At 41.5% G+C, this 72,089-nt stretch overlaps 1 protein-coding gene and 2 long non-coding RNA genes across 3 annotated transcripts; all 3 read left to right on the top strand.

Moving 5' to 3' along the window:
- Window positions 1-3,784: 3,784 nt before the first annotated feature.
- LOC113017311 (stonustoxin subunit beta-like) lies at window positions 3,785-22,052 on the top strand. Its single transcript, XM_080299667.1, has 4 exons — window positions 3,785-3,909; window positions 6,318-6,491; window positions 18,031-18,077; window positions 18,226-22,052. Exons 1-4 carry the CDS (start codon window positions 3,785-3,787, stop codon window positions 18,759-18,761), a joined length of 882 nt encoding a protein of 293 aa, XP_080155793.1. The 3' UTR covers window positions 18,762-22,052.
- Window positions 22,053-39,001: 16,949 nt separating this feature from the next.
- LOC145424724 (uncharacterized) lies at window positions 39,002-45,717 on the top strand. The gene is made up of 2 exons (XR_013905714.1): window positions 39,002-40,429; window positions 45,117-45,717. It is a non-coding gene; the product is annotated as an uncharacterized LOC145424724 (long non-coding RNA).
- An 18,216-nt stretch (window positions 45,718-63,933) lies between these two features.
- Window positions 63,934-68,389, top strand: LOC145425109 (uncharacterized). Its single transcript, XR_013905775.1, has 2 exons — window positions 63,934-64,771; window positions 64,920-68,389. It is a non-coding gene; the product is annotated as an uncharacterized LOC145425109 (long non-coding RNA).
- The last annotated feature ends 3,700 nt before the right edge of the window (window positions 68,390-72,089 follow it).

Here is a 72,089-nt window from a genome sequence, read left to right on the forward strand (position 1 = left end):
GCATGCCCACCATGGACTTCATTCCTTTCCAAGCCAACCTTGACTGTCCTTTATTCAGCTCATCCTCTGCTTTACTTTTAGACCTGATTTTAGCTGCTTGATCTCTCTTTTGACAAGTTTCTGTGCCTCAATCTTTTTCTTCTCTCCCTCATAACAAGACAGCTTCTTCTGACTGAGAACATGTTGGAGTGATTTACTAATCCAGGGCTGCTTATTGGGGAAAATACTTCTTGTTTCCAAAGTAATCCCCATTTTTCCCAGAAAGAAATGTAAGTAGAAATAAATGATCTAAGTGAGAACATGAGCCTTTAAAAAGGCTCTTCTGAGGCTGCTGCCAGTGGTCAAAGCCTCCAACAAAGCTCTGTAAGTACATATGTGATCATAGCTTTAGCTTTTAAATGTTTATTCTAGTTAACACAGATCAGGTGGAACAACTCAAATAAAATATCAAAAATATTAAGTGGTCATCGGTACTCAGTTTGTTCAATACTGAATACAATGGAGCACAAATTGTCCACGTTTCTGAAATATTTCTGGGTGTAACTGTCACCAAAGTGCAATTTAGACCTGGCCTGTGGTTGTTATCTAAGTGATAATCATCAATTCTACTAAAACAAATACAAAATAAAGAAATTTGACACATTCTGTTGATATCAAAAGCACACTGAACAATTCAGTGTTGTTTTACTGCTGTTCTCTCTTCACTTCTTCTCCTCTGATTCTCTCCACATGTTGTTCTGCATCAGTGCTCAGTTTCCTGACAAAACAAGATGAAATATTGCTAAATATAATAGTATCTCATTACACTTCAACATAAGTGTTTTATTTTTGTAATTGTTTATCTGTTATTTTTCAGACTGAGTCACTGTTACCTGTCAGAGAGAAGCTGTGAAGCTCTGGCCTCAGGTCTCAGCTCTCAGACCTCTAATCTGAGACAGCTGGACCTGAATAACATTAACCTGAAGGATTCAGGCGTGAAGCTTCTGTCTGAAGGACTGAAGAGTCCACACTGTACACTGGAAACTCTCAGGTGAGATCAAGCATTTTTCTTTCATCAACTGACAGAATTAACAGATTAATAATAAGGCAGTCCTCTAATAAGAGGAGAAGTGGAGGTGTTTTGAAGGGCAACATACTCTTATGTTAACAAGACAGGAAGTAGTTCCTGGGAACTGCTTCCTTTGTTATTGTCTAAGTAGAAACATGATGGTGAAACAGTGAAGAGTTTGCAGAGGTGGATCCACACAACACAACAATGCTGTTGCGTGCTGAAAGCAGACTTCTCACAGATTCTGAGGCTGCAGGTTTCATCACTGTTCAACCAAAATTCACTGAACCAGCAGTAAATGAACGTCCAAAACTACACTTCATGTTTAAAAAACAGATGATCAGGGGGATTTGTGTTTACATCTTTTTTGTGTGATCTGTTCACCTGCTGTTTCAGCTGTTTGGTGGTTGTTGAGATGGTTTTGTGAACTTTTAGCTGAGATTCTGACACTTCTGTAGATACCACACATGTCTAATTACTTTGTACAGCATGAATGGCCATAACGAGGTTTTTAACAGTAAGAAAAGTTGTAAAACTTCAGAAAATATAGTTAAAAGTCCAAAACCTTCTACGTCTGGTGGCTTGTGGTAAGGAGCAGATCAAACGAGTAAAGAATTACGTTATAATTATAAATGGCTTCAACAGCACATTCAGGTCTGTGAGACTCATTCAGACACTGAGCCGTGGCTCTGTGCTACATGCACATATTTCTGCATCTCTGCCATTCAGACACACTTTATATATAGTTTATTTTATGTAGTGTTCAATACTGAACTGTACATTTAGTCTTTTTAAAGGCAGCAAGTTTTATTCAGTGTTTTCATAAAAGCCTTATTTTTATCTATTTACTGCTATTAGGAAGAACACGTGAGGTTTAAGACCTGGACCAGTTTGAAACCTTTTGTCCTCCACAGTGGAAAATGGGTGGAAATAAAAATGGGTCTCACTTTAGCCAGCTCCTAATTTTATCAGTTCTGCTCTCAGCGTCTCCTGTATATCTCCTGTATAAATGTTGCACTCAGCTTTGTGCTCTCCAATATCACTGAAATGCAGCCAGATGCTGCTCATTTTGCCTTCTCACTCTTTCCTGACACGCTTGCATTCCAGTACAGCTCCCATTTCTCTGTGTACTGGTCTCTACCACTACCCTTGCTGTCTATGGGACATTTCCGTCCTCTTTCACATAATGGTATGATCCCAGTCTGTCTCTTAAAGTGTTTGGCCACATGGTTTGCTCATCAGAATAAAATCTCAGCTGTGCTCACATTGATTATCAGCAAGCCTGAAAATTCATCAATATTTGACATATGAAATTATCTCAAGTCCTGGATTTGGCCCACGGGCCATATGTTTGACACCCCTGGTTTACACAGTTTGGTATTCAATGTACAAGTGAGCTAGCTCTCAGCTAACTAGCAGACAAGCTAACTGCTGGGACTGCGTCTTTCTAACAAGAGCGTCAGACACTCAGACTGGTTTCCTTTGTGGATGATGATGTGTTCTCACACTGATCCTTCATGCTGATGCTGCCATCCACCCACTGCTCCTGGATTCCTCATCATCATCTCCATCAGCCCTCACAATACTCCACCTTCTTCAGCTTCATGTTCAGCAGCCTGGATGGACAATAATTCTTTCCATGGGTTATGGTGGGACATTGAGAGCTGAAGTCAAACAGCAGTGAGAATGAAAGACTGATTCATTTCTATTTAGTCTTGTGATGTGCAGCTTTGTTCAGAGCATTAAGGCCCAGCAAAGATTACTGAGGTCATAGAGTCCTGATGAAACCTGTGTGCTTATAGAAACTGAGACCAGATGAACCAGAATAGAAGGACATTAAAGTGAAGTGTCAGCTACACAAAGGCAAAGCTATTCAGTTGTTGCTGTGAGTTATTTAAATGGAGGATGGAGTCAGACTTTAAGCTGCTGGACTCAGTCACTATATCCTGTTGTCCTCATAGAACCTGGACACACAGACTCACCTGTGACACAGTGACACACAGTGTGGGCTACACACACATTAGAAAGTGGATCAGTCACACTTGTGCAATCATTTGTTGTGCTGGGAAACCATGAACACTTTGAATCACATTAATGGCTTTGTTACAGCAACATTCAATCATGAGTTCAAAAGTAGTGCATTGTGTACTTATTTTAATAGTACTGCAGTATGAGAAGTGCAACATTCAGTGTGCAGAAACAGATCAGGTGCTTTCTAACAGCAGTGTTCCCTTTAACACAGCAGCAGTTCAAATATTTCTGTCAGTCTGAGCTGAAACATGAATCTAATCAAATATCAAATCAAAGTTCTTTGCCTCTGCCAGGACGTTAACATTTGATCTAGTTTTTTACAAAGTTCCCTCAGCGTCCAGAGCCACCAACATACCTTTGATCAACAGCAAGTGAACATTTATAAATGTGTGTTTGCAGAACAGGAAGCAGCAGAACTATTGTTCTGTTATCAGGCAGCAGCACAAACGCTCATCAGCTCATTTACTGTGCAGGACTTTGAGTGTGTGAAGTGTGTGTTTGTGCTGGATTTCCTTTGGAGAATCTCAGTCAGAAACCAGACAAAGAAAAACTCTTTCAACAGTCCAGGTTGAGTTGACAACATGAACTGCATTTATCTTCCTCTGACTTGACATGTTCTTCCTCCTCTGCACCGAGCCAGCTGCTAAGACTCACAAGCTCATTGACATTTTCTGATGATAAAGAAACTCTCTTCTTCTGCACAATATGAGCAGCAACAGAGAAGAAGCTTTCACAGGTACAGATGTTGCAGCTGTGGCCAAGTACATGTGCTGCATGTTGGAGCAGCACTCTAATGGACAGGCCTCTGTACTGATGGTGGGCTCTGCTCTGTATCCACCACACTGTTCTCAGCTGAGTCTTCCTCCTGTTCACACTCTGATGAAGCACCAACAGGGCCAACTTCTTCTCTGGTGGCTCGGATGTTGTTGCTTCCACAGGTTTCCCTCCAACAACCCTCTGTTCCTGCAGTAAGATCTGGGTAAACACTTGAGCTCCTTGAATCTGGCTCCAGCAGCAGTTTTCACATATACAATGTTGGCATTTTGCTTGCGTGTCTCCAGGTCTGTTCTGAATGTAGACTTGAATTTGACCACGTAGGCGGGGTCATCATCTGAGCTCTCCATCACCTGAGAGAGATGACAAAACAGAGAATCACAGAGCATGAAACCAACGTTTCTCCTCCCAGAAGTTCAGTCACAGACCTGCAACAGAAACAAGAAGATTCAAATGACGCAGAGCTTTCATTTACTTATATCCACAAACATGTCCTCTACATATTCATGCTGTATTTACACACACATACAGAGGCTGTTTGTCTCTCACACACAGACAGGATGCTGAGAAGTACATCAAGTTAAATATACCTGCAGGCTTCCAGCTGTGCGCTCTGTCCCTGTCAGCTGTGATTGCCATGGCAACCTTGGTGTTGTGGGCGATGCAGGGACGTGTTCAAAGGCAGACGTCTGGCAGCAGCATCATATTTGATGCACTATCTGTACTGAGTGTGCTGACTTTATTTCAAATGTCCCACTGCTGTGCAACATGAATCACATGTTCTGCACGTTTCTGTAACTCCCAGGTAACCATGGTTACACAGCCACGCCCAGTAGTCTCCAGAGAGACCAACAGCTGGTTCACGTTGTAACGCCGTGGCTTTCGTAGCCTCTCCTTTTTCTACAGCTCATGTGTTCTTCTTGTGATGCTGCGTCTTGAGGCTCATACATGCCGTCATTTGTTGATCCTAAGAACGTTCCTCAAACCGACTTCTTCAACAACAGATAACTTTAGTTGTATCAACACTGCCTCCTGGAACAGTTTAAAATGAACATGTCAAAGATCTGTACCTGTCTCCATGTTTCTGTCCCCGCCCCTTTCTTCCTGTCCTGGGTCATGTGAGCGCTGCAGTAGTATTAGGCCCACCCTCAATGCTCCCATTGGCTGAGACGCATAATGACGCCCATTTAAAGCCAGCACTGATCAACATCCCTCCTGTGACCCATGGCTTTTATATTCAGAGCCAGTGAGCACTTTCACAATAATCATGATTTTAAAAACTGTGATTAAAATAATTGCTGACGTTAATCAGTTAATGAGTTAACGAGATAATAACAGGTTAAGTTGCCCTAATAATTAGACTTTGGTGACAAACTGATGTGATCTCCATGTTTCCTTTGTTGGACTGTGGGCGAGTGTCAGAACTGAATGTACTGAGTAACATGTAGATTTTAAATATGTGTCAGTTCCAGTTTTAGAGCTCTAAAGTGCAGCTATCATGTTAGGAATATGTTAGGAATAGACAGGAACACTGAGCACACTGAGGTCAAATCTTTATTTTACCACTCGCTGCATTCTTGATGTTCATGAATTCAGCAGCTTCATGATTGTCTGCAGCATTAATCTCATATTTCCATTAAAAGTGTTGAATTTGACTGTTTGATGTTCTTTATGATCTCTGGCACCAGTTCATCTGTAGGCTGAGCTCAGTCCATCCATTTAGTGAAATGATGTTTAAAGGTCTCCTTGTTCTGTGAGCGTGCACAGATCCTGAAGCAGAAAGCCTGGGTTACAGAGAAATGATCATCACTGTGATGATGCTCATCATCTCTGACTGGGATTTGAGGTTTTGTCAAAGCAGCAAAGAAAGCCTGGCTATGTTGGACTGGGTGTGGAAGCAGCTCCCAGTTTGAGTTCAGGAGACAGACACCCCCTCTACTTTGAAGATCAGCTTCAAACTTTCCTTTTTGATAAAGCTTATAGTTCGAGCTAGATCAGGTGACCCTGAACCATCCCTTAGTTATGCTGCTATAGGCTCAGGCTGTTGGTGGACTTCCCATGATGCTCTGCTTTCTTCTCCCCTCTTTTCACTCCTGATGCTTTTATATGTCACTACTGCATGTCCTTAACTTTTGTCTCTCTGTTTTGTTCTTGTCTCTCTGAGCTCATCTCTTCTCTTTCCCCTCACCCTGCAACCAGTCATGGTAGATGCTCCTCCTGGAGCCTGTTTTCACTGGGAGGATCTTTGTGTCAAAGGGAGTTCTTCTTCCCACCATCACCAAGTGCTGCTCACAGTGGAGGCGGTTACCTTACACTGTTAAACAGCTTCAGATGACTGTTGTTGTCTGTTGGGTATTGTCACTTATAAATAAAGTTACATTGAATGGATGTAAATGGATAAATGTTATTGTGACAAAGAGAAAACGATTGTTAACAGATAGATTGTTGTTTTGTGTGTCTGCAGTCTGTCAGGCTGTCTGATCACAGAGGAACGCTGTACTTCTCTGGCCTCAGCTCTGAGCTCCAACCCCTCCCATCTGAGAGAGCTGGACCTGAGTTACAATCATCCAGGTGACTCAGAAATTAAGCTGCTGTCGGCTGGACTGAAGGATCCAGGCTGGAGACTGGACACTCTCAGGTATGGAGAGAATGTCTGATAGAGGAGGAAGAGCTGGAAACATTTCCTGTGTCCTTCACTCACTTCCTGTTTGTTTCCTGCAGATGAGACATGAACAATCAGACATGCAGGAACATTTTCAGGGACAGACACACTAGTCTAGCTGGATAGTACATGGATATTCATGTAGGGGGTCTCCAAGGAGTCTGTTTGCAGGAACATCTAGGTCACAGGTGTACCTGAAATAGATGCCAGTGTACCTAATAAAGTGTCAGCCATGTGTATGTTTCCCATGCTGTATGTCCACAGTCACAGTGACAGTCAGTGACACTGACAGAAGGATGAAACAAGGCTGTGAATCATTTCAGTCTGTGTGTGTGACAAAGAGGCAGACAGGAGCAGCTAACATTTGGAAATGGAAGCTTAAATAATGACAAACTCTACATTCACAGCTGAATTCACAATAAATTTGTTCTCAAGTGCACATTTTTCTGTTATTGTTCTCAAACAACAGAATGAGAATAAAATATTGATTCTAACAGGGCCCATAAACAGCATTAGCTTAGCAGCATTAGTTTATTAGCTTTGGAGCATTAGCTCCTCACTTCGTTGTTACCCAACGGAAAAGAGTATTAGTATTAGCTACTATCATTTTTAATAAGTAAGAGAAAACAGTGTTAGCATTATTGGATAATGCTAACTCACATTAAATTAGCATTAGCTATTTACAACAGCGTACTTAGAATTAGCCGCTCACATTGTTAAAAAAGTAAGGGAAAACAGTATTAGCAGTAGTGCATAATGCTAATTCACGTCAACGTAGTATTAGTTAATAAGGGCAGCCTACTTAGCATTATCTGCTCACTAATATAATGCTAATTCACATCAAATTAGCATTAGCTGCTCAAGTTGTTATAAGGAAAGAGAAAACTGTATTTTCATTAGCTGCTAATAATTATTCACCCCTAATTAGAGTTAGCCCCTAATGGCAGCCTACTTAGCATTAACTCCTGACATTGTTATAATGCAGGGGAAAAGAGTTACCATTATCGGATAATGCTACTTCACATCAAATTAGCATTAGTTAATAACGGTAGACTTCGTATCATTAGCTGCTTTCATTCTTACAAAGCAAACCTTGTTAGCATAAGCGGATAATGCTAATTCACCTTAAATTAGTATTAGCTAATAACGGCACATGCTTAGCATTAGCTGGTCACATTGTTATAAGGCAAGAAATTATGGTATTAGCATTATCTGCCAATTTCTATTTACCTAAAATTAGCATTAGCGACTAATGGCGATGTACTTAACTTTATCTCCTCACTAATACAATGCTAATTCACATCAAATTAGCATTAGCTGCTAACATCAGCCTACTTAGCACTAGCTACTCACATTACTAAAAGGGAAGGGAAAAGTGTTAGCATTATTTGATAATGCTAATTCACATCAAATTAGCATTACCGTATTTCCCGGACTACAAAGCGCACCTGAATATTAGCCGCACAAGCTAAAATCAGGGGAAAATCCTGTATTGTACATACATTAGCCGCACCTGACTAAAAGCCGCAGGTGTTTCAATGTTGACTTATCATATGTAAGAGAATATGCACAAAGGGAATTGTCAGGAAAGAGATGGCTGTTTGGAGACACACGCCTTTTATTAATATTTTGAAAAACAAGTTATGGGTACATATTTGCATAACTTTTTAGGTATATGTACAAGTAGCGGTAATTACAAGTACAAAACATGTACTGTGCTTCATAAATGAGTAACAAATGTAGTACATAACAATAACCTACAGCACACCAGAAAAATAGATTCAGACTACCTTTTAGGCTCAGGTGCAGTGACACGTCTTTAACAAAAAGAAAAGTCAGTCATTCACCATCTTCCTCTTCTTCCTGCGCACTAAAACCACCAAAGTCCTCTTCTCCAGTGTCGGATACGAGCAGGCTCAGGGTGGCTTCGTCATCCACTCCATACACTCTCAGCTTCTCTCCTTCGTTGTGACTTTCAAAACCAAACAAATCCTTGTTGTCAGTGTCAGAGTAGAACACCCTCAGAAGGGCCGTGGTGGTGTCCTCCATCATGCAGCAGTCCAGCCCTTCGAAATCCGTTGGTGATCATGGATGTTTTCACACTTTTCCACGCTGTCAGAATCCAATGGTGGAGTTGGGCATAACTTGCTTTTTGCAAGTTTATCGCCGCTCATCATCCAGGCCTCCAGCTGAACGCGTAGCGCTACTTTGAAGTTTGTTTTTCGCGCTACTTCTTACGGCACTACGTTGCCTGGCGGATGGACATGTGACCAACATACCACTCTTGAACCCCGATCCTTCCTCCAGGCAACGTAGTGCCGTACAACAGCGGAACAAACATAACAAATCCGCTCATGGACAATCCATAGAAAAGCCGCACCTGACTAAAAGCCGCAGTGTTCAAAGCTTGTGCAAAAAGTAGCGGCTTATAGCCCGACAATTACGGTAGTTATTAATGGTAACACACATCACATTGTTAAAATGTAAGAAAAAACATTGTTAGCATTAGCTAATAACGGCAACCTACTTAGCATTAGCTGCTCATATTGTTAGAAATCAAGAGAATATGGTATTAGCATTAGTACCTAATGCTTATGTAGCCGGTCTGGCCTTTAAACTCTTATTGCCGTTAGTTCGCTGCGTTGTGTTGTGCGAATGACCAGAGGAGTCAGCTCTCACTTTGCCAGCTGGGTGGATTTATTCTCCCAGAACTGTTTAAAATAAAAACAAAACAGTACAGCAACTTCACTTTACTGGACTTCTGCATGAACACCTTCAAGGGAGAAAGAATGATAGCGGACCACATGAGAAGTCACGTGCATGCTCCTATGCTCTCATCTGAGACATGCTAACTAGCATGTTACAATAAAGTGCTGTACTCGGCAGAGAAACAATAATTCGCACTAAAACATCAAACAGAACTATGAGACAAAATGCACAAAGGGAACGAGCAGTGTTTGAATTACTTTTAGTTACTTTAACTGTGTTTATTCGCTCTGTAACTGAGAACACTAGCGTACGCTCACCTCTCCTCAGTGCGGCCTCTAGGCGACTGAGGAAAATAGCGCGCAGCTACAGGAAGTGACTTCGTGGGAAGTCAAAGGTCACACAAACAAAATAAAAGCTCCCAAAATATAAATACAGAAAATAAACATATACATAACCAATACTGACAAAGCAAGAAAACACTGCAGGATGGATCTTTGGTGAAATATAAATTATTTTTCAATACACCTGTTACACTTATTCACCTAAAATTAGCATTACCTGCTAATGGCAGTCTACTTAGCATTAACTCCTCACTAATGTAATGCTAATTCACATCAAATTAGCTTTAGCATTAGCTGCTAGCATCAGCCTACCTAGCACTAGCTGCTCACATTGTTAAAAGGGAAGAGAAAAGGATATTAGCATTAGCTGGTAATAATTATTCACCCCTAATTAGAATTAGCCGCTAATGGCAGCATACTTGGCATTAACTCCTCACATCGTTATAATGCAAATGATGCTAACTTGCATTAAATTAGACTGCTGTTATTTGCTAATGCTATTTAGCAGTAGCTGCTCACATTGTTATAAAGCAAAGGAAAACGATATGAGCATTAGGTTCTAATGCGTATTTGCCTTAAATTAGACGTAGGTGCTAATGGCGGCCTACTTAGCATTAGCAGCTCAGATGTTGTAATGCTAGGGAAGGGAGTGTTAGCATTAGCTGTTAGCATTGTTATAAAGTTAAGGGAAATAGTGTTAGCATTAGTGCATAATGTTAATTCACATCAAATGAGCATTAGTTAGTAACGGCAGCCTATTTAGCATTAGCAGATAATGTTGACCTTGGCCCACTGGAAAAGTTAAGAACTAAAGATTTAGGAGTGTTTCTCGATAGCTCTTTCTCATTTGAGAAACAAATAAATTCTGTTATTAAAACCAGCTGTAAGGTTTATATTGTTGACTGTCATTTATGCTTAGAAATATTTACTCATATATGACTTTTATAATCGATTGCATGATGATAGAGGTTTGATCCTCAGTAGTCTGTAAAGACTCTGTGTACCTTCCAGAGTGCTCTGGCATGTACACACCACTTGGGGCCATGAGAGAGGTCGTACCCGCTCTTACTGATTTATGGTGTAGGACAGGGGTCTCAAACTCAATTTAGCTGGGGGCCGCTGCAGGCAGAGTCTGGGTGAGGCTGGGCCGCATTAGGTTTTCCACAAGAAAGGCATAGTTAAAAAATTCCAATCTTCTCAAATCTCTTTATTTTTATTTTTTAACACAAAATATTAAAAATAAATAAACAAATTAAGAATTAATAAGAAAAAAAATCAATCTGTAATACATAAATAAAATAATAATAAGATATTTTTAGTCAGTGAACTTGTGTGTTTCTTTCAGTCTTCTATATCTGCTGTGTTTAGATTGAAATGTCTGTATTAACAGTTCTATAACCTTCTTCTGAACATGAATGGAACACTGTAGAAAATGAACTGTTCTTCTGAACATGGCTTCTCTTGCCTACTCCTTGCTGCTAGAGACCTGGCAGCGTTTCCTCTCGCATAGCCGAGCCAGATTTGGCCTGAGGGAGGAAGCAGTTGCGACCCTCAGTATGTCTTGAAGATGATCATCCGTAAGTCTGGACCTGTACTTGGACTTATTGAAGTTCAAAGTGGAGAAGAGCTTTTGGCACAAGTATGTGCTACCAAAAAGGCACATTGTCCGCTTGAACATTCGGGAAAGCCGAGGGAAACTAGGGCTCAAGTCTCTCAAAAATTGTCCAAGCTTGTCTGCTTTTCCACTCACCTCCCTGAACTTTGCTTTGAGTTCAGAGTTGCACTGCAGCTCAATGAGCTCGATTTGAAGCACAGAAGGGGCATCTTGCACATCAAAGGAGAAGGGGTCCGCAAAAATGTGAAAGGTGGCTCTGTGTGTCTTGAAGTCAGCAAATCTGTGATCAAATTCCTCCTGTAGCCTCAAAATGACATCAACATACTCGTCAGCACTGAATGGTGTGCCTGCATCCACGAGTGCCTTGCATGCTGGGAAATGGCAAAGGTTTGTCTGAGAGAGCTGAGCTTTCCAGAGCGCCAGTTTTGTGGAGAATGCTCTCACGTTGTCATAGGCAGCACTGACAAGTTGCCCCTGGCCTTGTAACGTCTTGTTCAGTACATTAAGCTCATGTGTCATATCAACAAGAAAAGCTGAGTCCATGAGCCATTTGGGATCAGTTAGCACAGGAACACTAACTCCATCCTTCTCCATGAAGGCTTCACTTCTGCTCTCAACTCAAAAAGTCTCTTTAATACATTTCCCCTGCTGAGCCAACGTACCTCAGTGAAGTCGAGCACATCCCCATATTCTGACTCCATTTCCTCTAAAAAAGCACAGAACCTTCGGTGCTTTAAGCCCCTGGATCTGATTTGGTTGATGCATTTCACAACAATAGACATCACATTGTCAAACTTTAGGCATTTGCTGCAAAGGACCTGCTGATGGGACCCTGTTTACTAGAAGGTTTTAAAATTTCTGTACTTTTAGGTGACAGGAGACATGTGGCCTGGTCAAAACACAGAGAGCTGCACTCTAAAAGATCTTTAAACATAGTAAACATACCTTGTGTGCCACAGACTGCTCCCAAACACGAGGGGACAAGTAATACGTCTAAAACACTTAAGTTGGCTTTATTAAACGTTAGATCTTTAGCTGGGAAAACATTTTTAATTAATGATTTAATCACTGAGCACAGCCTTGATTTTATGTTTTTAACTGAAACTTGGTTGGACCAAAGTAACAGTGGAGCTGTTCTCATCGAGACGACCCCTCCTAACTACAGTTTTATCAGTGAGGCCAGGGTGAGCAGGAGAGGAGGAGGGGTTGCTGTCTTATTTAATGAATCATTTCAATGTAAGCAGCTATCTCCTGGAAGTTTTCAGTCTTTTGAATATGTGGCTTTACAGCTGAAGGCCCCATCCAAAGTTGTGTTTCTTAATGTTTACAGGCCTCCCAAATACTGCACAGACTTTTTTAATGACCTCAGTGAACTGCTGTCTGTGATCTGTGTTGATTTTGACTGTGTAATTATTGCTGGGGATTTTAACATTCATGTGGACAACCCTCAGGACAAAGGGACTAAAGACCTGAGTAACACTCTGGGCAACTTTGGGCTGACTCAGCATGTAACAGAGGCCACACATAATAGAGGACACACTCTTGACCTACTAATCTCCAAAGGCCTGAGCATTTCAAAGGTTACTGTGTCTAATGTGGGCCTGTCTGATCATTACTGTGTTTTCTTTGAAAGTAAAATCTCAGCTCACACAAATATATCAACAACAGTGATCACAAAACGGTGTATAACTGAACACAGTAGTGCAATTTTTAACCAGGTCTTCCCATTAACACCTGACCTGTCCAGAGGGTCAGTCAATGAGCTCGTCAATAGCTTTAATGCAAAAATGTTAAATGTAATGGACACTATTGCTCCCATTAAGGTGAAGGTTATCTCTGGAAGGAAAAAGTCTCCATGGAGAAACTCCACACTGGTGAAAAATGAAAAAAGAGAGTGTAGGAAAGCTGAGCAGGTTCACTATGACATCTATAAAGAGAAACTTCACAATTTTAATTTACAACTGAGGAGTGCAAGGAGGTCCTACTTCTCTGACATCATCACTAAAAACAGCCATAATGCTCGGGTCTTATTTTCTACAGTTGACAGGCTAACAAACCCCCCTGTGTCAGTGGCAGCTGAACTTCATTCGACCATGGCCTGCAATGACTTTGCCAAATTCTTCACAGAAAAAATCCAAAAAATTAGACAAGCAATTGGTACATCAACAGCAGATCCAGGATATGTACTGTGTCCACCAAAAAACTGTTTAAACACCATGAAACAGTTTCAACCTATTAACAGCAAAGACCTGGAGGACATCTTAGGTCAACTGAACTCCTCCTCCTGCTGTTTAGATGTCCTGCCAACAAGTTTTTTCAAAAAGGTCTCAAAGACTTTAGAGTCAGACCTGTTACAGATCGTCAACTTTTCTTTATTATCAGGTGTGTTTCCAGAATCACTAAAAACTGCTGTAATCAAACCTATACTGAAAAAGGACAATCTTGACAAGACACAAATGAACAACTACAGGCCGATCTCAAATCTCCCGTTTTTAAGTAAGATCATTGAAAAAGCAGTTTCTCAACAGCTCAGTTACTTCTTAAAACAGAATAATTGCTACGATGCCTTCCAGTCAGGTTTTAGACAGAACCACAGCACTGAAACCGCTCTGACCAAAGTGTTTAATGACATATGTCTGAATACAGACAGTGGAAAAATGTCAGTCCTAGTTTTACTGGATCTCAGTGCAGCATTTGATACAGTTGACCACAACATATTACTCAAACGACTGGAGAACTGGACAGGTCTTTCAGGAACTGTACTAAACTGGTTCAAAACATACTTAGAAAACAGGAAATACTTTGTATCAATAGGTAACTTCACATCTGAGCAGACAAGTATCACATGTGGAGTTCCCCAAGGTTCCATCTGGGACCCTTTCTGTTTAACATTTACATGCTCCCACTGGCACAGATTATAAACAACAACAAAATAAACTATCACAGCTATGCAGATGACACACAAATATATATCACAATGTCACCAGGAGACCGAGGCCCTGTACAGGCTCTTGGTAAATGCATTGAGGAAATCAATGACTGGTTGTGCCACAATTTTCTCCAGCTAAACAAAAACAAAACTGAGGTAATAGTCTTTGGCGCCAAAGAAAAACGATTACAGGTCACCAGAGAACTTCAATCTATACATCTAAAAACCACAAACCAGGCGAGAAATTTGGGTGTAGTGATGGATGCAGACCTAAACTTAGAAAAACACATTAAGACAATAACAAAGTCAGCTTACTATCACCTCAAGAATATATCAAGGATAAAAGATCTGATGTCTCAACAGGACCTGGAAAAGCTAGTCCATGCATTCATCTTTAGTAGGCTTAATTACTGTAACAGCATCTTTACAGGTCTACCTAAAAAATCAGTCAGACAACTACAGCTCATTCAGAACTCTGCTGCTCGAGTCCTCACTAAGACCAAAAAAGTGGACCACATCAGTCCAGCTCTGAGGTCCTTACACTGGCTGCCTGTCCGTCAGAGGATAGACTTTAAAGTTCTGATGCTGGCCTATAAAGCTCTGAATGGTTTAGGACCAAAATACATCAATGACCTCCTGACCCAGTATGAACCTTCCAGATCCCTCAGGTCATCTGAATCCGGTCTTTTATCAGTTCCCAGAGTCAGAACCAGACACGGAGAAGCTGCATTCAGCTTTTATGCTCCTTATATCTGGAACAAACTCCCAGAAAGCCTCAGATCAGCTGAAACACTCAGTTTATTTAAATCCAGGTTGAAGACTCACCTGTTCTCAGCTGCATTTGAATAAAGCACCAAACCCACACTTTTAAGCTTAAATTTCAAAACTTACATTTAACTACTGATTTTATCTACTGTTCTGATTTTATCTGTTTTGATTTTATATACTGTTTTGTTTGTTTGTTTGTTAATTAGTTAGTTAGTTTATTTGCTTGTTTTAATCAATTTTAAATCATGCTTTTTATTTGTTCTTGTTTCTAATGTCTCTGTAAAGCACTTTGAATCACCTTGTTATTGAATTGTGCTATACAAATAAACTTGCCTTGCCTTGCCTTGCCTTGATGGATGATGCAGTGCAGAGCAATGGCCTCCTCCACGCCTTCCTCTTCCAGTTTGTTTTGTGCCACCAGTCCATGTTTCCTCCCTGTCATTGATGGCGCTCCATCTGTTGTTATTCCAACAAACCTCTTCCATGGCAAACCAACATTCTCAATGGCATCACACAGCTTGTAAATATCTGCTGAGCGGTGGTCTGGCCATGCATTGGAATTACTGTGAGCAGCTCCTCCATCACTTCAAAACTGTCATCAACACCACGGACATACATTGGGAGCTGGGCAGTGTCGGTGATGTCTGTGGTCTCATCAAGAGCGACTGAGTATACACTGAAACATTTGGCTTTCTCACACAGTTGGTCATAAATGTCACTTGACAGGTCAGAAATGCGATCTGCTGCGGTGTTGGCAGAAAGGCTGATGTTGCTAAACTGACCTTTCTTTCCCGGACAGACTATATTTGCAGCCTGCAATATGCACTTTTAGACAAATGCACCTTCTGTGAATGGCTTCCCTGCTTTAGCAATCATCTCACTAACCACGTGGCTCCGACTGCTGCATTATTCTCTTTGGTTGCTTTCTTGGAGAAATCTTGCTGCCTCAGTAGATCTGTTTTAAGACTGGCAACCCGGTTCGCTCTCTCGTCTCCCTGGTATTCTGCATCCACCTCAGCATGTCTAGTTGTGTAATGACGTTTCAAATTGTATTCCTTGTGCAGCTCAACTTTCTCTGTGCAAATAAGACAGGTCGGGGTGCCCCTGTGCTCAACAAAGAAATATTGCATTTCCCACTTTTCCTGAAATTGTCGGTGCTCATCAACAACCTTTCTCTTCACCGCAGGCTTTGAAAAAGACATGTTTGGGGCTATGTGACATTTATAATTCTACTTGGTGTCACTGTCACATTGAAGTTTCAATCAAGCGTTTAGCCGACGGACGGGGAACGTCTCAACGCGTAGAGAACGTCATTTCTGCTTCTTTTTCTTGCAACCGTAGCACGGCGATCGGCAGATAAAAAGCCGGTAGCAGTCTCCTTTGTTTTTACGCTCGATGTTCATGTCTTTCATGATGACACGAACACCGTGGCGTTTGCAGATGGTAGAAAGTGCAGGGATAGCGAGCGCAAAAAAGGCGACTGCTCACGGCACCGGGCTGTTGTTACAGGAGAAAGAAGCGGAAACGACACCGTGACATATAACAAATAACATCAGCTGTTTCTGATGTTAGTTGTTTTGACTGCTTTTACATTATATTGAAATATATGTAATGTTCATGTTTGCTGCAATGCAAACGCAGTGATGCAAATAAAAACATCGAGCCACAAATTACGGTGCGACCCTATAATTAGTCCGGGTTACCGGGGACTGTTGTTGCCGATGAACAGGTGTCGCTATGTGACTGCAGACTAAATTGGGCTGCATTGAGTTCATGACTTTTCTTTTATCCCGCCGCCTACGCATCACTGTGAGAGTTAATATGAGATCTCTCTCTGTGGAAAAATAACTTTAAATCCCACTGACGTGTGTATAAATCTATATACGTATAATGTCCCGCTGGGCAGCAACTTAAAAAAAGAACTTTTTTTGAAGTGTTGTGAACGCAGCGCGCTGGGGCGAATGTCGGCGTTGCCCAATAGAAAGGAGGAAGCCAGCCAGGCACAGGAAAGAAAGAAACACTCCAGGGCAACGCTGCTGGAACTTTGACTCATTGAGAAATGTTTCCCTGCTTGCATCAAGCCCGGCTGGTGTCCCCTGAGATCCATATCCCACCCTGATTGGTGGGTTAATTCAGCTCCGCCCACCACACTGTAAAGCGTCATACATTATCAAACTAACATTACATTTTCATATTAAGGTGGGGCCAAAAACTATCGTCCTGCGGGCCGCAATTGGCCCACGGACCACGAGTTTGAGACCCCTGGTGTAGGAGGACACCTACTCTGTGTCTGGTTAAGTATAAGAGCCCTTTGTTAGGGGGACCGCTGGACTCTTAGCACCAGCTTTGGGGTCACAGGGTCACATCTGGAACACACACACACACACACACACACACACACACACACACACACACACACACTATGCACAGACTGGTACTCTTTGTTCATACCTGTGTAAGACGTCATAATGAACTTGTGCATATTCATGTAAGCTCAATAAAGAGCAGTGTTACGAGGGAGCAGACGAGAGCGACTGAGGTCAAGTGAAGGAACGGCGCTGTCACAGTTCTCTCCCTCATCAATTGTCTGGTTCCAGCGGTGGGTCTGTGCTAGACGACCCATCACCAGCTTTTTCCACTGGTTACCAGTACGTGGTAGAATCCACTTCCAGATCTGGTTGTCTTTAAATCTGTGAATGGATTGGCTCCATCTTATCTCTCTTTAACAAAAGAATCCAAGTGGAGCCCTCAGGTCTGCAGATAAGCAGCTTCTGACCAGAACTAGACGTAAAAACAGAGGTGAGCTTTATCGATGGCTGCAGCCAAACTCTGGAACAGTCGCCCTTCACATCAGGTCATCACCAACACTGGACATTTTTAAAAGCCGGTTGGAAACACATTTGTACTCTGTAGCTTTCAATCCTGACCAGTCTTTATAGTCATTACTGTGTATGTTTCCTATTTTCTCTCTACTCTGTGCAGCACTTTGGCTCAAGCTGTTTTTAAATGTGCTGATAAATAAATGTAGATTTCTTTGAATAAAACAGTGGAGCCGAGCTTTGAGCTCAGTGTGTAACAGTGTGTGTGTGAGAGCCATGTAATGTCCATGTGTGCATGCTGACTGTGCTGCTCTGACCCCCCTCCTCCTTTCAGGGTGGAGCCTGCTGGAGTCCGATGGTTGAGACCAGGTCTGAGGAAGTGTAAGTGTGTTTTTAATGGGATTCATGAAAACAAAGCAGCACACATTCAACCATCTTCATCATGTCAGGAGTCATCATCAAAGTGTCAATCAATGAACAGATGATGGATCAATAACTGCAGCTGGATTGTGTTTGTTCTCTCCATCAGATTCCTGTCAACTCACAATCGACACAAACACAGTGAACACAAAGCTCCAACTGTCTGACAACAACAGGAAGGTGACACATGTGGAGGAGGTTCAGTCATATCCTGATCATCCAGACAGATTTGATGTTCGTCAGCTGCTGTGTAGAAATGGTCTGACTGGTCGCTGTTACTGGGAGGTCGAGTGGAGAGGAAACGTTTGTATATCAGTGAGTTACAGAAGCATCAGAAGGAAAGGAGGCAGTTATGACTGTTGGTTTGGACAGAATGATCAGTCCTGGAGTCTGTACTGCTCTGATGATGGTCCTCAGTCTGTCTGTCACAATAACAGAGTAACATCCATCTCCTCCTCCTCCTCCTCCTCCTCTGTCTCTAACAGAGCAGCAGTGTATGTGGACTGTCCTGCTGGCACTCTGTCCTTCTACAGAGTCTCCTCTGACACTCTGATCCACCTCCACACCTTCAACACCACATTCACTCAAACTCTTTATCCTGGGTTTAGAGTCTGGTCTCCTGGTGCCTCAGTGTCCCTGTGCTGAGTGGAGTGTAAAGAGTGTCTCCTGTTACAGAAACACTCTGACTGTTGAACAGATAGTTCAGTCTGTACATGTCTGTCTCTTTCACTCACAAACACGTTTTCAGATTCATGGATTCAATCAGTTGATGTTTGAAACTCTTCTAAATGATTCCTTGTAAACTTCTTCCTCTTCAGTCACAAACAAACAGGAAGTGATGTCACATGTGTTCCTGTCCACACAGCAGAATGAGTCTATTGCTGACAGTGATGTACAAACAGAGTGAGCATTTCTGAGGCCCAAAATAAACTGAGTAGTTCACTGAATGAACAATGGACTGTGAGCTCAGTTCCTTCATCATTAGTATGGATTATATATGTATATGTATTATATTAGTATCATATATATCAGGTGCTGCTGCTTTCAGTCATTGTGCAAATGTGCTGTTTGTAAGCTTGTAAAGCTGCAGTCAGCTGAGACTGAAGAAGTCACCTGATCAGTGAGCAAACGTTTCTGAAAACGTCCAGATGAACAGAATCAACCTTTTGGGATCAGCCAGCAATGCAGCATCATTGTTGTTCAGCTTCAGAGGTTTGCAGGAATGAACTGATGACCAGAAACAGCTGCAAAGTCCAAGAAAATACCAGCTGGAGTTCAGCTGCATTTGAAGAAGTCAAAGAAAAGTAAGGATGGCAAAGGGCGACGTTTTCTTCCAAAGAGCTGCAAACATGGTCGACGCCTCATTAGAAGAATCATCTGGACATTTGTGAGGAACTCTAACCAAGAAAGCAACGTCACACAGATCCAACAGACAGTTTCCATGACTGCAAGTGTTGAGTGGAAAAATGCTACATTGCATTATTGCATCCTCTCACCACAGGAGGCGCTGTTGGCACCACTGATTGCTGATCAGCTGTTCTCTGATGATCTGATTGATACTGTGAATAACGGGACTCACTGAACTCTGTGACACAGTGAAGATTACAGAGTTGAACTTCACCCTTTAAGACTGACCACAGAACCAAGTCCGCCAGAGCTTTTGTTATATTTTTACATGCTGTGGAGCCATTTGTGGGAGCATTTCAAGTTGCTATACATCAATACAACTGTTATAGCCCTAATTTTAATAATATGTATGCATTAAGTCCATAGTAACTACATAAACTGCAAAAACAACCTCTGCTCATCCATCTCTGTGTGTATCAGGATACATTTGGTTCATAATACACAGAAAAATCAGAGTTATTACCTGTAATAAATGTGAAAGATTCTTGCAGTGATAACCAGGCAGGACTGAAACACATCCAAGCTGTCACCACGGTAACAGCACCGCCCATCCACAGGTGAGGGGAGGAGCAAAAAGAGGGACTTTGACCATTTTATACTAAAAACACTCAACTAATGTTTCTAATATGAAGCAAATAAGCCCACATTAATGTGAGCGTTTATTAAATAATAATAATGATGATTTCCTCCTGATCTCATTTCCACAGCAGAGAAAACTGTGGTGTATATTGAGGTAGAAGGTGTGGTCTGTGGCTCAGGTGTAGAGTGAGGGTGGGGTGCACCACAGCAGCATGCTGGGACTGCTGAGGGTGGAGGAGGGAGTGATGATGACATCAGAGCTGCAGCACAGAGACCAGTGAACACACAGTCTGTTCATCTTTGCATAGATACAATATACAGCACAATATTGAATGACAGACACGCTGTGGGAGCTTCCACAGATACACTGACGTCAGCATCCAGAGTCCTCCTGCTGCTCCCCCCTCAGAGCCCCGTGATCAGCACCAACACATTCAGTTAGATGACAGAGTCCAGCTGCAGCTAGAATCAGCTCCCCTCTGTGAACAACAGCACAGCGTCAGTGTTTCACACTCAGTGAAAGGAGGAAACAGCAGAAGAACACCATGTGTGCTACGTTTCCCAGGACACACTACAAACTGCACAAATACAGAGCAGCACGTGGAAGGACCTGGAGCTGCATTTACAGAGCTGCAGACAGCGTGATGTCCTGTATGGACAGGTGGAAGGAAGCAAGTCCTCAGCTGGAACACTCGTGTTTGTCCACAGACAGGAAACACAGCAGGAAACTTCCTCACAGAAGTGCAGCTCATGGATAACACACTTCCTGTCAGTCAGAATGAGGCTGCAGCCAAACACAGAAAGGTGTTTTTGTCCAGATGAGCCCAGAGAAGAAACACGAGTGTTCACAGACATCAGAAGCTCAGAGAGGTGAAACATGAGGTTGGAGTCCTCGTCAGCATCCAGAAGAGCTGCTGTGAAACCCTGAGTACTCATGACAGACTCTGATGGCACAAACACATCATGATTCAAACAGAAAGACAAACATGGAGCTCCTGATCCTCCTGCATGAGAACAAGCTGACATGAGCGCTGTGTCTGAGAGTGTCTCCCTGTCACAGTGACAATAACACAGCTGCTGCTCACAGTCATTAAACTGACCTGAGGTCAGCTGTGCTCCTTACATATGAACCATGTGACCTCACATCAGTGCTGTGGATGACTGTAGTCATAGAAGAGTAGAGCTGTAGCAGGTGGTGTGAGGAGGAGGTGGTGTATTCTAGTTAACGCAGTACTGAAACACTCCAGCAGAGGGCGCTGTTAAGTCCTTATTGTAACACAGTTACTGTGTGCAGTTAGACTTCATACATAATCTGCACTTATTTCCATCAGACATGCTGTCAGTAAATGATTGGTTTCTATTGATTCTACTTCCTGTTGACTTGTTTGATGACAGTGAAACAATCACAGCTGATTGTGTGATGATGTAAACTGTCACTGTTACATTCAGTGTGTGTGACATAATGTTAGTGCAGGCTGATAACAGCCTGGTTCTGTTAGAAACACATGAACGTGTCCATAGATCAGTGTGTGTTTAACATGAGAGCTTCAGCCCTGCTGATGTGTTAAATAAAGACATGCAGGAAAACTGATGAGACTCTGAAATAACTCTTTATATTTATAATGTAACTCTGCATCAAAAGAACAACAAAGGATCCCAGACAGGTTTCTGTGAACAAAGACCATTCTGATGTTTCTGTGTTTCTAACACTTTGACATTATTAGTAAACAGACTGCAGTGAGCAGCATTTATAAAGAGCTTCTATATAAAGATATGACAGCTGTTTGACAAGTTTATCACTCTGTGTTTGGACCTGATCAGTCCAGCTGTTTACTTGAAACATGTTCATTTACCTGTTCTGTTATATTCATGTTCTTGTCTCTGTTGAAAACACATTTTAATGTCCCTCAGATTTTTCTCCCAGATGAATAAATATAAAAATGACACAAACTGACTGCAGCTACTTTTTGTCCTTTCTGTCAAAAACCTTCATGTGACTCATGAGAGACACGTTTCAGCTGTTTGTGACAGATCAGAGGCCAACAAGTCATTTATAACACTTTCCATCATTGTTTAAAGTTCTCAGTGTTTCTGTGTTGCTGCGTATAGGATCTCCCAGCATCATCACTGTGCAGTCCAATCATTGTGTGCGAGGTTACCCTTATAGTGCGATGTGTGTTTGCACAAAGAGAAGCATGTGTGTCAAATATAAATAAGCACAGAACAGAAACAGCTGCTCGTTTCTTCTGTTTAGAGTCAAGTTAGTGTTTTGTGTCTTTGTTTGAGGCCTGATGTCGAGCAGAGGTGTGTGTAACTGCACTGGTCTGTTATATGTGTGAAGTGTGTGCTTCTCTTCAGCATCATCTTTGTCACTGCTGATTCCTTTGTGTCATCATGTGTTGAGAAGAGAGAACAGTTATAACGGAGGAGCAAAAGGAAGCCCTGAAATCTGCATCAACAAGGAAGTGTTGGCTCACCAGTGATCCCAGCAGAGCCACTGGTTTGGCTCCAGTTGTTCTAGATTCAATGATGTTGTTGCTACAGATACATGTCAGCATCTTTATTGTAGTAAAGTCTTGTAATGTGAAGATAGAAACAAGGCAGCAAACAGCTCCATGATCTGATCTTAATGATGTTGTTTTTATTCCTGTCTGTCAGAACTGGATTGGAAACTATCAAAGGTCTAAAAACAGCCTCGACCCTCCCACAGAGCAAACTTTACACACGTCATCTTTCAGCTACAATCTTTGTTGCAGGGATCTTCTGCCAAACAAGGCTGAGAGAAGATTTCTTACAGCTGTCATGTTGATGCTGTTTCAGTCTTTGGGCAAACACACTCATATATTAGGGCTGATATCAGGGCTGCACAAGTTCTTTGTGTTTGTGATCATGAATAACAGAAGTGTGGAAGGCAAACATGTTATTGTTGGATGAAACTTCATGAATCCTTTGTAGATTTGAGCTGTTGGAGCCTTTCTTTTCTCTTCAGGTGTACAGATGCTGAGGAGGCAGGTGAAGCAGGTGGAGCTGTTGTGATGCTGGCAGAGGGTGTGTCTTAGTAACTCTGTGAGGCAGAACTGGATCCAACATTGTGGATGTGTTGATGTTGGAGCCATTAAGAGTCTCTGGCCACACTGTAGGATTTCCCTTTGATCCACTGTGGGGGCATTTTGGAGTCTGTCAGTGAAACTCTTCATGTTTGTGTTTGACTCCAGTTTATAGAAACAGAGAAATGTGTCATGCTTTTGTTCGGCCTCCACAAATACACACATTTGTTCATTGGTTGGACTTTTTGGAAGGAGACACATTGAAAACCATGTTAATAAGATCTTGTTGTTTCCTGTGGATCCGACACAGAGAGTGGACTTCAGACAGAAAGCGTGGAAGAGATTTTAGAGGCCGTGTGTGGCAACAGGAAGTTTCTGTGTGTTTGCTGATCTTACATGTGGAAAACAACACGTGATGTTTGTGAAGTCCTACAATGATCATTGTTCTCACAGCATTTTGAGTGGGAACAGTTCAAACTGGGAGTAGTGGGAGTTATTTACTGATTGAAACAAGCTGAATGTTTCTGTGACGATGAAGATCAGCAGCTCAGCTGATCAATGAACTGACATCTATCAGTCGTTTCATGAGATGAAGTCATCAGCGGACATTTGTTCTGACTGTGTGATGAATGTCAGAAGGTCAGGGCTCTGCTTTAGTCACTGCTTGATGATCATTGGCTCATTGTTGAATCCAGGGCCCAGTCTGACCTCTGACCTTTGCTGCAGGTCTTCTGTGTTATCTCCACTTTCATGTCTGATCTTCTGCTGTATCGTCCAAAATAAACATCTGGATCATTTCCAACACTTCAGCAGATCTTTAGTTTGGGCAGTGCAGCACAGAATAACACATATTGTACTATACTGCCCACTTCCTGATCTTATTGGATCTGTGTGTGAGGTTGGTGAAGGAAACACATGTTTACTGAGTGAGTCGCTGCCATTAGGAACTAGTTTTTATATCACAGCCTGGAAATCACACAGGACCATTTCTGCAAGTGAAAAGTCGTCATTGGAGGAAAATGATTGTGTAGTTTGTGCGACTGAAGAATTGTCCCAACTACATGTGCTGCTGACCTTTGACCTTTTCTTTAGGTGCACAGAGGAGTCTGTGGGAACATCCAGAACTGAGGCATCTTGTGTACAAACGTGTTCAGACCAGATGTCAAATGATGTCAGATGTCATCCGTGAATGGATGCAACTGTGGATCGTTCCAATAAAATGAGGCAGTTTTGTAAGTACAAGCCCACTACAACCCATCATCAACATTTTAAATTACATTATACATCTTCACTGATATAAAGCACCACTATTTTAACCTGATTCACTTTTTCCACCCTAACAGTTCATTCCTCAAATCAAACAAGATATTTGACCCTAAAAAAATGCATCAACAAATAATTTTGTAATAAAATATTTATTCTTCAGCTTTTACAAGTGAAATCAAACAAGTGTGTTTAAGAGTGAAACCAGAGTGGAAGCTGCTCATATAGAGTCCAACCCAGGCTAAAGTAAGCTGAGTAGAGCAGCACCATCAAAGTGTCGGCTCTCTGAACACGGTGCAAGATCGCCATCTGCAGGACAAAACTAGTTTTTCTCGCCCTCCTCGTCAACATCAAGATGATGTCATCGTACAGCAACTGATTCCCTGTCCGTCTGGAACAAAGCATTTACATTAAAAAAGACATTTACAGAAAATACAAACACCAACAACACATCTCATCATCACATGATATTTTATTATTTATTATATTATATATTTTTATTGTACCATCAACATCAACAAATACCAGCATATTTTCTTTGAGATTGAGTAGAGTGGACCTTTCCCTTGGTTCACTTCCTGCTCGCAGCATCAGCTGACCTCTGACTTCCTGGTTAAGGTCTCTCAGCGTTGACTGGAATATCAAATCGGACTCACACCATGTTCTTGTAATGTGGTCATGTCTGTCAGCTGTTTGAAGAGCATCTCTGGCCTAAACACAATAGGAAGAACAACAACACGGCTAAAAAAACAACAACACATTTCCATATTAGATGAAGGGCACCGTAACTGGAAATGGTAACATTCATCTGATGCTGCTTTGGATTTATCTTCTGTTTTAGATCAACTTTGATCACTTCGAGCCATCTTAAGTCCGTTTGTTCTAACTTCTCACTAACATCTCGTATGATTTCAGATCCCTGCTGTTCCCCAGCTGCCCTGTAGGTTTGTGCTTTGACCTCCAGAGGGCGACAAATCAGCACAGACAGAGAGCTCCATTCAAACTTTGCTGCCATCAGGAATAATTCTTCAAATATAATCATCAGTGTTTGAGCAGTTATGATATCAGGGACAATCTAGACATGTGTGACAATACTGAACATGTCACATGACACACCTCAAACATCATGTGATCCACTCTCAGTCTGCACTTTCATTCATGACTTCAACAGGTTGAAATGAGCTTTGAAGAAACATTCAGTGAAATAAATCTTTCATGGATTCATGTGAGCAGCAGATGAACTTTACAAAGAATCAGTGGATTTATCTTCTGTTTTAGATCAACTTTGATCACTTCGAGCCATCTTAAGTCCGTTTGTTCTTCTCACTCACTAACGTCTCATATGATTTCAGATCCCTGCTGTTCCCCAGCTGCCCTGTAGGTGGTCTCAGTGTGTCTCACACCATTTACAGATGATTACAGGTCGTTTACAGTTCAAACAGGTCCAACATAAGAAATATGCAGAAAATATCCTGCTATAACAGTTTGGGTCAAAGTGCAGATGTTCCAGATGCTCTGAGTCTGTCTGTGTTTCATGTTAACATGTAGATGTTGGACCAAAGTGAAGCTTTTTGATGTGACAGCAGGAATGTGAAGTGTAACTCTGAGCTCTAGGAAATGAAACTAAACTGACTTTTTCTCCTTTATTTATAGGAAAGTGTAGGAGAGCAACAGATGAACAAGCGTTACTGTAACAGGAAACATCAGAGGACCTTTATGTTCATCATCATCACTGTTTCCTTGTTCTGTCACAAACACACAACACTTCCTGCTCTCTCTCTGATGGATCTGATTGGCTGTTTCATTCACAGGAGGTCAGGGCGTCACACAAACAGCTTTAACTGCACAACGACACACTTTAAATCATCTGCAGACAAACCTGTGTGTTTGATTTATGAAGAAATAATAAAGACGTGTGTACAGCTGTCCATGAAGCAGCTTCTCACACAAACTCTGACACTTCAGCCACTTTAATTCCTGCAAAGCTGCGTAATAAAGAGCTGTGACTGCTATGAGCTGCTGATGATGACTGCATGAAGCTCTCAGCTGAAGCTTCTTTCATTTATTTTAATGTTAATGTCGCCTTTTTAAGCCTGTGTGAGGATTTTAATGACACACATTAAAGGAGCTTCTTTGATTAGAACCAAATTCATGTTGATTTTCAGCCTGAAATGATAAAAACTTTAATAATTCTGTTTATAATCATCAACCTGGAGACTAATGAAAAGTATAATAGTGAAAAAAAGCCTTTATTATTTGAGTAATGCCTGAATCTGCTCGGAGACAACACAGAGGTGTTGATGACAGTTTGACATTAACTGAATTAAAAACAAAGTGCTCTTATTGTGAAAATCTGCCTCCTACTTCTTTAAATCATTTTTATGTATTTTTTAACCTCACAGTGAAACATTGAGGCATTAATCTGACACAGTTTGATCAGCAGCTGTGTTTTCACTGACGTTTCACTTTGATTTGTTCAGACTGAGCAGAGAGGATCGGTTCTCTGTGTGCGCACTGCTGAGAAACACAAGCTCATTTCTGCTGTTTCATGAAAAGTGTTATGGAGGAACAAGAAGTTCAGCCTCTAAACTCTCAGCGTGAGGACTGAGTGAAGAGTTTCAGAGCAGAGAGTTTTGGCTCACAGCTTTTAGCGTCTACACAAAGAGACGATTACGCACTTGATCTGAGAACATCTCCACCTCCTACAAACAAACTCTCCTACGAGCAGCTGTCACAACCACAACAGGCAGAAGACTGGATTTCTTCAGGTCAGATTTCATGCAGTTTGCACTAAATTGTGTGTCACAGACATTGTAGTTCACATTTGTGTGACTCGTTTAAATCTTCTCCTCCTGAAAGTGAAACTCTTACAAACACATCAGGCCACAACCTGCTGCAGGTTAATGATTGATCTAAAGGCAGCTGACCTTTGAGCAGGAACTTGTGAGTCTTTTATTGTGTTTAATGCTCACAGTGCTGAAGCCTGCAGACACACCCACATCATATTATTTGTTCTCAGGAGATAACATAGAGATTTTGGCCCTTTCTCAATGTGCGTACTTGCGTTCTCGTCTACTCGTGATACGTCATCAGTCGGAGACCAAGTACTGTTCCAATTCGAAGTACGCATCAAGCCGAGTTCTCGCTCCGCCTGTTTTATCGAGCATGCATCGGTGGTGAGTTGTGTGGACTTGGTACAGCTAAATATCCCAGAATGCATTTCGTCCAAAACTCAAACGCGGCAATGGCGGACGAGCAGGGCTGAAAACTTTTAAATATTACTCTTTCTGGGTCACAAAATAAACATTTAAGTTATTTCAAGCGAGAATGTAGCTGTGTAAACTTCAAATATCTGCTCGATTTATCAAGATATCATATATTTCCAAACGCGCTCCGACGTTTTCGGAGACGTCTGTGACCCGCTCCATAGCAGACAGCGAGGTCAAGGATCATTAGAGCCGGCGAGAACAGCGGACTCCCAGCACATCGTTTTCACCCCTTTTATTAAGGTATGTACACGTATGTACATGTACACTATTTTTATTAATAGAGATTTCACCACTGAGGTTAAACATGATATATAAGTCACTTAGATCACTTCTAAATGTTAATGTTTGGCTTATTTCAGTGTTTTATTTGTTCCTGAGTAAACCGGTTTGGCTGTGATTAAAGTTAAGCTTCATAACATATTACTCACAGTTAAATTAAGAGGGGACGGCAGTAAAAACTCTGGACCTGTGACATCATCAAGTATGCCGGTGTTCCAATTGTACAAATTGCGAGTCCGTGCTCCCGTTTCCGGCAAGTCCGTGCTCCCGTGCGGTCTCGGCAAATCCGGTCTCGCCGAGAACGCGAGTACATACTTGCGTACTTAGAATTGAGAAAGGGCCTCTGACTATATCGCTCTATCGGGAGGCACCAAGATGGCGGCTTGAACAGTCGTGTTTTTTTCAGGAGCTCCGAAAGACCGCAAAATTTACTAAGTAACTTCATTCTCTTTCCACTCGAATTATAACTATGGATGCCCAAAAGGTTATTAAGAATGCAAAGCTGCAATTTGTGCCGTCAAACCCCAATGTTAAGACGTCGTCGCATGCTAAAGTCAGTGACCATGGCTATGCTAACACTGAAGCTGCCAACGTGGGCTTAAACAAGCGAGAACGGGGAGCAGACTCGGCGCCGCCAACTCCTTCAAAACAACCGCCAGAGGAGAAAAGAACAAAATCTTCAGAGAAGGAAGACGATATCTCCAATAAAACTATTTTTGAAGCCATTATGGGACTTGACAAAAAATTTGAAGCACAACTGGAGGATATCAAGGAACAAAACAGACAAAGTGCAGCTATGGTTGCCAGCTTGGCTAAGGCTGTAGAGTTTAATGCTGCAGAGATAGTTGATTGCAAACTGAAAGTTGTTAAACTGGCAAATGCGAATGAACAGCTGCTTAAAGACAATGAAGACTTGAAAAGAAGAGTGAGAGAACAGGAGCGCTACCGAATGAGGTGGTGCCTAAAACTGAAAGGGATGAAGGAAGACAAAGATGAAAACATTAGAGTGAAGGTTTTGCAAACGCTTCAGAAGATTGCCCCTGACTTGAACTTAGAAGAGGCCGTTGATATTGTCCACCGTTTAGGGAAACGAGTTGATGGCAGAAACAGAAACATCATTATTCTATTCACACAGAGGCGAATTAAAGAAGAGTTGTGGAGGCGCACCAAAGACTCTTCAACCTGCAAGCAAGAAGGCATCAGTTTCGCAGAGATGTTGCCGCAGGAGGACATACAAGATCGACAGCGCCTATGGCCTCTGGTGGAGGAAGCAAGACGTGTGGGTAAACGAGCCTACTTTCGTGGTCCACATGCCTTCATTGATGGACGCAAAGTTGAGGAAAGACAGGAGAACTAAAAATGACAAAAACTGAAATAGTGGAAACTTGTTCGCGGTCTAAGGAGCTCAGCATTTAGTACTTTTTTTCCTTCTTTTTCTCACGTGGTGAGTGATATTCTGTCTATAGTTCATGTTGAATGTTAACATTTGTTTTGGTTCTTTAAATGTTAGGGGTTTAAGAGAATCTGTTAAAAGAAAAGCCTTATTTTTGTACTGCAAAAGTAAAAAATCAAACTGTATTTTTCTACAAGAGACTCATTCATCTGATAGTGATGTATCTTTTTGGTCAAACCAATGGGGTAGCAAAATCCTGTTTAGCCATGGCTCAACGAGGTCGGGGGGTGTAGCAATTTTATTCAATAACTTTCCTGGGGATCTTGTACTACAACGGACTGACTTGAATGGTCATTGGTTGATTGCTGTAATGAGAGTTGAAAGTTTGTTTTTCATTTTAGTCAACGTTTATGGATATAATAATGAAAGTCAGAATAAAATTATGTTAGAAGATATAACTTCAAATATTTTTGAACTTAAAGATCGATACCCTACAGAATACATTTTAATGGGTGGTGATTGGAACATGACTCCTGATGAATGGACTGATAGATGGCCCTCAAGGACAGGTAGACCACAAAAAAATAACCTAATTATAGATTTTTTGATAAATAACAACTTGACAGATATTTGGAGAGTAAGAAATCCAGGATTTAAGAGCTTTTCTTGGTTTAAACCAAATGGGGCTTGTAAATCTAGAATAGACTATTGGCTAGGAAGTGACATCATTCTTAGGCACACTGTAAAAGTTGTGATGTCAAATGCACCTCTATCTGATCATTGCTTTATTGAACTGTGCTTAGAATCGGAAATTAGACAATCAAATAAAAGAACTTATTGGAAGTTCAATGCCAAACTTTTACAAAATGAAGACTACTGCGACATAGTCAGAAAAATTATAAAAGATATTATGGCTGATCATCTAATTGTAGGCTATACCAGTAAATGGGAATTCATTAAATTCAAAATTAGAGAATTTAGTATTCAATTCAGTAAAACCATAAGTCAAAAGCAAAGAGAATATGAATGTAAATTATTCCAAGAAATTACTTATTGCTGTAGTAAAGATGATCTAAATACCCAAGAAAGGAGTAAACTTATGGAGTTGCAAACTAAATTAGATCAGCTCTACCTAAATAAAGCAGAAGGAGCTTTTGTGCGTTCACGGGCCAAGTGGATTGAGGAGGGGGAAAGAAATTCTTCATATTTTTTTAATTTAGAAAAGAGCAGACAGAAAAGAAATTTTATATCTTCTCTGTTAATTGATGGCATTGAATGTGACGACCCTAAAATTTTGGAGAATGAAACTTATACATTCTATTCCAATTTATACTCCTCACAGTTTTCCCAAGCAGATTGTGATGTCTTTTTTGATCAAATAGATAATCTGATCCCTAAAATTGATGAATCATTTAAGGAATTATGTGAATCTGACTTCAGAATTGAAGAGTTAGATGCATCTGTTAAGAAAATGGCACTTAATAAATCCACTGGTCCAGATGGGCTTACAGTTAATTTCTTCCAATTTTTTTGGGAAGACTTACGGGAAATTTTATTCAAAGCTATACTGGCCAGTATTGAAAAGGGAGAATTGATGTCTAGCATGAAACAAGGATTAATTACATTAATTCCTAAACCAAACAAAGATAAACGACAATTGGATAACTTAAGGCCCATAACTTTATTAAATACAGATTATAAAATTTTCTCTAGCTCAGTTGCAACAAGGCTCAAACAAGGGGTTTCAAGTATAATTAGTGAGACACAATCAGGGTTTTTGAAAGACAGGAACATTCATAATAATATCAGATTGGTTTTAGACTTACTGGACTACAATGATCTAATTAGTGATGACAGTTTTATTCTTTTCTTGGACTTTTATAAAGCTTTCGATTCAGTAGAACATCCTTTTATTTTAGAAACACTAACTCGATTTGGATTTGGGGATAAATTTAGGAAGATAATACACTGAACAAAAATATAAACGCAACACTTTTGTTTTTGCTCCCATTCCCCATGGGATGGACGTAGAGACCTAAAATTCATTCCAGATACACAATATAACCATCCCTCCCAAACAGTGGTCACAAATCAGTCCAAATGTGTGGTAGTGGGCACATCTGCTATATTGAGATAATCCATCCCACCTCACAGGTGTGCCACATCAGGATGCTGATCTGACATCATGAGTAGTGCACAGGTGTACCTCAGACTGCCCACAACAAAAGGCCACCCTGGAATGTGCAGTTTTGTCTCACAGCAAAATGCCACAGATGCCACAAGCAATGAGGGAGCGTGCAACTGGCATGCTGACAGCAGGAATGTCAACCAGATCTGTCGCCCGTGCATTGAATGTTCATTTCTCAACCATAAGCCGTCTCCACAGGCGTTTCAGAGAATATGGCAGCACATCCAACCAGCCTCACAACCGCAGACCTCGTGTAACCACACCAGCCCAGGACCTCCACATCCAGCAGGTTCACCTCCAAGATCGTCTGAGACCAGCCACCCAGACAGCTGCTGGAACAATTGGTTTGCACAACCAAACAATTTCTGCACAAACTGTCAGAAACCGTCTCAGGGACGCTCAACTGCATGCCCGTCGTCCTCATCGGGGTCTTGACCTGACTCCAGCTCGTTACCGTAACAGACTTGTGTGGGCAAATGCTCACATTCGATGGCGTCTGGCACGTTGGAGAGGTGTGCGCTTCACGGATGAATCATGGTTCACATTGTTCAGGGCAGATGGCAGCTGAGAATGTCCCAGTTCTTGCATGGCCAGCATACTCACCAGACATGTCACCCACTGAGCATGTTCGGGATGTGCTTGACCGGCGTATACGACAGCGTGTACCAGTTCCCACGAATATCCAACAACCTCGCACAGCCATTGAAGTGGAGTGGACCAACATTCCACAGGCCACAATTGACAATCTGATAGACTCCATGCGACGATGTGTTGCACTGCATGAGGCAAATGGTGGTCACACCAGATACTGACCGGTTCTGGGTCCCCAGACCCCCAATAGCGCAAAAAACTGCACATTCCAGGGTGGCCTTTTGTTGTGGGCAGTCTGAGGTACACCTGTGCACTACTCATGATGTCAGATCAGCATCCTGATGTGGCACACCTGTGAGGTGGGATGGATTATCTCAATATAGCAGATGTGCCCACTACCACACATTTGGACTGATTTGTGACCACTGTTTGGGAGGGATGGTTATATTGTGTATCTGGAATGAATTTTAGGTCTCTACGTCCAACCCATGGGGAATGGGAGCAGTAACAAAAGTGTTGCGTTTATATTTTTGTTCAGTGTAGATATACTGTATAATGATATAAATAGCTCTGTGTCATTAGGCTATGGCACTGGTAAAAGGTTTAGCGTTAAAAGAGGAATTAGGCAAGGGTGTGGAAGCTCTCCGTTGTTGTTCATAATGGTTGTGGAGATGCTCGCAATTCTAATTAAAAACAGCAGCGTTGTTGGAATTGAGATTATGGATAATCTTTTAATAATTAGTCAACTTGCAGATGACACTACTCTTTTCTTAAAAAACGAACATCAGATCCCCCTGGTAAAACAAATAATCGCTACATTCTCAAAAGCTTCAGGCTTAAAGTTAAATTTAAATAAATGTGAATTATTGGCATTAAAAGAGTGTAATTCACAATCACTGTACGATATAAAGGTGAAGAAGGAGGTAAAATATTTGGGCATCACAATTTCAAAAGATCACAAAGTCTTAGAAAAAGTAAATATTTTAGATAATGTTGACAAATGTAAGACAATCTTAAATAAATGGTTACAGAGAGACATCACAATTTTTGGAAGAATATTATTAACCAAAATGGATAGTTTATCTAGATTTATATATCCAGCTTACTCTTTATCAATATCGAATAAAGTTATTAAGACAATTAATGGCTTGAATTTTAATTTTATTTGGAGGAATAAGTGCCATTATATATCTAAAGATGATTTGGTTAAACCATACATTGAAGGCGGTGGAAACGCAATTGATTTTGATGTAATGAATGGTGTTTTGAAACTTAAATGGTTAAAATCCTTCCTAAATAATCCACACTCCATTTGGTTTTTTATACCAAATAAGGTCTTCAACACACTGGGGGGTATCGACTTTCTCCTAAAGTGTGACTTTGAAATTACTAAGCTACCTGCTAAACTCTCTGAATTCCATAAACAGGTCCTTCTTTATTGGAAAATGTTATTTAAACATAATTTCACTCCACATAATAGCCCAATTTGGAACAATAGATATATGCTGATAAACAGAAAATCTATTTTTATTCAAGATTGGTTATCAAAAGGTGTTTGGGCAATTGCCCATTTTGTAGATGAGGAAGGACATGTTCTAGGACATCAAGATTTTTGCCAGAAGTTTAATATCCAATGTTCTAAAAGTAAATTTAATCGGGTTATAAAATCCATTCCATTGTCACTTAAAAACATAGTTGTAAATGATATAATATATTCTGACATCTCCCCCAAGTTAAGGCAATTATATATAGATGGTATTCGATTTTGTGATGTTAAATACAACAATAAGTTTCTTAGATCTTCATTAAGGAGTCTTTATTCTCCAAATTTACTTAGACGTAATTACATATTAAAAGATTTCCAAAGGGAAGAAATTGAAAAAATAAGAACTGATTATATCACCTTCCCTATCCCCCCTAAAGGGAAAGAAGTCCAATTTAAAATCTTGAATAAAATTTACCCGACAAATAGACTCCTTAGTGATAGATTCAAAATAGAAACAGGTAATTGTGCATTTTGTGAAACAGAAGAGGAGGATTTGGATCATCTATTCTTTTTGTGCAATTTTATACAAATATTTTGGTTGGATTTTCATACCTGGCTTTATTCCAAGGGGATTCAAATTACCCCATTTACCCTAAATATGATAATGTTTGGAGTGTTTTTGAAAGAAAAGAAAGCTAATTATGGTGTTAATGTGTTATTAATCTTGTGCAAGCATTTTATACATAAATGTCGTTTTTTTAAGACTAAACCAACACTAGCTTACTGGAAAAACGACTTAAACCTGTTGGTTAAATCTTTGACTTTAGTTAAGAAGAAAAAGGCTGCTTCTTTTATTTCCTTTATAGAAGATTTTGATTTAGTGAGTTAATAATTTGTTGAATTATGTGACCCCATCTTTGTATTTTATTTTCACTATGCATGAAAGTTCCTAATATGTAAGAAAGGTCTATTCTCTGAATCTGTAATATATGGTGCATTTTGTTTGTATGTTTATATTACTAATAAAAAAAATAAAAATAAAAAAAATAAATATATATATATTAGGGGTGCAACGATACTCAAAATTCACGGTTCGGTTCGATACTTTGGTGTCACGGTTCGATATTTTTTCGATACAAAAAAAATGTTCATGCCTTTTTAATTTGTCATTTATTAAAATTATAAATATATATTTTAACACAAAAGTACAGTTTTTAAATTTAACCCTAACCCTTGTGCGTGTTGTTTTTTAGCTCGTCATATTGCAGCCACAGAAATTCTTCTGTCCATGAAACCATAAAGCTGCACTTTCTTTTTGCCTTATAGTCTGATTTGTCATAACTTCTCCGTTTTGTGGTAAGCTTTTCTTTGGCTGTCACTTCTTCACCCTGACCTGTCTTATTTGGCTCAGCAGAACTAAAATCTATATCCTGCTGCTTTTACACGCGCACTCACATAAGCTCAGCGATTCTCTGCGCGATCAACCTCTCACATGTTTAAGCTGCGGGAGATTTCACTTGTCATGTTTGCATAGTAAGCTAACAATTAATAAGACGATGTCAGAGGAATTGGTGCACAAATTATCATCACTCACAGATCAGTGCTGTCGCTCTCTATACACAGTTCGCGCGATTGCAAAGTGAAAGCAAAAAAACAAGCGCAAATTCAAACACGATTTCAATATGTCACATATTGACAGTGGCTCACCCAATGACAAAATTACCCAGCTACATTTCTGAAAGAATGCAAAAGCATTGACATATATTTTTCCTTCCTACAATAGCCCGACAGGCAGGGCAGAGATAGCCCCGGGACATCGGGCTAGCGATATTGCGAGCCCTGTATCTGATTGAGGAATCACTCATCTTTGGAAAAGAGAGTTTATTACAGAGAAATGTCTCTTTCCAAAATAAAAGCTATACTATCCGCTTCTTCTGGGCTATATTCTCAGCAGCATATTAAACATATCAGGTCTCCATAAGGAGAATCATGTGCTAACAGCTGTCTAAATGACTCGGCTAAAGTTTGTAGCATGCATGCTTGTTGTTTTTGTCTTTGCACTAGGATGATGTCGGTGTAAATGTGCAGTCATATTCGTTGTGTTCCCACTAGTGCTTTCAGGTTAATCTCGTTGAAATAACCTTAACGCCACAACACGGCAAATCTCCGTTAACGAGCTACCCTATACAGAGGGGCTAGACGGCCAACACGTTAACGAGCTAACTGCGCTAACACACTAGCTCCCACCCATGTAATTGAACATTGCATGGCACATCCAACATACTGTTTTACTTTAGTCCATGACTCGCTTACCTTCAGGGTCATACGTCACATGAAAACCAAAATAATTCCAAACGCCAGATCTGAATGAGGGTGGGGAGGTCCACTTCTGTCTCGCTAGCTTGCCCTGCGCTCTTCCTTCTGACCATGCTGTCTGTGTTGAGTGCTCAGTGAATCTGCGTTCGACTACTCCGCCTAGGCTGCACTCTCGAGCCTAGGCGGAGTAGTCAAATGCAGATTCACTGAGTGCTCAACACAGACAGCATCGTCAGAAGGAAAGTTGATAAAATAAATTACAAATTTTGTATTGTTCTTTTTTTTTTCTCCCCTTTGGTTTTCTTTCTTTCTCTCCCCCTCTTTCTTTCATTCTTTCCCCCTGTCCTATCCCACAGTCATGTCTGTCCCGTTTGCAACTGAAAATAAAATAAATTCATAATTATAATAAAGGTCAATCAAATGGACCAATATGATGATCCACTTAAAATAAATCCTCTTGGCATCTTTCTTGGCCTCAAGACAACAATTCTGATGGCTATAGATCCAAACGGGACACAAAAAAAAAAAAAAAAAAATTGAAAAAAATTGTATTGTTCGATACATATGCGTACCGAACCGAAAGCACTGTATCGAACGGTTCAATATCGATACGAATATCGTTGCACCCCTAATATATATATATATATATATATCGCTCTATCGCGATAGCGCATGTTGATGATGTCATCAAGCTGTGCCTTTTTTGGTCTAAAGCATCGCAGCGGCTACGCTGGTCGTGTCCAAATTCATGGGCTGCATCCTCCTGAGGACCCAGCCTTCGCGGTCTACGTGGGCCGGGTCCTCAGAAGGTCGAGTAGGCCGGAAGTAAACGGCCGTGAAATTGGACGGTCTAGCCTTCAGATTAGCATCACCGCTGTCTCGGTGGAGTTTAATAAACTCAGCCGTCTGCTCCTTGCTATCTAAAATATAACAGGACACTGGCGTAAATTCTCGACTGTCTCATACTTCTGTTTAATCAGTTTTCTGTTTCACGTTTAGTCAGCTGTGTAAAAACCAAGGAGGAACCCACCCGGGGGATTAATAAAGTTTTATTTTATCTAATCTAATCTAATAACTTTAATCTTAGCCAAACCGATTTACTCACGAAGAAACAAAACACTGAAAAAAAGCCCAACAATAAAATTTTTAGGTTGTCTAAGTGACTTATACATTACGTTTAAATCGAGCAGCGATAGTCCGCGGTGATCTGAAAATGATGTGCCGGGAGTTGTGCCGTTCTCGGCCGCATCAGTAACCCTCGAGCTCCCGGCTAGCTGGGTAGCAGACGTCTCCGAAAACGTCGAAGCACTTTTGCAAATATGCGATACCTTGATAAACCGAGCAGATATTTGATGTTTACACAGCTACTTTCTCGCATGAAAATATGTTAAAAGTTTATTTTGTGACACAGAAAGATTAGTATGAGTAATTTTAAAACTTAGTAGCGGCCGCCATTGTTGGAAACTGGAGTTTGGCTGGGCCGCGCTATGAATTCTGGGATATGGTAGGCCACGAAGGACACACCCGACCCATCCTTCAAATTCGGGGAAAAGGAGGACGCATTTGTCGGCTGCATTCGGAGGAGTCTACGAATTTGGACAGCCTTCGGCACGTCGCTGTGACGTAATCGGTCTACAAATGCGGCCTCAGGAGGATGCAGCCCATGAATTTGGACACGACCAACCATTATCCTCTTCAAATTATGGCGGGCGACAGTCATAACAAAGAGATAAAGCACTTTTGAAATACGGGGAAAGCCAAAAACTGCACTTCCTCCACTTCCGTAACATTGATTCATTAATGTTGAATTCTCTCGCAGCTGCTCTATTCCCATGTTGTTGCAGTATATTAATCAGAATCAGAATCAGAATACTTTATTGATCCCTGGGGGAAATTATTTTTTGTTACAGTGCTCCATTTTAAACCAACATTAAGACAAGACAGACAGGCAGGCAGGAATGATTTACTGTGTCGTTCAGTGGTGCTTTTCGGTAACCTCAGTCTCTCACTGAACGTGCTCCTGTTACTGACCAGCATGTCATGGAGTGGGTCGGAGGTGTTATCCAACATTGTCTTTATCTTGGACAGCATCCGCCTCTCTGACACCACCTTGAGGGAGTCCAGCTCCATCCCCACAACATTGCTGGCCTTACGGATTAGTTTATTAAGTCTGTTGGCATCTGCGACCCTCTGCCTGCTCCCCCAGCATGCAACAGCATAGAGGATCGCACTGGCCACAACAGACTCATAGAAAATCCTCAGCATTTTCTGGCAGATGTTGAAGGACCTCAGTCACCTCAAAAAATAGAGACGACTCTGGCCCTTCCTGTAAAGTGCTGTGGTGTTTTTAGCCCAGTCCAGTTTATTGTCAATGTGTACTCCAAGGTATTTATAGTCCTCCACAATGTCAACACTGACCCCCTGGATTGAAACAGGGGTCAAGTGTTTCCTGGTCTTCCTGAAGTCCACGATCAGTTCCTTGGTCTTTGCCACGTTGAGCTGCAGATGATTCTGCTCACACCACGTGACAAAGGAGTCGACCACAGCCCGGTACTCTGTCTCATCATCCCTGCTGATGCATCCAACCACCGCAGAGTCATCAGAAAACTTCTGAAGATAGCAGGTCTCTGTGCAGTGGCTGAAGTCTGTGGTGTAGAGGGTGAAGAGGAAGGGGGAGAGGACAGTCCCCTGTGGTGCCCCTGTGTTGCTGATCACCTTGTCAGACACACACTGTGGGAGACGTACATATTGTGGTCTTCCTGTCAGGTAATCAACAATCCAGGACACCAGAGAAGCATCCACCTGCATCGCTGCTAACTTATCACCCAGGAGGGTCGGCCTGATGGTGTTGAAAGCACTGGAAAAGTCAAAAAACATGACCCTCACAGTGCTCGCCGGCTGGTCCAGATGGGTGTAGACACGATTGAGCAGGTAGATGATGGCGTCCTCAGTTCCGAGACAAATCATAACTAACCTCGTATTGTGGATGGATGATTTCAGTTGTTCTCCTGACTGAAGTTTGGCCCGTGTACAGCATCCTGCTATGTGATTGCATTTGTCCCTGACCACCAGAATCCCTCACGTTAACTTTTATCGAGTGGAAAAAAAGTTGGGGTTCATCCTCCAGCTTCACTGTGCTAATGTTATGCTAACATAGCTGTGTCGCTAGCAATCATGTAGCACAACATTATATACCAGGTAGTCCAACTTCAGTAACCCTGCAAACGCCACTGCTGTTTAGTTTTCTGTCTTCATTTATGCTGGAAGTGATAGCAGAGCTGTTTGAATTAGTTTCAAAAATCTCAGTCAGAACATGCTATGAAATGTTTAGGTGGAAACTAGCGAGCTAACTTCCTGTTAACTTCTAACTCCGTTAAATTTAATAAATTCTGTTTTCATGGATGTTAAACTTAATTGTTACACCTGGTAAAGCAGCAACGCTGATGATTTTATTAAAGATGAAAGAATTTAGACCGTTTTTAACTCTTAGTGTTCGTTTGACTTTGGGACCTGAAGCGGACAGAGTTTTAGACCCAGATTACTCCGCGAAGCTCCTCACCACGGCAGCCGTAATGCTCTGACAATCCATCAAGCAATGCGGCTTCGTAGCTTACCAAAGTTCTACTAAAACATTTTTTAACAGATTTCTGCACGCCCAAATCGGTTCGAGGTCAGTAAGCACAACCAGAATTCATACATAAGACACACTCTTGATTTTTGAGAAAATTAAAGGATTGTAAGTCCTTATAGTGTGGAAAATATGTTATACAGAAGAAAAGAATATATCGCGATATATATTGTTACCGCACATGCTTCAAATTATACCGCGATATGGATTTTAGGCCATATTGCCCAGCCCTAACTCCCAATTTATTTACAACATTTGAAACATACAGTGTAGCTCCGTCAAAACACTCCAAGGCCAAGTGAAAGTGCTGAGAGGGAAAAGATCATGATTAATGATTTATTTAAACTCATAACTGGGTGCAGCAGCTGAGCTTTGACCTGTGAGCTGCAGCTTAAGCTTCTTTTATGGTTCAGTGTTTAATGTGTAAACTGTTTATCACTGCAGAGACGCCTACAGGCTATCTACTGTTCAAAAGTGAATTGTTATATACAGTGTGGCAGCTGACCTTTGACCTGTGAGCTTCAGCCTCTTTGCTGAGTGTTTAATGCTCATCTATTGAAGCCTGCAGACACACCCACACACCATCTGATTCGTTCTCAGGGTTGTTTTCTGTGTGTTGGAGTTGGAGCAGAAACCTGCTGCAGGTTAATTATTGATCAAATTAATATCACAAAAGGTGCAGCAGCTGACCTTTGACCTGTGAGCTTCAGAGTCTTTGCTGGTGTGAAGTGTTTAATGTGACGCAGCCTGCAGACACAGACGACTGCTGACGGAGAAGAAGCAGAGGATTTTCTCTGTTTCTACACAGACCTGGTCCAGACAGCAGAGAGCTGCAGAGTGAAGACGTTCATTGGAAGAAGAAGCTGAGTAAGTTCAACGTCCTCTTTGAATCCTGGATCAGGAAGTGAATATTTGGTGTTTAAATAAGGTTTCTGTCTTTGACTCAGCCTGCTGTCACTTTGTTTCAGAGAGAAAAGGAGATTTTAGATTAACTGGTGTTCCTGCTGCTCCAGCATTAAAGCACAGTATAGGTGACCGCGCTGATGCCTGTTTATAATTTCACCAAAGCTAATAAACTGTTGGCTAAATTTTCTTGTTTTCAGATGTAAACAGAGGTGAGAGGAGGAGATAATAAGGATTAAATATTATGCTGAATAACTAAATTCTGCTAGTCTGTGACGTAACTCCCAGCAGCATCGCCTCATTTCTTTGACCTTTAACATGAGTTAGCTTAGCTAGCAGAGCAGCTATCTCTGCTGTCTGTCATGTGACCGAGTCAAGTGTGTGTAGTAGACTTGTTAGCATAGCTAGCAGGCTGACAGAGGCTAGCAAACTGTGTGAACACTTTGTAAGAGGTGAGCAGTAAAGAGAAGGATAAGGAGCTCCTCCAAATGCTGATAATGCACTTAACCTGAATTTACTGCTTGTTACATTATATGTGATGTTCAGTCAAAAACAATTACTTAAATTAACATTATTATTAGTATTATTATTATTCATAACATGGCTCCCTACTGTAGTGGTTTGAACAACTGATCTGTGGTTATTGTGTCCCTGCAAATTCAACAATGCGCCTCAATGCAAAGCATCAAATAAACATTTTTATTATCAAGTCATTCGACCTACTGGTTGAATCACCGTAGCTCTGACAGTGAAGCACACTCATTTTTATTGGTAGTCACCTTGTGAGCAATGTTCCCTCTAAGCTGCGCACGTGCGCAATTCAACCTGCCAACACGGACGATGATGCAGTTCTACACTGCAATCATCGAGTCCATCCTCACCTCCTCCATCACCGTGTGGTACGCTGGAGCCACTATCAGGGACAAACAGAGACTGCAGCGTGTTGTGCGCTCTGCTGAGAAGGTGATTGGCTGCAGACTCCCATCTCTGCAGGACCTGTACACCTCCAGGACACTGGGGCGTGCAGCTCGGATCTCAGCTGACCCTTCTCACCCTGGACACAGTCTGTTTGACCTGCTCCCCTCAGGCAGGAGGCTCCGGTCCATTCGCACCAGAACCTCTCGCCATAAGAACAGTTTCTTCCCCTCTGCTGTTGGACACATGAACAATAACCGTATGACTGTCCCCGCCACAAACACAGGACCCTACGCTGTGTCACTGCATCATTTCATGTTTGGCACTGATCACCACCTGCACTCATGTATATATCTTTCTACGCAGCACTCTTAATTCTTATTCTCATGTATATATCTCATGTATATCTCATGCACATATCTTTCTACGTAGCACTTTTAATTCTTATTCCTGCTTTTATTTTTTTCATGTCTATTTAAGCGCAATTTATGACAGTTTGTTTGCACTGAAGCACCGCAGCAATTTCCTAATGTTGTAAACCTGCTCAACATTTGGCAATAAACCCCTTTCTGATTCTGATTCTGATTCTGAATTGCGCACTGTTGGCACGGTCTCTGCGCAGAGAAAATCTGTGTTGCGCACACAAAAAGAATTCTAACCTGAATTGAAATTAAAGTAAACCAATCAAAACATGGCATTTAGTTGTTAAGAAACGGAGTGACGGCGTGTTTGAGATGTGAGAGATTTGAGGCGTTTAGAGCAAATCTTGTGTAGTTAGTGTGTAGTTAGTGTGTAGTGTAGTCAATAGTGTTGTTGTGTGTGTCAGAACAATGAGGCGACTGCTGAGTGTTACAGGTGTTACAGCAGTGACACATCTGCTGCTGTCAGGCCTGCAGGTATCAGGCTGTTGTTCTCCTTCATCTCATAGAGGACAGGAATTATTTTTTGGAGCGGCACAAATAATTTGTGTGGCATCAGATTTGATGCAGAACAGCTGATTGTTCTGTAAATAGTTTGAAATGTTTATTTTAAAAAAACACCTTGGCTGCATTTTTAGGTAAACAGCTGCAAAAAACTTTGTTTGCATAACTCAGTTACTTTTTTGAAGAAGTAACTATATAATTAACTGCCCAACTGTCAGGGGTTTTGACATTTATTTTCACAAGTAAGAGAAAATAAGACACTTGCAGACCAAATCAGAGAGTTTTAAGACATGCGCATGGGTGTGTGCCTCTCAGCAAAATCACACACACAGAATGCATGTCTTGTTCCTTTATTTATAGGGTAAGAAACTGATTACATAGTACTTCCTCTTTTCAGTTACAGGAGGAGAGTTCAGGCATTATCTCAACCTGTCTGACCTTTCAGACTGGGGTAAAGAATACAGAAGTTTATCATGCTTATCTGACATCACAGATACTAAAAAAGAATACATTGCGTTTGTGTTAACAAATAGACTCAGTTACGTGAAAATATATGAACACTAGAAAATAAAACACACTTGATTATATTGCATTTGAATATAAAGCACATTTGATTATACTTGATCATATTGCATAATAAAAATCCTCTATCACCAACATTGGTCATTATTTACTGTATGTTGCAGACAGAGTTACAGACTCTCTCCCAGACCACAGACTCATAATACAAGTCAGAGCTTTATAAAAAAAAAAGAAAGTTGTGTTTTCAAAATTGGAGTTCAAGTTTTTTTTCTTCCTTCCAATAGTGTTAACATACTACACACGTCATGAACAAGATTTTTTTAAATTTTCATTGTAAGTGGGCTAAAGCAGTTAATTAAAAGTAGTCCATCAACTGAAAGGTTTAAAATGTTCACACGTGTTGGACTGACTGAAGCTTCCAGTCACAGTGACTCAGTGTGTGTCAGTGAATGCATCGTGTGTGCTTCAGGCTCCACCTAGTGGACTGATAGCAGAGCAGCTGATGAATTTGAAGAGTGTGGCCTTTTTGCACACAGCCTGTAAATGTCAACAACAAAAGGAGTGTGTAAAACATGTATATTGTAGTGATGCAGTGTACTGTGTATATTTATACTGGCAGTATGGAACATGATTATTTGGAAATGCCTAAAATGGAAATGATCATATACTGTGAGGTGAGGTGTGGACAGTGGTTGTGCTTTTGTAACATTGAGGCAAGGACAGTGATTAGTGTTTAGGGGACACATCATTGGTTTTTATTAAAAAGAAACAGTTTCTCCACTGTGGCAGGTCGTAGGCGATTTTTTTTTTCTAAACTGTCTCTAACTCTCACTAACCGCAACTCTCCATCAAACGCCCACATTTTGTCTGAGGGGTTTATATCGCTGTCATAGCTCGCGGCAAAGTTCGAACCGCTTCCTGAACCAGTCACGTGGTACAGCCGGGCAGCGAGGCTTCGGACGTCATCATTTTCAGCTCCTCCCATAAATGAAGCAAGCCTCGATACGCGCTTCGCGGAAACGCCCCCTCCATTACTCGACACACACTTCGAAGCCTCGATACAGAACGTCACATCACTAGTTAAAGCTGAGTAAACACTGACCCCAGACCAGCACCGTGATAAAGTGAGCTGCTGCTGCTGAACTTGAACAGGTAACAAAGTGATGAGCAGTCAGGCTGCAGGTTTCTACCTGTTCATGTTTCTACAGTAGAATCACTTTGAAGTGTCTTTGTGCTGTTTCATCTTTGATTTGTGTTCATAAACACTCAGAGAAACATCACGTGACCTCATCAGGATCTGTGTTGGTGTGTGGGGCTGTACCTCAGCTTTATGTTGTTACATGCTCATTTGTTCATTTCACACAGTAACATCAAAGTAATGTTATGAGGAGTAATGAAGTAACGTACTCCATTACTTTTAATCAAAGTGTTCTGTGTAATATGTGTAATAATGACTGTTTTGAGTAATGAGCAACACTGATCACAACAAAGAGGAAATGCCTCCAACATGCACAAACATTTGAGCCACAACATGCAGTTAATGTGCACAAATGTCTTTGATATGCTGCTCAGTGATGGTGGTGACTGTCAGAGCAGAGCTACTGAGAATCAATAAGTAATATCAATGATGGGATCAGAATCACTAAATTCTTCTCATCCCTGTCAGTATCATACATGTGCTGTATAATGTGATAAATGTAGAGGTGCTGGCTGTTCTCTCACTCTGCTGTTTAGCTGTAAAGGACGCCTCCCTGCCTTTGTCTCATTCATGACCTTTAATAGTCTCTTCTAACATGCAGAGATCTGTATGATCTGTTTCATAGAGTCTAACCAGCCTGTACAGGTAACAACAACAGTCACTGCATCACGGACACACAAACGTCATCTCTGTCAATAACAACATTCATACATGGAATAAAAACACATCAGTGGATCATTGCTGGAGCTGATGTTGGTGCTCCTGGTGCAAAGGCTCTCAGTTTCCTCCTTGAAATAAGTGTTTATATTGTTGTTATATTGTTGACCCACTATTGATCATGTGACTCATCACATGATCATTGGTGAGCGTCATCCAGATCACAGCTGAAGAAGCTTCTCAGATGAAACGTCTTCCAGAAACTTAAAGACGTCTCTTTTCTCTCCAAGCTCCTTAGATCACATGACCTGGATGACTGAACCTACAGACATATTGACCTGGTTTCATGGTCACATGACAGGTCAGAGGTCAGCGACTGTAACTCAGTTCCTCCTGTTAATGTGAACTCACTGAGTGTTTGTGGTTTACCTCTCAGACTGACTGAAGATGATGATGGAGGAAGAGGAGGACAGAGCAGAGTCTGCAGGGTCCAGCTGTCCGTCTGTGAGGAGTGACCGGTCCAAAGGTCATAATCCAGCCTTGAGTGGTGAACCTGGAGCAACGAGGTCAGAGAGCTGAACTCACTGAGTAACAGAAATAATTCTGCACTGACATTATAATCAGTGTTGACTCTGGTTGATTGTCTGACTGTGTTTGTGACCTGAGAGGAAATGAAAATGAGTTTGTAACAAAAATCAGTTTTGTCCAGTTTTCCTGTAAAAAGCTGAACTCTAATCTAAGAGGATGTTACTGACAGGAAACAGCTGCATTATCTGCAGTCTGTGTGATCACAGCTGCTTCAATCATGTTTGTGTCTGCAGAGGTCAGAGGTCACAGTCTGCAGGGTCCAGCTGTCCGTCTGTGAGGAGTGACTGGTCCAAAGGTAGCATTCCAGGCTTCAGTGGTGAACCTGGAGCAACGAGGTCAGAGAGCTGTGATGACTCCTTTACATGTTTGTGTTTCCTGGATAAATATGACCTGAAACATCCTCAGATTGTTACAAAGATTCATTAAAAAGAAAACAATGAAAGAGAAAAGATCCAAATGTTCGACTTGGTCATTTGCTGTTTGAGGACAGTGATGCTCATATCTGTGGGGAAAGTGTGACCTGAGTGGGTTCATGTTTGTCTTTAAAGAACAGAGCTGCTCTGATTCTCTTTGTGTCTGATCTGTTAAACAGTCTGAGAGGTCACACAGAGACCCAGCAGCTAAAGCCTGGATCATACTGGCTGCTGTTACTCCATCAGGACAACACTGAACCACAGTGGTGTGGATGTAGTGGATAAATCCCACCATACTGATGCTCAGAGTTAACCACAGGGAACAAAACCAGATGTTACCTTCAGATTGTGACCTTTGGAGTGGACGATGCAGATTTCAATAGAGAATAAATGTTGTTGTTTTTCAGCTGTGAAGAAAGAATCTAATTTTCTGAACTTAAGAATTTATGATGCTGGAAACAACATGGAGACTATAACACAACATTTCCACTGTGTTCATAGAATGAATGTAAAACTGTCAGACATTCATTAAATATGCAAAATGTCTACAGAAGCATCAGAGGGTCAGACGTGAAGCACTCAGTGATTTTGATCAAATGACTCATCAGTTATTGATCTGTACTACACTGATCTACCACGTTAGTAAAGCTGGTGTTCTGGTGGTGGAGGGAGACTCGGATCATGTTCTGGTTTTGGAGCAGTGATCTGCTGATGGTTCAGTTTGATGAGCTTCTTCAAAATCATCCCTGACATCACCACTGAAAGGACGTCCATGAAAACAGACTGAAAATTACTGATATGTTCACAATCTGAGAGTTTAAAACTTGACAGACTTGATTCAGATGAAGTTATTTGAGCAGAAACTCCTGGATCTTTATCCTGTGTTGATCTAATCCTTCATGGTTCCTCCACAGAGTGGACCAGCAGAGCTCAGAGGTTCCCAGTGGTCAGTCTGCCCAGCAGCATCAAACACAGCTGGACTCCATATTTATGGTCTGTACATGTACAACAACTACTGTTACATCTGTTCTGTTCACAGTCATCTCCATGCTGCTCTTTGTAGACCAGTGGATCGTCAGTGTGTCCAACATGGATCTGATGTTTGGCTCCATGATTTCAGTCTGATTGGCTCATTCATAAATATTCTGTTCCAGCTGCTGGAGGACAACATCATCACTTTTGTGAAGAACGAGCTGAAGAAGATCCAGAAGGTTCTGAGTCCAGATTACCCAGAATGCTTAGAGAGTCAGAGGAGCAGCAGCAGAGAGGCGTTTGTGAAGATCACAGTGGACTTTCTGAGGAGAATGAAGCAGGAGGAGCTGGCTGACCGTCTGCAGAACAGTAAGAGGATTTATCTAAAGATTTAAGCTGCTGGATAAATGAACATTTTCCAGAGATGGAAGATGGAGCAACATGTTTTAAAGATTAGTTCTTTTTGGAATTGAGTGTTTATTTTTCTTCTCATTCAGAACTTCAAGCTGCAGTTTGTCATCGTAACCTTAAATCCACCCTGAAGAAGAAGTTCCAGTGTGTGTTTGAGGGCATCGCTAAAGCAGGAAACCCAACCCTCCTGAATCAGATCTACACAGAGCTCTACATCACAGGGGGAGGGACTGCAGAGGTCAATGATGAACATGAGGTCAGACAGATTGAAACAGCATCCAGGAAACCAGACAGACCAGAAACAACCATCAGACAAGAAGACATCTTTAAAGCCTCACCTGGAAGAGACGAACCAATCAGAACAGTGCTGACAAAGGGAGTGGCTGGCATTGGGAAAACAGTCTTAACACAGAAATACAGCCTGGACTGGGCTGAAGACAAAGCCAACCAGGACATCCAGTTCATATTTCCATTCACTTTCAGAGAGCTGAATGTGCTGAAAGAGGAAAAGTTCAGCTTGGTGGGACTTGTTCATCACTTCTTTACTGAAACCAAAGAAGCAGGAATCTGCAGCTTTGAAGACTTCCAGGTTGTGTTCATCTTTGATGGTCTGGATGAGTGTCGACTTCCTCTGGACTTCCACAAAACTACAATCCTAACTGACCCTAGAAAGTCCACCTCAGTGGATGTGCTGCTGATAAACCTCATCAGGGGGAAACTGCTTCCCTCTGCTCGCCTCTGGATAACCACACGACCTGCAGCAGCCAATCAGATCCCTCCTGACTGTGTTGGCATGGTGACAGAGGTCAGAGGGTTCACTGACCCACAGAAGGAGGAGTACTTCAGGAAGAGATTCAGAGATGAGGAGCAGGCCAGCAGGATCATCTCCCACATCAAGACATCACGAAGCCTCCACATCATGTGCCACATCCCAGTCTTCTGCTGGATCACTGCTACAGTTCTGGAGGATGTGCTGGAAACCAGAGAGGGAGGACAGCTGCCCAACACCCTGACTGAGATGTACATCCACTTCCTGGTGGTTCAGGCCAAAGTGAAGAAGGTCAAGTATGATGGAGGAGCTGAGACAGATGCACACTGGAGTCCAGAGAGCAGGAAGATGATGGAGTCTCTGGGGAAACTGGCTTTTGATCAGCTGCAGAAAGGAAAGCTGATCTTCTATGAATCAGAAGTGACAGAGTGTGGCATCGATATCAGAGCAGCCTCAGTGTACTCAGGAGTGTTCACACAGATCTTTAAAGAGGAGAGAGGACTGTACCAGGACAAGGTGTTCTGCTTCATCCATCTGAGTGTTCAGGAGTTTCTGGCTGCTCTTCATGTCCATCTGACCTTCATCAACTCTGGACTCAATCTGCTGGAACAACAACAAACAACATCCAAGAAGTCTGAAACAGGAGAATCTGCAAAGAAACACTTCTACCAGAGTGCTGTGAACAAGGCCTTACAGAGTCCAAATGGACACCTGGACTTGTTCCTCCGCTTCCTCCTGGGTCTTTCACTGCAGACCAATCAGACTCTCTTACGAGCCCTGATGACACAGACAGGAAGTAGCTCACTGACCAATCAGGAAACAGTCCAGTACATCAAGGAGAAGCTCAGTAAGAATCTGTCTGCAGAGAAAAGCATCAATCTGATCCACTGTCTGAATGAACTGAATGATCGTTCTCTAGTGGAGGAGATCCAACAGTCCCTGAGATCAGGACGTCTCTCCACAGATGAACTGTCTCCTGCTCAGTGGTCAGCTCTGGTCTTCATCTTACTGTCATCAGAAGAAGATCTGGATGTGTTTGACCTGCAGAAATACTCTGCTTCAGAGGAGGCTCTTCTGAGGCTGCTGCCAGTGGTCAAAGCCTCCAACAAAGCTCTGTGAGTAAACATGTTGTCATCGCTTCATTGTTAAAATCATGGGAAATAAATCAGAAATGCTGAGTTCAAAGAGCACTGTAACATTTTTTTAAAATAGTAAATTAAATGATCATCAGTCACTCGGTAAATATATGGTAGTTTTAATGTTTCACTCCAGCATTTCTAAAACACACTTTGTTCTGTAACTCTTATCAAAGGACAATCCAGACCCAGCCTATAAGAACATGAGCTCTGATGCTTCAGCCCCTCTGACAGGTTTATTATCCTCAGCTTGTTCATTTGTCTCCAACTCCAGGAGTTTGGTTGTTTTATTCTAAAGCACAAACTTCACCTGCCAGACTTCACCTACATCTTTTTCTGATGTTCATAATTTAAGTTCAAGTTTGTATCTCACTTTCAGTGCACACCCTCCCTTTTTAAATATAAATCTCTGCTGTGCTGTCATGTTTTCATCCTGTATGGAGGGAGAAACTCGGTCTTCATTACCGAAATTGCCTCTAAGGTCGTGTTTCTTGTCAGTAACCATATGTAACTGTAAGGCTTCCATAACCAGTGTTATCACAGAATTACAGTGGGTTCACTCTGGGTCCTCTACAGTTTCTTCCCACTGTCCACAGACATGCAGTTAGGTTACCTGGTGATCTAAACTTCATGCAGGTGTGAGTGAGAGTGGTTGTCTGTCCCTCTGTGGTCTTAGTGGAAGAGACTGGATGGATCTCTGCTTTGTCTTTGATATATGCTGACAGCAAACATTCTCCATGAAGTCTGCATTTCAGCTCATCTCCTTTATACACACCTTTAACAGGAAGAGTTTTATACAGCTAGTGTTTAAAATCCAGTGTTATTCACAATACACAGGTAATGAGCATGATTATTGAATTACTAAAATTTTCTAAAATAATTGTTTTAGTTAATATTGTATGACAGTGTACACAGAATTATTAGCTCAGTAGGCAGAGTGGTCGCCCCATGATCATAAGGTCAGGGGTCGAATCCACCGAATAGTTACCTTGTGGTACCCCTGAGCAAGGTACCATCAAGGTACCAATCATGTGCACTGGACTGGTAGCACTCATAGTCTCATAGGTTTAAATAAATTTTTTAAAAAAAGGGTTCAACATATAAACAAATTTCATTTGATCACATATATTGTTTGGTTTTTTTGTTGTGGTTTTTTCCCTTTCTCTCTCAGACTGAGCAGCTGTAACGTCTCAGAGAAAGGCTGTGAAAATTTGCTGTCAGTGGTAAGCTCCCAGTCCTGTAGTCTGAGAGAGCTGGACCTGAGTACCAACAGCCTGAAGGCTTCAGCAGTAAAGCTTCTGTCTGCTGCAGTGGAGAGTCCACATGCCAAACTGAATGTTCTGAGGTCAGATCAATTTGTATTATGTTTAGTTCTGTTTGTTTATGTGTTTGATGTTTGTTTTTGTTTATGTCTTTATCCAGTTATCCTTGTTTCATAGCATTTTTATTCATTTCAAAGTTAAACGGAAGTTTTACTAACCTGCTCAGCACAAGACAATAAGCTATTGCACCTTGATTACACTTTAACAACAATCTTTATTCATGTTTTTATCTTCAGACTTAACATCTGTGAACTCTCAGAGGAAAACTGTGAAGCTCTGTCCTCAGTTCTCAGCTCACAGTCCTCTAGTCTGACAGAGCTGGACCTGAGTATCAGAAAGCTACAGGATTCAGGAGTGAAGCTTCTGTCTGCTGGACTACAACGTTTAAACTGTAAACTGAATACTCTGAGGTCAGATCAGAAAACATTTAGTTTTTAGAATTATTAATTAAAGTTCATACATATGATGTTGTATCTTAGTATCTTTATGTTTTCTTTAAAAATAGAAAGTCAACATTTAATGTTGTGAAATGTATTAACAAACTCTACATGAGTACTTGTTTTATAGATTGTCTTTTATTTTTCAGACTGAGTGGCTGTAACCTGTCAGAGAGAAGCTGTGAAGCTCTGTCCTCAGTCCTCAGCTCCCAGTCCTCCAGTCTGAGAGAGCTGGACCTGAGTAACTCTGACCTGCAGGATTCAGGAGTGAAGCTTCTGTCCGCTGGACTAAAGAGTTCACAGTGTGCAGTGGAAACTCTCAGGTCAGGATTCAAACTTTTCCACAGATGATCATTTGAAATGTGATTTATATTATTGTATAAACAGGTAACTTTTACAGCTGTCAAGTGAACTTTTATTCACATTTGAGTGGATAATTGGACTCTGAATTACAAAAAGTTGTTATAGTCATGTCTTTGTTTATTTAAAAAAATACTTCATGTACTGCCTAATTTAAAGATTTAGGCTCCTTTGGGCCCATAATATATATATTTGATTTCTTTGTGAATGAAATTAGGAGGATATTGGCGACTGCTGATTGGCTCGCTGTTTGTTTTTTATTCACAGTACTTAATTTTAAAGGCTGATTTCTCAAAATGAGATGTTTATCTTTTCTTCTACAACACGTGGAGCCACCAAATCTTCTTGCTTGATTTATTCATTACAGTTTGATTTAAAGAATATTAGACTCGTAACATAATAAATATATTTATTTCACTTCTTCTTGAGAGAAAGAAAGGGATGACTGGGTGAGCTCCAGTGGTTCATCCCAGCAGAGAGAGCGGCACACTGGGCTGCAAATGATCACAGTAGTAATGGCCATAGTTTGATAAAACAGGCAGTCTTACCCTGTATATAATACAGGGTTCTGGTGCCGATGTGGGGGAGGGGAGTCGCCCGGTACTAACTACATACTACTAACTACCTCATCCAGATGTCTTCCCTACTAAACCTGATAAGAAGTAACTGCAGTAGCCTTATAGGTCAAATCAGTTTCACCTGTTAAAGTTAGCTCCACTATTAATTAGGGGTGGGGGAAAAAATCGATACTGTGTAGTATCGTGATATTTTGTTTGCTAATAATGTATCGATACAGGGACAGCAGAAATCGATATTTTGTTACAAACAATTTTTTCTCTGAAGTCAACATGCTCTGGAGTCAGAGCATGTTGACTTCAGAGCATGTTGATCCTTTTTCTGAGCAACAATCCTGACATTCCTTCACTGTCCAAATGTGTTTAACTTTTTTTTTGGCAGCAATAAACATGACAGTTTACTTATTTTAATTTAAGACATGTTTAATTTTAATTAAGTTTGAAACTTTTTTATTTAATGTAAAATTATATATTTTTTTAAATTTACTTTCAAATTCTTCAGTTGCTGAAGGGGCTGCATAGTTTTCATAAATTGCATAGTTCAGAATAGCTATAATTGTACCAGATGGTTGCATTCAGTTAAGTTGGACTAGACTGTAATACAAACCGTTCAGTTTGTCAACAATAAAACTGACTGAAATGAGAGAAAGACTGAGTGTGAGACTTTGATATTAGATAAAATGAATATTGATAAAGTTTACCTTTATGTGCAGAATTTAAATATCGCAAAATATTTTAAAAAATCGCAATAATATCGTATCGTGCGTTAAGTATTGTGATAATATCGTATCGCGAGTTGTATGGTGATTCCCAGCTCTACTATTAATGGTGTCACTTGTTATTTCTGGGATGAGTTTAGTAGCCTGAACAGCTGCTTAAAGGAAAGTAATTAAATAATAAAAATAACCTAAGTCCGGGGGAACCTGCAAGAGCTGTTTGCACAAAGAATAATGCTCAGACTTTGAGGTTTTATCGTTTTACACAAGGTTTAAAAATGAATGTCCACAATTGAATTGCAGAAATTGTTATTGAGCTAATACTGATGTAGTTGTTATCTTTGGTAAGGAGAGGTTGGAGGAAGGATGAGCACAGTCAGGCCTAAAGATGCTCTTAATAATAATAATGGATTGCATTTATATAGCGCTTTTCGAGACCCTCAAAGACCCTTTACAATCCCACTACAGGGAGTGCAGAATTATTAGGCAAGTTGTATTTTTGAGGAATAATTTTATTATTGAACAACAACCATGTTCTCAATGAACCCAAAAAACTCATTAATATCAAAGCTGAATGTTTTTGGAAGTAGTTTTTAGTTTGTTTTTAGTTTTAGCTATTTTAGGGGGATATCTGTGTGTGCAGGTGACTATTACTGTGCAGAATTATTAGGCAACTTAACAAAAAACAAATATATACCCATTTCAATTATTTCTTTTTACCAGTGACACCAATATAACATCTCCACATTCACAAATATACATTTCTGACATTCAAAAACAAAACAAAAACAAATCAGCGACCAATATAGCCACCTTTCTTTGCAAGGACACTCAAAAGCCTGCCATCCATGGATTCTGTCAGTGTTTTGATCTGTTCACCATCAACATTGCGTGCAGCAGCAACCACAGCCTCCCAGACACTGTTCAGAGAGGTGTACTGTTTTCCCTCCTTGTAAATCTCACATTTGATGATGGACCACAGGTTCTCAATGGGGTTCAGATCAGGTGAACAAGGAGGCCATGTCATTAGTTTTTCTTCTTTTATACCCTTTCTTGCCAGCCACGCTGTGGAGTACTTGGACGCGTGTGATGGAGCATTGTCCTGCATGAAAATCATGTTTTTCTTGAAGGATGCAGACTTCTTCCTGTACCACTGCTTGAAGAAGGTGTCTTCCAGAAACTGGCAGTAGGACTGGGAGTTGAGCTTGACTCCATCCTCAACCCGAAAAGGCCCCACAAGCTCATCTTTGATGATACCAGCCCAAACCAGTACTCCACCTCCACCTTGCTGGCGTCTGAGTGGGACTGGAGCTCTCTGCCCTTTACCAATCCAGCCACGGGCCCATCCATCTGGCCCATCAAGACTCACTCTCATTTCATCAGTCCATAAAACCTTAGAAAAACCAGTCTTGAGATATTTCTTGGCCCAGTCTTGACGTTTCAGCTTGTGTGTCTTGTTCAGTGGTGGTCGTCTTTCAGCCTTTCTTACCTTGGCCATGTCTCTGAGTATTGCACACCTTGTGCTCTTGGGCACTCCAGTGATGTTGCAGCTCCAAAATATGGCCAAACTGGTGGCAAGTGGCATCTTGGCAGCTGCACGCTTGACTTTTCTCAGTTCATGGGCAGTTATTTTGTGCCTTGGTTTTTCCACACGCTTCTTGCGACCCTGTTGACTATTTTGAATGAAACGCTTGATTGTTCGATGATCACGCTTCAGAAGCTTTGCAATTTTGAGACTGCTGCATCCCTCTGCAAGATATCTCACTATTTTTGACTTTTCTGAGCCTGTCAAGTCCTTCTTTTGACCCATTTTGCCAAAGGAAAGGACGTTACCTAATAATTATGCACACCTGATATAGGGTGTTGATGTCATTAGACCACACCCCTTCTCATTACAGAGATGCACATCACCTAATATGCTTAATTGGTAGTAGGCTTTCGAGCCTATACAGCTTGGAGTAAGACAACATGCATGAAGAGGATGATGTGGACAAAATACTCATTTGCCTAATAATTCTGCACTCCCTGTATTCATTCACTCTCACATTCACACACTGGTGGAGGTAAGCTACAGTTGTAGTGGTAGGTTAGGTTTTGCCCAAGGACAAAATGACCAAGACAGAGAGAGCTGGCTCATCAGACAGACAAGCTCATCTTGTAACCTACTGGTTCGCTGGTCAGCACACCAGCTGACTAGCGAACCGGCTAACTAGCACACCAGCTAACTAGCACACCGGCTAAATAGCAAATCAGCTAACTAGCAGACCAGCTAACGGCAGCCACAAGCTGAAGGACGATTAAATGTAGTGGAGATATCAGAGATGACACTGGTGTGTCCGATTCACTCTTTAGCACTCTGGTCACTCCGGTGTGTCAGCCAGAACACCACTGAAGGCCAAATGATCCCAGCATGTGGAATAAAGAGCTTAAGGTTTGGTTTGAGACACTTTATTCTTTCACTGATTGATTCTTGCGGCTGTGATCATGTGTGTGGTTTCTTACAAAAAGGAAGTACACAATACAAATACATGACAAATAAGATGAATAGATAAGTTACATATCCAGTTATATGTACGTACATCAGTATAGCTAATATAGCCATATATAAGGACAAAGATCACAGTACTATAATGCAGTAATGTTAAACACAAAGGTGTATATCTACATAAATCTGTCCTATCAGTGATCAGGGTACTGTAGTATACTTCCACTACATAAACTATAGAAACTAAACGACATTAGTGTGACTTTAAGTTACCATCAGTACAGACGAACTGATGGTAGTTGTACAAAATAAAGGCATTGCAATTATTGTGAAGGGCTTCTGGTTAAACTAAGATCAGCTGATTACCTCATAACAAATTGTTTGCTATAGAACGCAGCTCCCACTCTTCATTAATATCATGTACTGTAACTCCCAAGTAACCATGGTTACCCAGCCACGCCCAGTAGTCTCCAGAGAGACCAACAGCTGGTGCACGTTGTAACGCCGTGGCTTTCATGGTCTCTCCTTTTTCTACAGCTCATGTGTTCTTCTTGTGATGGTGCGTCTTGAGGGAGGCTCATACATGCCGTCATTTGTTGATCCTAAGAACGTTCCTCAGACCGACTTCTTCAACAACACTAATCGGCCTGCAGTTTGTAGCTACTCACTTCACTGTGGTGTTTGTTAGCTTGTCTTTCTTTGGTTTTATCCTGACTCCTCCCACAAGCTGATCCTACGTAGTCTGCCCAAGCCTCCCACCTCTGTTTGTTTGGGTGGTTTGTTTGCTGCCATCAACAGCGTGTAATGCATTTAAGTGATACTTCAGACATGAAGTACTGCGACAATAAAAAACTCAACTTTGCTTAAAAATAACTTTAGTTGTATCAACACTGCCCTCTGGAATAATTAGACTTTGGTGACAAACTGATGTGATCTCCATGTTTCCTTTGTTGGACTGTGGGCGAGTGTCAGAACTGAATGTACTGAGTAACATGTGGAGTTTAAATATGTGTCAGTTCCAGTTTTAGAGCTCTAAAGTGCAGCTATCATGTTAGGAATATGTTAGGAATAGACAGGAACACTGAGCACACTGAGGTCAAATCTTTTATTTATCCAGTTCATCTGTAGGCTGAGCTCAGTCCATCCATTTAGTGAAATGATGTTTAAAGGTCTCCTTGTTCTGTGAGCGTGCACAGATCCTGAAGCAGAAAGCCTGGGTTAACAGAGAAATGATCATCACTGTGATGATGCTCACCATCTCTGACTGGGATTTGAGGTTTTGTCAAAGCAGCAAAGAAAGCCTGGCTATGTTGGACTGGGTGTGGAAGCAGCTCCCAGTTTGAGTTCAGGAGACAGACACCCTCTCTACTTTGACGATCAGCTTCAAACTTTCCTTTTTGATAAAACTTATAGTTAGAGCTGGATCAGGTGACCCTGAACCATCACTTAGTTATGCTGCTATAGAGATGGATAACAGATGGATTGTTGTTTTGTGTGTCTGCAGTCTGTCAGGCTGTCTGATCACAGAGGAAGGTTGTACTTCTCTGGCCTCAGCTCTGACCTCCAACCCCTCCCATCTGAGAGAGCTGGACCTGAGCTACAATCATCTAGGTCTCTCAGGAATGAAGCTTCTGTCGGCTGGACTGAAGGATCCAGGCTGGAGACTGGACACTCTCAGGTATGGAGAGAATGTCTGATATAGGAGGAAGAGCTGGAATCATTTCCTGTGTCTTTCACTCACTTCCTGTTTGTTTCCTGCAGATGAGACATGAACAATCACACATGCAGGAATATTTTCAGGGACAGACACACTAGTCTAGCTGGATAGTACATGGATATTTATGTAGGGGGTCTTCAAGGAGTCTGTTTGCAGGAACATTAATGATAACTGATAAGTCATGTTGAGAGTTTCATTAAAAGTAGACTTACAGTTAGGTAATATTTGGACAGAGACAACATTTTGTAACTTTAGATACAAGTATCAGCCATGTGTGTGTTTCCCATGCTGTATGTCCACAGTCACAGTGACAGTCAGTGACACTGACAGAAGGATGAAACAAGGCTGTGAATAGGGATGGGTATCGAAAACCGGTTCTTGTTGAGAACCGGTTCCCACTGTTTCAATTCCTTGGAATCGTTTGCCACTTTTATAAACGATTCCCTTATCGATTCCAGTCGCCCCGAATGACGTCATCACGTTGAGTAGCGTCTTTTACCCAGTAGGAAACACGGCGCCTGAGCGGCACAAACGCTCAAAAGTTTGGTTACACTTTATGAGAAAGGATGACAACAGGGCAACGTGCAATACATGCAAAGTAGAGATTTCATCAAAGGGAGGAAACACTACGAACATGCAAAAGCATTTGCTCAAAAAACACGCGATTGCGTTCAACGAATGTCGTGTTTTTGATCCGCTCCGGACTAGCGAAGCTCAACCCAGCAGCAGCGGTAGTGTTTCCACGTCCTCTCCCGTTAATACTGCAGGTAACTAATCAATTAGCATTGCACATTATGTTAGCGCGATTTACCTTATTACAAAACCTGCTATTACTGTGCGTTGCATTTAGATAACCATGATGAGACAGACAGAGTCTGGCTGGCTCAGATGCTGGCAGTTCTCGCTGCAGTCTACCGGTAGCGTCTCCTTTCAGGCCAGGATAGACGAATGTCACCGAGCAGTGTCTAAGTTTGTGGTCAAAGGCTTGCACCCATTTGCCACAGCAGATGCCCCCGATTTCACTTTGGTAAGTGAATGTGTTTAATTGTAGGCAGGACATTACTGGATATTCTTGTGTAATTGCTACAGAATAATTTATGTTAAACTTTGTTATTGCTACAGGAGAATATTTATTTTATTATTTTACATATACATTTTTTTTCCTGGGGACCCTGTGACACCCCATTGAAGAGCCGTAGGCTGTGGATCTCTTAAGATCTCACTGTTGGGTTTGTAAGGCCATGTTACTCCTAAATTTCTATCTTGTTCAAAGAGAAGATATAAAACACAGTTCTAAGCTAATCGACTTTAGTGTTCTCCTTTTTTAAAAAAAAGAATCGATAAGAGAATCGATAAGGAATCGAATCGTTAAACAGAATCGAAAATGGAATCGGAATCGTTAAAATCTTATCAATACCCATCCCTAGCTGTGAATCATTTCAGTCTGTGTGTGTGACAAAGAGGCAGACAGGAGCAGCTAACATTTGGAAATGGAAGTTTACTGGAAACACTACATTCACAGCTGAATTCACAATAGATTTGTTCTCAAGTGCACATTTAGCAGCTAATGCTAATACTGTTTTCCCTTTGCTTTCTACAGCAGCTATTGCTAAGTAGGCCACTTTGCTCCACTAAGGATTTGTGTGACCATGATGGAGACTCTGATAAGCTAATGCTGCTAAGCTAATGCTGTTTATGGGCCCTGTTAGAATCAATATTTCATTCTCATTCTGTTGTTTGAGAACAATATTAACGTTTCACATCATTATAACACAAGAGAAAAGGGTATTGGCATTAGCTACTAGTGCTTATTCACCTCAAATTACCTTTAGCTGCTAATGGCAGCCTACTTAGCATTAACTCCTCACTAATATAATGCTAATTTACATCAAATTAGCATTAACTGCTCATATTGTTATAAGGAAAGAGAAAACAGTATTAGCATTTGCTGCTAATAATTATTCACCCCTAATTAGAATAAGCCGCTAAAAGCAGCCAACTTAGCATTAATTCCTCACTTTGTTGTTACCCAACGGAAAAGAGTATTAGTATTAGCTACTATCATTTTTAATAAGTAAGAGAAAACAGTATTAGCAGTAGCGCATAATGCTAATTCACGTCAACGTAGTATTAGTTAATAATGGCAGCCTACTTAGCATTAACTGCTCACTAATATAATGCTAATTCGCATCAAATTAGCATTAGCTGCTCAAGTTGTTATAAGGAAAAAGAGAAAACGGTATTAGTATTAGCTGCTAATAATTATTCACCCCTAATTAGAGTTAGCCCCTAATGGCAGTCTACTTAGCATTAACTCCTGACATTGTTATAATGCAGGGGAAAAGAGTTACCATTATCGGATAATGCTAATTCTCATCAAATTAGCATTAGTTAATAACGGTAGACTTCATATCATTAGCTGCTGTGATTCTTACAAAAGCAAACAGTATGAGCATTAGCTGTTAATCCTTTTTCATCTAAAATTAGAATTAGCCACTAATGGCGTATTGTTAAAAAGTAAGAAAAAACATTGTTAGCATAAGCGGATAATGCTAATTCATCTCAAATTAGTATTAGCTAATAATGGCACCTGCTTAGCATTAGCTGGTCACATTGTTATAAGGCAAGAAAATATGGTATTAGCATTAGCTGCCAATTTCTATTTACCTAAAATTAGCATTAGCCACTAATGGTAGCCTATAGCAAAAACTTCTTAATGCTAAATGAAGTTAATTAATGCTAAGTAGGTTTAACTGAAATTAAAGTAGTGTTAGCATTAGCTGCTGATATTGTTAAAAGGTAAGATAAAACATTGCTAGCAGCAGCGGATAATGCTAACACACATAATAATTAGCATTACCTAATAATGGCAGCCTTCTTAGCATTAGCTGCTCATATTGTTATAATGCAAGGGAAAAGAGTTGGCAAAAACAGTGTTAGCATTAGTGGATAATGCTAATTCACCTAAATTAGCATTAGCTAATAATGGCTACGTACTTAGCATTACCTACTAATATTGATATAAAGCAAGAAAATATGGTATTAGCATTAGCTTCTAATGCTTTCTCATCTAAAATTAGAATTAGCCACTAATGGCATCCTATTTAGCATTAACTCTTCACATCGCAAGGGAAAAATTAGAATTCAATAAAAAAAAAAAGTGTTCACATTAGCTACTTGTATTGTTAAAAAGTAAGAAAAAACATTGTTAGCATAAGGGGATAATGCTAATTCACCTCAAATTAGTATTAGCTAATAACGGCAACCTACATAGCATTAGCTGGTCACATTGTTATAAAGCAAGAAAATATGGTATTAGCATTATCTGCCAATTCCTATTCACCTAAAATTAGCATTACCTGCTAATGGCAGTCTACTTAGCATTAACTCCTCACTAATGTGATGCTAATTCACATTAAATTAGCTTTAGCATTAGCTGCTAGCATCAGCCTACCTAGCACTAGCTGCTCACATTGTTAAAAGGGAAGAGAATACGACATTAGCATTAGCTGGTAATATTTATTCACCCCTAATTAGAATTAGCCACTAATGGCAGCATACTTAGCGTTAACTCCTCACATCGTTGTAATGCAAATGAGGCTAACTTGCATTAAATTAGACTGCTGTTATTAGCTAATGCTATTTAGCAGTAGCTGCTCACATTGTTATAAAGCAAAGGAAAACGATATGAGCATTAGGTTCTAATGCGTATTTGCCTTAAATTAGACGTAGGTGCTAATGGCAGCCTACTTAGCATTAGCAGCTCAGATGTTATAATGCTAGGAAAAAGAGTGTTAGCATTAGCCGTTCACATTGTTATAAAGTTAAGGGAAATAGTGTTAGCATTAGCTACTCACATTTTTAAAAAAAGTAAGTGTTAGCATTAGTGCATAATGCTAATTCATGTCAAATTAGCATTAGTTAATAACGGCAGCCTATTTAGCATTAGCAGATAATGTTGACCTTGGGCCACTGGAAAAGTTAAGAACTAAAGATTTAGGAGTGTTTCTCGATAGCTCTTTCTCGTTTGAGAAACAAATGAATTCTGTTATTAAAACCAGCTGTAAGGTTTATATTGTTGATTGTCATTTATGCTTAGAAATATTTACTCATATATGCTTAGAGTTGTATAATCGATTGCATAATGATAGAGGTTTGATCCTGAGTAGTCTGTAAAGACTCTGTGTGCCTTCCAGAGTGCTCTGGCATGCACACACCACTTGGGGCCATGAGAGAGGTCGTACCCTCTCTTACTGATTTATGGTGTAGGACAGAGGTCTCAAACTCAATTTAGCTGGGGGCCGCTGCAGGCAGAGTCTGGGTGAGGCTGGGCCGCATTAGGTTTTCCACAAGAAAGGCATGGTTAAAAAATTCCAATCTTCTCAAATCTCTTTATTTTTATTTTTTAACACAAAATATGAAAAATGAATAAACAAATTAAGAATTAATAAGAAAATTAATCAATCTGTAAAACATAAATAAAATAATAATAAGATATTTTTAGTCAGTGAACTTGTGTTTTTCTTTCAGTCTTCTATATCTGCTGTATTTAGATTGAAATGTCTGTATTAACAGTTCTATAACCTTCTTCTGAACATGAATGGAACACTGTAGAAAATGAACTGTTCTTCTGAACATGGCTTCTCTTGCCTACTCCTTGCTGCTAGAGACCTGGCAGCGTTTCCTCTCGCATAGCCGAGCCAGATTTGGCCTGAGGGAGGAAGCAGTTGCGACCCTCAGTATGTCTTGAAGATGATCATCCGTAAGTCTGGACCTGTACTTGGACTTATTGAAGTTCAAAGTGGAGAAGAGCTTTTGGCACAAGTATGTGCTACCAAAAAGGCACATGGTCCGCTTGAACATTCGGGAAAGCCGAGGGAAACTAGGGCTCAAGTCTCTCAAAAATTGTCCAAGCTTGTCTGCTTTTCCACTCACCTCCCTGAACTTTGCTTTGAGTTCAGAGTTGCACTGCAGCTCAATGAGCTCCATTTGAAGCACAGAAGGGGCATCTTGCACATCAAAGGAGACGGGGTCCGCAAAAATGTGAAAGGTGGCTCTGTGTGTCTTGAAGTCAGCAAATCTGTGATCAAATTCCTCCTGTAGCCTCAAAATGACATCAACATACTCGTCAGCACTGAATGGTGTGCCTGCATCCACGAGTGCCTTGCATGCTGGGAAATGGCAAAGGTTTGTCTGAGAGAGCTGAGCTTTCCAGAGCGCCAGTTTTGTGGAGAATGCTCTCACGTTGTCATAGGCAGCACTGACAAGTTGCCCCTGGCCTTGTAACGTCTTGTTCAGTACATTAAGCTCATGTGTCATATCAACAAGAAAAGCTGAGTCCATGAGCCATTTGGGATCAGTTAGCACAGGAACACTAACTCCATCCTTCTCCATGAAGGCTTCACTTCTGCTCTCAACTCAAAAAGTCTCTTTAATACATTTCCCCTGCTGAGCCAACGTACCTCAGTGAAGTCGAGCACATCCCCATATTCTGACTCCATTTCCTCTAAAAATTATTCTCTTTGGTTGCTTTCTTGGAGAAATCTTGCTGCCTCAGTAGATCTGTTTTAAGACTGGCAACCCGGTTCGCTCTCTCGTCTCCCTGGTATTCTGCATCCAGCTCAGCATGTCTAGTTGTGTAATGACGTTTCAAATTGTATTCCTTGTGCAGCGCAACTTTCTCTGTGCAAATAAGACAGGTCGGGGTGCCCCTGTGCTCAACAAAGAAATATTGCATTTCCCACTTTTCCTGAAATTGTCGGTGCTCATCACCAACCTTTCTCTTCACCGCAGGCTTTGAAAAAGACATGTTTGGGGCTATGTGACATTTATAATTCTACTTGGTGTCACTGTCGCATTGAAGTTTCAATCAAGCGTTTAGCCGACGGACGGGGAACGTCTCAACGCGTAGAGAACGTCATTTCTGCTTCTTTTTCTTGCAACCGTAGCACGGCGATCGGCAGATAAAAAGCCGGTAGCAGTCTCCTTTGTTTTTACGCTCGATGTTCATGTCTTTCATGACGACACGAACACCGTGGCGTTTGCAGATGGTAGAAAGTGCAGGGATAGCGAGCGCAAAAAAGGCGACTGCTCACGGCGCCGGGCTGTTGTTACAGGAGAAAGAAGCGGAAATGACACCGTGACATATAACAAATAACATCAGCTGTTTCTGATGTTAGTTGTTTTGACTGCTTTTACATTATATTGAAATATATGTAATGTTCATGTTTGCTGCAATGCAAACGCAGTGATGCAAATAAAAACATGGAGCCACAAATTACGGTGCGACCCTATAATTAGTCCGGGTTACCGGGGACTGTTGTTGCCGATGAACAGGTGTCGCTATGTGACTGCAGACTAAATTGGGCTGCATTGAGTTCATGACTTTTCTTTTATCCCGCCGCCTACGCATCACTGTGAGAGTTAATATGAGATCTCTCTCTGTGGAAAAATAACTTTAAATCCCACTGACGTGTGTATAAATCTATATACGTATAATGTCCCGCTGGGCAGCAACTTAAAAGAACAACTTTTTTTGAAGTGTTGTGAACGCAGCGCGCTGGGGCGAATGTCGGCGTTTGCCCAATAGAAAGGAGGAAGCCAGCCAGGCACAGGAAAGAAAGAAACACTCCAGGGCAACGCTGCTGGAACTTTGACTCATTGAGAAATGTTTCCCTGCTTGCATCAAGCCCGGCTGGTGTCCCCTGAGATCCATATCCCACCCTGATTGGTGGGTTAATTCAGCTCCGCCCACAACACTGTAAAGTGTCATACATTATCAAACTAACATTACATTTTCATATTAAGGTGGGGCCAAAAACTATCATCCTGCGGGCCGCAATTGGCCCACGGACCACGAGTTTGAGACCCCTGGTGTAGGAGGACACCTACTCTGTGTCTGGTTAAGTATAAGAGCCCTTTGTTAGGGGGACCGCTGGACTCTTAGCACCAGCTTTGGGGTCACAGGGTCACATCTGGAACACACACACACACACACACACACACACACACACACACAGACACACACACGCACACACACGCACACACACACACACACACACACACGCACACACGCACACACATGCGCACACAAACACGCACACACACACACACACACACACACACACACACACACACACACACACACACACACACAGACACACACACGCACACACACACACACACACACACACGCACACACGCACACACATGCGCACACAAACACGCACACACACACACACACACACACACACACACACACAGACACACACACACGCGCACACACACACACGCACACACAGACACACAAACACGCGCACACACACGCGCACACACACACACACACACACAGACACACAAACACGCGCACACACACACGCACACACACACACACACACACACACACACACACTATGCACAGACTGGTACTCTTTGTTCATACCTGTGTAAGACGTCATAATGAACTTGTGCATATTCATGTAAGCTCAATAAAGAGCAGTGTTACGAGGGAGCAGACGAGAGCGACTGAGGTCAAGTGAAGGAACGGCGCTGTCACAGTTCTCTCCCTCATCAATTGTCTGGTTCCAGCGGTGGGTCTGTGCTAGACGACCCATCACCAGCTTTTTCCACTGGTTACCAGTACGTGGTAGAATCCACTTCCAGATCTGGTTGTCTTTAAATCTGTGAATGGATTGGCTCCATCTTATCTCTCTTTAACAAAAGAATCCAAGTGGAGCCCTCAGGTCTGCAGATAAGCAGCTTCTGACCAGAACTAGACGTAAAAACAGAGGTGAGCTTTATCGATGGCTGCAGCCAAACTCTGGAACAGTCGCCCTTCACATCAGGTCGTCACCAACACTGGACATTTTTAAAAGCCGGTTGGAAACACATTTGTACTCTGTAGCTTTCAATCCTGACCAGTCTTTATAGTCATTACTGTGTATGTTTCCTATTTTCTCTCTACTCTGTGCAGCACTTTGGCTCAAGCTGTTTTTAAATGTGCTGATAAATAAATGTAGATTTCTTTGAATAAAACAGTGGAGCCGAGCTTTGAGCTCAGTGTGTAACAGTGTGTGTGTGAGAGCCATGTAATGTCCATGTGTGCATGCTGACTGTGCTGCTCTGACCCCCCTCCTCCTTTCAGGGTGGAGCCTGCTGGAGTCCGATGGTTGAGACCAGGTCTGAGGAAGTGTAAGTGTGTTTTTAATGGGATTCATGAAAACAAAGCAGCACACATTCAACCATCTTCATCATGTCAGGAGTCATCATCAAAGTGTCAATCAATGAACAGATGATGGATCAATAACTGCAGCTGGATTGTGTTTGTTCTCTCCATCAGATTCCTGTCAACTCACAATCGACACAAACACAGTGCACACAAACCTCCAACTGTCTGACAACAACAGGAAGGTGACACGTGTGAGGAAGGTTCAGTCATATCCTGATCATCCAGACAGATTTGATTACTGGAAACAGCTGCTGTGTAGAAATGGTCTGACTGGTCGCTGTTACTGGGAGGTCGAGTGGAGAGGAAGAGTTGATATATCAGTGAGTTACAGAAGCATCAGAAGGAAAGGAGACAGTGCTGACTGTGTGTTTGGATACAATGATCAGTCCTGGAGTCTGTTCTGCACTGATGATGGTCCTCGTTATGTCTGGCACAATAACAGCTACACACCCATCTCCTCCTCCTCCTCCTCCTCCTCTGTCTCTAACAGAGCAGCAGTGTATGTGGACTGTCCTGCTGGCACTCTGTCCTTCTACAGAGTCTCCTCTGACACTCTGATCCACCTCCACACCTTCAACACCACATTCACTCAAACTCTTTATCCTGGGTTTAGGTTCAGTTCCTTGTCTCGTGGTGCCTCAGTGTCCCTGTGCTGAGTGGAGTGTAAAGAGTGTCTCCTGTTACAGAAACACTCTGACTGTTGAACAGATAGTTCAGTCTGTACATGTCTGTCTCTTTCACTCACAAACACGTTTTCAGATTCATGGATTCAATCAGTTGATGTTTGAAACTCTTCTAAATGATTCCTTGTAAACTTCTTCAGTCACAAACAAACAGGAAGTGATGTCACATGTGTTCCTGTCCACACAGCAGAATGAGTCTATTGCTGACAGTGATGTACAAACAGAGTGAGCATTTCTGAGGCCCAAAATAAACTGAGTAGTTCACTGAATGAACAATGGACTGTGAGCTCAGTTCCTTCATCATTAGTATGGATTATATATGTATATGTATTATATTAGTATCATATATATCAGGTGCTGCTGCTTTCAGTCATTGTGCAAATGTGCTGTTTGTAAGCTTGTAAAGCTGCAGTCAGCTGAGACTGAAGAAGTCACCTGATCAGTGAGCAAACGTTTCTGAAAACGTCCAGATGAACAGAATCAACCTTTTGGGATCAGCCAGCAATGCAGCATCATTGTTGTTCAGCTTCAGAGGTTTGCAGGAATGAACTGATGACCAGAAACAGCTGCAAAGTCCAAGAAAATACCAGCTGGAGTTCAGCTGCATTTGAAGAAGTCAAAGAAAAGTAAGGATGGCAAAGGGCGACGTTTTCTTCCAAAGAGCTGCAAACATGGTCGACGCCTCATTAGAAGAATCATCTGGACATTTGTGAGGAACTCTAACCAAGAAAGCAACGTCACACAGATCCAACAGACAGTTTCCATGACTGCAAGTGTTGAGTGGAAAAATGCTACATTGCATTATTGCATCCTCTCACCACAGGAGGCGCTGTTGGCACCACTGATTGCTGATCAGCTGTTCTCTGATGATCTGATTGATACTGTGAATAACGGGACTCACTGAACTCTGTGACACAGTGAAGATTACAGAGTTTAACTTCACCCTTTAAGACTGACCACAGAACCAAGTCCGCCAGAGCTTTTGTTATATTTTTACATGCTGTGGAGCCATTTGTGGGAGCATTTCAAGTTGCTATACATCAATACAACTGTTATAGCCCTAATTTTAATAATATGTCTGCATTAAGTCCATAGTAACTACATAAACTGCAAAAAAACCTCTGCTCATCCATCTCTGTGTGTATGAGGATACATTTGGTTCATAATACACAGAAAAATCAGAGTTATTACCTGTAATAAATGTGAAAGATTCCTGCAGTGATAACCAGGCAGGACTGAAACACATCCAAGCTGTCACCACGGTAACAGCACCGTCCATCCACAGGTGAGGGGAGGAGCAAAAAGAGGGACTTTGACCATTTTATACTAAAAACACTCAACTAATGTTTCTAATATGAAACAAATAAGCCCACATTAATGTGAGCGTTTATTAAATAATAATAATGATGATTTCCTCCTGATCTCATTTCCACAGCAGAGAAAACTGTGGTGTATATTGAGGTGGAGGGTGTGGTCTGTGGCTCAGGTGTAGAGTGAGGGTGGGGTGCACCACAGCAGCATGCTGGGACTGCTGAGGGTGGAGGAGGGAGTGATGATGACATCAGAGCTGCAGCACAGAGACCAGTGAACACACAGTCTGTTCATCTTTGCATAGATACAATATACAGCACAATATTGAATGACAGACACGCTGTGGGAGCTTCCACAGATACACTGACGTCAGCATCCAGAGTCCTCCTGCTGCTCCCCCCTCAGAGCCCCGTGATCAGCACCAACACATTCAGTTAGATGACAGAGTCCAGCTGCAGCTAGAATCAGCTCCCCTCTGTGAACAACAGCACAGCGTCAGTGTTTCACACTCAGTGAAAGGAGGAAACAGCAGAAGAACACCATGTGTGCTACGTTTCCCAGGACACACTACAAACTGCACAAATACAGAGCAGCACGTGGAAGGACCTGGAGCTGCATTTACAGAGCTGCAGACAGCGTGATGTCCTGTATGGACAGGTGGAAGGAAGCAAGTCCTCAGCTGGAACACTCGTGTTTGTCCACAGACAGGAAACACAGCAGGAAACTTCCTCACAGAAGTGCAGCTCATGGATAACACACTTCCTGTCAGTCAGAATGAGGCTGCAGCCAAACACAGAAAGGTGTTTTTGTCCAGATGAGCCCAGAGAAGAAACACGAGTGTTCACAGACATCAGAAGCTCAGAGAGGTGAAACATGAGGTTGGAGTCCTCGTCAGCATCCAGAAGAGCTGCTGTGAAACCCTGAGTACTCATGACAGACTCTGATGGCACAAACACATCATGATTCAAACAGAAAGACAAACATGGAGCTCCTGATCCTCCTGCATGAGAACAAGCTGACATGAGCGCTGTGTCTGAGAGTGTCTCCCTGTCACAGTGACAATAACACAGCTGCTGCTCACAGTCATTAAACTGACCTGAGGTCAGCTGTGCTCCTTACATATGAACCATGTGACCTCACATCAGTGCTGTGGATGACTGTAGTCATAGAAGAGTAGAGCTGTAGCAGGTGGTGTGAGGAGGAGGTGGTGTATTCTAGTTAACGCAGTACTGAAACACTCCAGCAGAGGGCGCTGTTAAGTCCTTATTGTAACACAGTTACTGTGTGCAGTTAGACTTCATACATAATCTGCACTTATTTCCATCAGACATGCTGTCAGTAAATGATTGGTTTCTATTGATTCTACTTCCTGTTGACTCGTTTGATGACAGTGAAACAATCACAGCTGATTGTGTGATGATGTAAACTGTCACTGTTACATTCAGTGTGTGTGACATAATGTTAGTGCAGGCTGATAACAGCCTGGTTCTGTTAGAAACACATGAACGTGTCCATAGATCAGTGTGTGTTTAACATGAGAGCTTCAGCCCTGCTGATGTGTTAAATAAAGACATGCAGGAAAACTGATGAGACTCTGAAATAACTCTTTATATTTATAATGTAACTCTGCATCAAAAGAACAACAAAGGATCCCAGACAGGTTTCTGTGAACAAAGACCATTCTGATGTTTCTGTGTTTCTAACACTTTGACATTATTAGTAAACAGACTGCAGTGAGCAGCATTTATAAAGAGCTTCTATATAAAGATATGACAGCTGTTTGACAAGTTTATCACTCTGTGTTTGGACCTGATCAGTCCAGCTGTTTACTTGAAACATGTTCATTCACCTGTTCTGTTATATTCATGTTCTTGTCTCTGTTGAAAACACATTTTAATGTCCCTCAGATTTTTCTCCCAGATGAATAAATATAAAAATGACACAAACTGACTGCAGCTACTTTTTGTCCTTTCTGTCAAAAACCTTCATGTGACTCATGAGAGACACGTTTCAGCTGTTTGTGACAGATCAGAGGCCAACAAGTCATTATAACACTTTCCATCATTGTTTAAAGTTCTCAGTGTTTCTGTGTTGCTGCGTATAGGATCTCCCAGCATCATCACTGTGCTGTCCAATCATTGTGTGCGAGGTTACCCTTATAGTGCGATGTGTGTTTGCACAAAGAGAAGCATGTGTGTCAAATATAAATAAGCACAGAACAGAAACAGCTGCTCGTTTCTTCTGTTTAGAGTCAAGTTAGTGTTTTGTGTCTTTGTTTGAGGCCTGATGTCGAGCAGAGGTGTGTGTAACTGCACTGGTCTGTTATATGTGTGAAGTGTGTGCTTCTCTTCAGCATCATCTTTGTCACTGCTGATTCCTTTGTGTCATCATGTGTTGAGAAGAGAGAACAGTTATAACGGAGGAGCCAAATGAAGCCCTGAAATCTGCATCAACAAGGAAGTGTTGGCTCACCAGTGATCCCAGCAGAGCCACTGGTTTGGCTCCAGTTGTTCTAGATTCAATGATGTTGTTGCTACAGATACATGTCAGCATCTTTATTGAATTTAATATGAAGCAGAAATGGTGTCATTAGGAGAAGAAGAGGAGAACAAGTCCGGCGAGGAGGCAGCAGCTCTTAAAGATGAAACAGCAGCTCAGCCCTGAGCTCAGAGAGCTGCACATGAAAAAGCTCCTCAAGCAGATCCTGTCAGAGGTTTGTCATCAACAGGAGGAACTGTTCACATCATAGGATGAAGATGCTGTCAGCTGGATGAAGAAGGTTATTTAATGCAAACGTTCACACTGAAGTCAAATTGTTGTCGTGTTGAACAGATTCATGTACTGATCGTCTCCAGAATGTTAGAAGAGCTTCAATGAATCATTAGAAACAACTTACAGCTGCACAGCTGTGTCAAACACATCTGTGTGTCATTGTGGGATTGTTGTGTTTCTACATGTGACACACGTCTAAAACATGCACACAATCTGAACACAAACAGGGACTCATGTGTTCCCACAGCCAGATGCTGAGAGCCATTTCCTTGTAGTCCTGTGTCTACATACATGAACCATTAGATGTTATTGGAATGATTGTCAGCTCTGATAGTTTCATGTGTGTTTAGCTGGACGCTGTTTGATCCTCGACATGTTTAAAGGTGTCCAGTCCTGAGACACTGGGGCTGGAAACAGCTGTGATGTCATTGGACTGTCACACAGACAGAAGTGCATGAAGTGAGCAGCCGAGGAGCCGCTGATGTTTTGGATTCAACAGCATTTGAAAGGTCGACACAGACACATTTGCACACAGAAAGCTGAATCTGTCATATGCCACAGTGAACTCACTGTTCAGTGTTTTTCAGGAAGCTTCTTAACTGCCTCTGCTGCCAAACAAGCAGCTGATGTCCTTGAGAAGAAGCTGAAGAAGTCTTCAACAACAAATACAGGAAGTGGACTTTCAAATACTAGATTCACTTTAGACTCACAGAGAAATGACTCAACCAGCTGTGTTTGACTCTATGAAAGGTCAGTGTGTGTCTGCACACAGACTGTTGTGTTGGACTGTTATTCAGTTGTCTGCTGAATGGTTTCAAATGTCTGCATCTCAGCTGTGATGAGGCTGGGGGTCATGGGAGGCCACCGTAGCAGCCTCTTCAACATCATGACATCATCATAAATGCTGCTGGACTGTCTGATGGGCTGACGGTGAAAAAGCCGTCGGGAAGGAAACAGAAGACATTTCAGAGGCTGCAGCAGATTTCTTTGATTCGGGGCCTTTTTCAGCTTTATTGGACAGAGCAGTGAAGATAAGTGACAGCAAAGCAGAGAGAAAGGGGGCGTGGCCCGGGTCAAAGCCAGGCCAGCTGCTCTCCACCTCGTGGTCACCTGCTCATCCTAGTGAGCTCCACCAGCAGCCCTTTCACACACTTTACACTTTACACTGTGTGTGGACCTCAGCTAACAACAGGCTACATTTAAGTCTGGACTACATGCTTTTATATTGTTTTTATTCCATCAGCAGCTCAACATCATGAGCAGCTTTGACATAAAGACATCAAACTCAAGCTGACTTTAAACTACTTTTAATACAGGGGCTCAAAAACAACAACATCTTTATTATATATCAGGACACAAAGTCATTTCATCTCAAAGGGAAACAGCTTTATTTGGAATAACCAGCACTATCAACTGGTTTGGGATCTCCACCAGTTTCATGTCTTTGCAGCTTCTCCAACAAAGTTCCTGTAAAATCAGCATGTTTGTCTTTATTGGTTTGATAGTGATTGATTATTCAGTCCCAATCTGCTGTCATCTAAAGAACAAAATGATGTTTCTATGAGTCACAAAGCTCCAGATGTTGTCGGCTTCACAAAGAAAACAAAGAACTTAAACACAAAGTGTTTGGAGCCAAAATGTTCCCAAGCTGCTCTTTTTGAAATGGCAGAGGTACAGTGGTGTCTAACAGCACACTGTGGAAGGCAAACATGTTATTGTTGGATGAAACTTCATGAATCCTTTGTAGATTTGAGCTGTTGGAGCCTTTCTTTTCTCTTCAGGTGTACAGATGCTGAGGAGGCAGGTGAAGCAGGTGGAGCTGTTGTGATGCTGGCAGAGGGTGTGTCTTAGTAACTCTGTGAGGCAGAACTGGATCCAACATTGTGGATGTGTTGATGTTGGAGCCATTAAGAGTCTCTGGCCACACTGTAGGATTTCCCTTTGATCCACTGTGGGGGCATTTTGGAGTCTGTCAGTGAAACTCTTCATGTTTGTGTTTGACTCCAGTTTATAGAAACAGAGAAATGTGTCATGCTTTTGTTCGGCCTCCACAAATACACACATTTGTTCATTGGTTGGACTTTTTGGAAGGAGACACATTGAAAACCATGTTAATAAGATCTTGTTGTTTCCTGTGGATCCGACACAGAGAGTGGACTTCAGACAGAAAGCGTGGAAGAGATTTTAGAGGCCGTGTGTGGCAACAGGAAGTTTCTGTGTGTTTGCTGATCTTACATGTGGAAAACAACACGTGATGTTTGTGAAGTCCTACAATGATCATTGTTCTCACAGCATTTTGAGTGGGAACAGTTCAAACTGGGAGTAGTGGGAGTTATTTACTGATTGAAACAAGCTGAATGTTTCTGTGACGATGAAGATCAGCAGCTCAGCTGATCAATGAACTGACATCTATCAGTCGTTTCATGAGATGAAGTCATCAGCAGACATTTGTTCTGACTGTGTGATGAATGTCAGAACGTCAGGGCTCTGCTTTAGTCACTGCTTGATGATCATT

Source organism: Astatotilapia calliptera, chromosome 3, assembly GCF_964374335.1.
Source record: "Astatotilapia calliptera chromosome 3, fAstCal68.1, whole genome shotgun sequence".
Classification (NCBI taxonomy): Eukaryota; Metazoa; Chordata; class Actinopteri; order Cichliformes; family Cichlidae; genus Astatotilapia; species Astatotilapia calliptera.

Coding starts and splice junctions, on each gene's coding strand:
- LOC113017311 (XM_080299667.1), top strand. CDS start 3,785: ATGAGCAGCAACAGAGAAGAAGCTTTCACAGGTACAGATGTTGCAGCT. Junction 6,492..18,030: donor TGGAGACTGGACACTCTCAG/GTATGGAGAGAA, acceptor TCCTCCTTTCAG/GGTGGAGCCTGCTGGAGTCC. Junction 18,078..18,225: donor GAGACCAGGTCTGAGGAAGT/GTAAGTGTGTTT, acceptor TCTCTCCATCAG/ATTCCTGTCAACTCACAATC.